This window comes from Mustelus asterias, unplaced genomic scaffold, assembly GCF_964213995.1.
Source record: "Mustelus asterias unplaced genomic scaffold, sMusAst1.hap1.1 HAP1_SCAFFOLD_276, whole genome shotgun sequence".
NCBI lineage: Eukaryota > Metazoa > Chordata > Chondrichthyes > Carcharhiniformes > Triakidae > Mustelus > Mustelus asterias.
In genome coordinates, this window is record NW_027590241.1 from 1 (window position 1) to 72089 (window position 72089).

General features: G+C 45.6%; 1 pseudogene; it reads left to right on the top strand.

Annotated features, from left to right (window-relative positions):
* The first annotated feature begins 6503 nt into the window (after positions 1 to 6503).
* LOC144486030 (SWI/SNF-related matrix-associated actin-dependent regulator of chromatin subfamily A member 5-like) lies at positions 6504 to 35957 on the top strand (annotated as a pseudogene).
* Positions 35958 to 72089: the final 36132 nt, after the last annotated feature.

A 72089-nucleotide genomic window follows, 5' to 3' on the forward strand; every position in this document is an offset into this window, starting at 1 on the left:
TTTTCATATTAATTGCTAGCCTAGCTTCATAGTCTATCCTTCCTTTCTTTATCGCTTTCTTAGTCTCTCTTTGTTGTTTCTTAAATTTTTCCCAATCACTTGTTTCTCCACTATTTTTGGCCACTCTGTACGCAGCTGTTTTTATTTTAATACTCTCCTTTATTTCCTTCGTTATCCACGGCTGGTTCTCCCTTTTCTTACAATCCTTGTTTTTTGCTGGAATATATTTTTGCTGAGAACTGAAAAGGATCTCCTTAAAAATCCTCCACTGTTCCTCAGCTATCCTACCTGCCAGCCTGCTCTCCCAGTCTACCTTAGCCAATTCATCCCTCATCCTATCATATTTCCCTCTGTTCAAACAGAGGACACTGGTTTGAGACCAAACTTTCTCCTCTTCCATCTGAATCAGAAATTCGACCATATTGTGGTCACTAGACCCAAGAGGGTCCTTCACAATAAGATCCTTAATTCTACCTACCTCGTTACACAATACCAGATCCAAAATAGCTCGTTCCCTCGTCGGTTCCGTAACATGCTGTTCAAGGAAACTATCCCGACAGCATTCTAAGAACTCTTCCTCCATTCCACCCTTACCGACTTGAGTCTGCCAGTCAATGTGCATGTTGAAGTCCTCCATGATTATTGCCGTTGCGTTTTTACACGCATCCCTTATCTGCTTGTTTACAGCCCTCCCTACCTCAACATTATTATCTGGTTCTCCTCCATCAACCGCCCTCGTCACATCTTCATAAAAATCCAACATGTTCGTCAAGCACGACTTTCCCCTCATGAATCCATGCTGCGTCTGATTGATCGAACTATTTCTATCCAGATGCCCTGCTATCTCCTCTTTAATAATGGATTCCAGCATTTTCCCTACTACAGACGTTAAGCTGACCGGCCTATAGTTACCCGCCTTTTGTCTCCTTCCTTTTTTAAACAGCGGCGTAACATCCCCTACCCCCTCCTCCCTCCCTCCCTCCCCATACCCCCTCCCCCCTCCGCCTCCCCTCCCCTCCTCTCCTCCCCCCTCTCCTCCCCCCTACCACCCCCTCTCCTACCCCCTCCACCACCTCCCCTCCCCACCCTCCCCCCTCCCCCATCCCCTCCCCACCCTCCCCCCTCCCCGTCCCCTTCCCCCCTCCCCCCTCCCCCCACCTTTCCCGCTCCCCCTTTCCCCCCTCCTCTCCCCTCCACCCCACCTCCCCCTCCCCTCCTCCTCCCCCTTCCTCTCCTCCTCCCCTCCCCTTCTCCTCCCCTTCCCCTCCCCCACCTCTCCTCCCCTCCCCATCCCCTCGCCCTCCCCTCCTCTCCTCCCCCTCTCCTCCCCCCTACCGCCCCCTCTCCTCCCCCCTCCACCACCCTCCAACCCCAACCCTCCCTCCCTCCCCTACCCCCTCCTCCCTCCCTCACTCCCCCTACGCCCTCCCGCTCCGCCTCCCCTCCCCCTCCCCTCCTTTCCTCTGCCTCTCTCCTCCCCACCTACCACCCCCTCTCCTCCCCCCAGCACAACCCTCCCCTCCCCCCTCCCCCTCCTCTCCCTCTCGCCCCTTCCCCCTCCTCTCCCCCTCGACCCCACCTCCCCCTCCCCTCTTCCTCCCCCCCTCTCCCCCTCCCCTCCCCCTCCCCCCCTCCCCCCTCCCCTACCCCATCCCCTCCCCGTCCCCTCCTCTCCTCCCCTCCCCCTCCCCCCTCCTCTCCCCTCCCCTCCCACCCCCTCCCCTCCCCATCCACTCCCCCCTCCCCTCCTCTCCTCCCCCCACCCCTACCCCCTACCACCCCCTCTCCTCCCCACTCCATCCCCCTCCACCCCCTCCCCTCCCACCACCACGCCCCTCCACCACCTCCCCTCCCCCCTCCATCCCCCTCCACCCACTCCCCTCCACCCCCTCCACTCCCCCTCCACCGCCTCCCATACCCCCTCCCCTCCTCCCCTCCCTCACCCCCTCCCCTCCCCCCCTTCGTCCCCCCTCCCCCCTCCCTCCCCTCCCCTCCTCCCCCCGGTCCCTCCCTCCCCCCCCCCCCACTGTTCCCTCGTAACGGTCCGGTGAGTGGGGCTGGCCATTCTCCCCCGGTCCTTCCCCCCCTCCGCCCCTCCCCTCTCCTTCCCCCTCCCCTCTCAACTCCAGTCCCCCCCTCCCCTCTGCTCCTCCCCCTCCCCTCCCCTCCCCCTCCCCTCTCCTCCCCCTCCCCTCCCTTCCCCCCTCCCCTCCCTTCCCCCCCTCCCCCCTCCCCTCTCCTTCCCCCTCCCCTCTCCCCTCCACTCCTCCCTCCCCTCTCCTCCTCCCCCCTCCCTTCCCCCCCTCCCCCCTCCTCCCCCTCCCCTCCCTTCCCGCCTCCCCTCCCTTCCCCCTCCCCCCCCTCCACGCCGCTCCCCCCACCACCCTCCCCTCTTCATCCCCTTTCCGGGAGTGAAAGGGTTGATGTACGCGGAGAGATTAAACAGTTTGGGCTTGTACTCACTGGAGTTTACTAGGATGACGAGAGATCTGATCGAGGTATGTAAAATACTAAAAGGGATTGATAAGGTTAACAGAGACCAAATGTTTCCCCTTGTGGGACAATCTAGAACAAGAGGTGACAGGTATATGTTGAGAGGTGGCAGATTTAAAGCTGAAATGAGGAGCGATTACTTCTCACAGAAGGTGGTGTTTTTGTAGAACTCGGTGCCCCATAGCGCCGTGAAGTTTGAATCATTAAATGGTTTCAAGAAGGAAATAGACATATTTCTGATTTAAAAAAAGAGCAGGTTAAAGAGATAAGGGGAACAGGAGGGGAGATGGGTTGGAGACCAGGGAGAGATCAGCCATGATCTGGTTGAATGGTGGATCAGGCTCGAAGGACTGAATTGCCTACTTCTCCTCATTCCTCTGTGCCTATGTAACATCTATAAATAAACAAACATGGCTCAATGTTTCGGATCCCAGTAGTTTTTGGGTCACTGCAAATTTTGGAGGTGTAACAACTCCTAAGCCTTTTATTCTGTTTGCAATTACTTGCCAGTCAGCTGGTTGCTGCCCCTTCTTTTGCATTGCAGAAGTGACTCAGTTCTAATATTTCCCAATTCCCAGTGGAGATTTGACCCAACTTGTTCTGCTGGGCCAGCTTATCAGCAGTGAAATAATCAGGGTATGTGTCTGAATACAACTCTACCATTCCATCTCTGTGCTGGTTGGCATGTGAAAGGGTGAAATGTTGAGTGGTTTTTGAGAGGGAGGGGAGGTGGTGGACTGGCCAAGTTCTCTGTGACCAAAACCAATCATCTCCGCTGCGTTTTATACCCTGGTGATGGAACAGAAAATTCATCTTGCACAATGTTGTTCAGAAGATGGCTCGCTTGCCTTGTCATTCTTATCGAGAGGTAGTGCTGCAATGGATTATTAAGGATTTTCTTGCCTCTTGATTCAGGGTCCTGATTCAAAAGTGGAAGTCACAATTTTGTGGGTATAATTACTGCACCTACTTCGGAAGACAGAAGCAAAAATATAAGACTCTAAAATGGCCTCTAATTGGAAAATGAGTTTCAATTAAAATGCGTGTTACACTTTTCTATGAAGAATAAAGAAGTCTCATGCATCTCGGATCAATTTGCAGAGGGTTCATCATTATAAGCAATGATGCAGATTAATAAAACCATTTTAAAACAGTAAACTAAGCACTCAGGTTCATTCCTAGGTGTATAGAATTGAAAACTGGAGAAGTAATGTTTTATAAATCCTGCATGTTGGGATGCAGCTGTAGGCCCAGACTTTGCCGCCTAAACTGTCATCTTAACCCCTGCCATGAGGAGCTGGTGGACTTCTGCATCGAGGATTAAGGCTATCCAAGCCAAACTGTGCTCACGGTTCCTCCCACACACTCACTTTGAATTTGCATCTCCTTTCTTAACACCCTTTGCACCCTTTTATTGTCTATTCCTACTGAACTGTTGACCACCCCATTTCTTGGTCCCCCTGTTAACTGATATTGTCAATGGGTTCCCTTTCCTTTGCTACTGTCCCATTCCCCTCAAAATCTGACACCATCACCAACTTTTAAAAAAAACTACCCCTCTCCCTCTGTCCTTGCGAATTTCCTCATCTCTAACATTCCCTTTCCCTCAAATCCCTTTCCAACTTTCCTCCAGTTTAATGTTTGACTTGTTCAAACAAATTTCTGTCATGTCTCAGTACTGAAATTCTCATCATCAGATAAATGGTGTCCTGTGTAACTGTGAGCATGGTAAACTATCCTTGATGTGTCTGCGGCCTTTGACACATTTGAGCATCCGATCCCCTTCACCGTTAGGTTGGATGAGACTGTCCTCGTCGAGTTTGATTTTTACCTGTCCATCCATAGACAGAGACTGAACCACAATATTTGTAACCTTTTGACCCTGAGGTGACATTTTGACTAAATATCAGCTCCATCACCAAAATATCCCACGTACATTTTTGTAACATTGCCCTGCTCCCACCCTGATTCAGCTGATCTGCTGCTGAAACCTTCGTTCGCATCTCAACTATTCCAGTGCTGTGGCTGGCCTCCTGTTTGCCAACCTCCATAAACTTTGTTCAAAACCCTCTGAATCCTAACTTGAATCAAGTCTGTTCAACCATCACCTCCAGTCTAGCAACGCCTTAGTTTTCATGTCATCCTTGTTCTCAAATCCATCTAATGCCTTACCCCTTCCTGCCTCTTGCAGTCCCGCAGATCGTTGTGCTCCTCCATTTCTGGCAACTTGCACGTCCCTGCTTTTGACGGGTGATCATGATGCACAGTGGTTAGCACTGCTGCCTCACAGCGCCAGGGACCCGGGTTTGATTCCCGACTTGGGTCACTCACTGTCTGTGTGGACTTTGCACATTTTCCCCCTGTCTGCGTGGTTTTCTTCCGGCTGCTCCAGTTTCCTCCCACAGTCCAAAAGACATGCTGGTTAGGGGCATTGGTCGTGCTAAATTCTCCCTCAGTGGCGACTAGGTGATTTTCAAAGTAACTTCATTGCAGTGTTAATGTAAACCTACTTGTGACGTTGATAAATTGCCTTTAGCTGCCTAAGCCCTACATTTGGAATACTCTTCCTAATCCTCTCCCCCCTTGAAAACGTACCAGTTTGACCACATCTATACTAATAAAACTTGTGGCTCAGTGTTAAATATTTTTAGACCAGTCCTGTGGAGTACTTTCGAGATTATTTCTATGTTAAAGGTGGTTAAACCACACATTGATGTACTCTGTGCAGTTCTGGCTTCCAAATTATAAAAAAGGATACAAAGATGTGAAAAAGAAGATTGACAAGGGTGATAGTACAACTGAGAGGCTATCCTGTATCAGGAAAGACTGGGCTTATTTTCTCTAGAAAAGGAAAGACTGATGGATGGACGGCCTGGTAAGTTCGCACAGGCCAATTGGACTGAATGTCTTGTTTCTTGTCACCTGTAATGACAAAATAATGTTGGACCTGACTAGCTATAGCGGCAGTTTGCTGGGGAGATGAGATGAACCATTATGAAATGCCTATTGTAGGTTCATGTTTCTCATTAGGCGCAACGTAGTTGGTAGCATTCTCACCTCTGAGTCAGGTGGTTATGGGTTCAAATACCACTCCAGTGACTTCAGACTAGAAATCCAGATTGACACAAGGACAAAGTACTATACTGACAAAGGTGCCGCCTTTCGGATGAGACACAACCCATTCTTCCCTCTTGTTCCGGTATAAAGGTTCCCAGGGCAGCATTTTGAAGTGTCCTGTGTCCTGTCTCGTATTTATCACAGTAATAAGTCTCACAACACCAGGTTGGAATGCGAGTGGAGAGAGGGTTAAGCACGGGTGCTTAACCTATGCTTAACCCCCTCTCCATTCACACTGTCTGTACCTTTAAGAATTGATTGCCTGTAAAGACTAGCATTCCAACCATTACTTTGTAAATTGAGTTTGTGTCTTTATATGCCCTTTTTGCGAACAGAACTCCCACTCACCTGATGAAGGAGCAACGCTCTAAAAGCCTGTGGCTTGTGCTACCAAATAAACCTTTTGGAATTTAACCCCTGGTGTTGAGACTTCTTACTGTACTTACCCCAGTCCAACGCCGGCATCTCCACATCGTATTTATCACTCAGTTAATACAGAGTATTGAGGTCATGAAAGGTACTATAGAAATATAATTCTTTGCTTTTTTTTATCTCTACCCTTTGAGATTAGAGATTTGGCAAAATAGGGTTTTGAATCAAAATTCATTCTCAAGACAAAAGCTGGTTTTATTGTCTTAAGCATTTTCTTAGGCAAACCTGTCATCTACTTTACCCAATTTAAAGGGAGAGAGAACATTCCCTCAGTACCAAATAGCATTGGCTCTGTGTGGAACGTGTATTGTTCTGCTTGGAAGTCCAGCTGATAAATGAAAAATCAGCGGGTGTAATATTTATAATGCAGTGTCATTTGGATGAATAAATTTTCCACTCTGCAAATTTCTGTTTGTGATAGACCTGTTTATTGACTGTTCACCTAATGTTTTCTGTGCTAGATGGACAGTGGGTGATGCAGCATTTATATTCAAAGTGCCTAAACCAGAGGTGAAAGAGGAGGATCCGCCTCTGAAGAAAAAATGGTAAAATCAGTAAAGGAAGCATTTGTTAAAATTATTTTCATTTGTACATAGTCTTTCAATTCATTGATACATGGAAAGTCTCTGCTTTACATTCATTTTAATTTGGATCAAATAGTTAACAAATTAGAACTGATTAGGTTATCATCTTGGGGGAACCAGCTGTGCGTCACTGCCACCACCCAGAGAAAGTACAGCTTTGCTCGAGGGTGCTGGTCTTGTTATAAAATTTTCAGCTTTACCGCTCCATCTTTTAGAGCAGGAGCCCATTTAATCCTCGTCCATCAGTGCTGATTCGCAATACTTTCAGCCTGAATTTCCTTCGGAGGAATTTCAGTACCCTGACGTCACAGGGTGGTTCGTCCCATTTTTGAAAGCTGGTACTGGCAATTGCAGTCTTTCATTCGCTGAATGATGCACATCATTCAATATTAGATAACTTAGAAGATGGCCAACTTGCAGAAGGATCAAACTATTGTTAGATCAGCAATGATAATGTCCTAAGAAGACTATGATAATGTGGTAACCATAACTGATAGGTGAGAGACATGCTTCTTCAGTAAGTAGTGGCCTTTTAAAGTTGATTGATATTTCCCCGTTCCTTGTGTTTTGATGCTTTCAACTAAGCAGAGGTTTTGTGTCCTATTTGTGTTGTGGCAGTGAGGTGAATGGCCATCCATGACATTGAGGGAATATTTGACTAAGTGTGGCATCAAGAAGACCGAGCAAAATTGAACTCAGTGGGAATCAGGAAAGCTGTCCACTGGCTGGAGTCATACCTCACACAAAAGAAGAAGGTTGTAAATGTTGGAGGCCAATCATCTCTGCCCCAAGACATGATTGTAGGAGTTCCTCAGGGTGGTGCCCGAGGCCCAAACTTTTTCAGCTGCTTCATCATAAGGTCGGAAGTAAGGGTGTTTACAGATGAGAATTGCACTACGTTTTGTACAGTTTGCAGCTCCTCAGATACCGAAGCAGCCTGTTCTTGCACGCAGCAAGACCTGGATAATGTTCAGGCTTGGACTGACAAGTGGCAAATCACTTGTGCACCACCCGAGTGCCAGGCAATGCTCATCTCCAACAAGAGAGACTCCAGCCATTTTCCCCCTTAATAATCAGCCGCTTTACCATTGTTGAATCTTCCGCCATCAACATTCTGGGGGTTACCATTGACCAGAAACTGAACTGAGCAGATAATTACTGAGAGCTACAAGAGTAGGTCAGAGGCTGGGAATTCTATGGAGAATGACCCATCACTTAAATCCCCAAAACCTACCCATAATCCGTAGGCAGGAGTCAGAAGTGTGAAGGAATATCCTTCATTTGCCTGGATGAGTTCAGTCCCAACAACATTCAAGAAACTCAGCACCTTCCAAGGCAAAGCAGCCACTTGATTGTCACTCCATTCGCCACCCATAAATTGGCAGCAGTGTGAACCATACGCAAAATGCACGACAGTATATTTTCAAGGCTCCTTTGACAGCACCTTCCAAATCCATGACCTCTAACACCTAGAACAACAAGGACAGCAGATGGAAGACAACACAAGGAGGGGCAAGAGTAGACCACATGGCTCTTCGAGCCTGCTCTGCCATTCAGTTTGATCATTGCTGATCTTGGGCTTCAACTCCATTTCCCCGTCCATTGTTGGTGTACGTACCACACAGACTGCAGCTGTTCAAGAAGGCTGCTCACCACCACCTCCACCTTGAGGTTAATGGATGCCGGTCTAGCGAGTGATGCCCACATCCCATGACCCTCCTTTTTATGGGGTGCGATAACTGGAGTTGTGGCCTTTTCAAATCAGCGATTAGTTGTCTTTTTGCATTGTTCAACTGTATAAATATAAACTGTATAAATATTCCCCAGTGCTTCATGGATGGAACCAATCATATTTTTAATCTATCAAAATTGAACAGGTTTTGACTTTCTAAACTTGGACACTCTTGCTTTGGATTTGCAATATCCTCTGAGCAAATGGAGCAATTTTAGCTTCAGGGTAGTGGCAGCAAACCATTGGAAATGCTATAGAATAGATATTAACTACTAAGCTATTTCAGAAATATTGTGGGAGATAAATGGCTGCTTTTACCATCAGATTTTAACCACCAAGCTTCCTCCTCTTGCCCGCACAAACATTCTACTAACTTGTGCTTTTAACACTTTTTTATCGAGAGTTGGATTAACATCAGTACAGATTCAGTCAGTAAAACAGGGTGCTGGGGGAGAGGGGTTACTGAGTGACAGTGTGAGGGAGCTGGATTATCAGTAGAGATACAGTCAGTAACACAGGGTGCTGGGGGAGAGGGGTTACTGAGTGACAGTGTGAGGGAGCTGGATTAACATCAGTACAGATTCAGTCAGTACCACAGGGTGCTGGGGGGGGGGGGCGGGGAGAGGGGTTACTGAGTGACAGTGTGAGGGAGCTGGATTAACATCAGTACCGATACAGTCAGTAACACAGGGTGCTGGGGGGAGAGGGGTTACTGAGTGACAGTGTGAGGGAGCTGGATTAACATCAGTACAGATACAGTCAGTAAAACAGGGTGCTGGGGGAGAGAGGTTACTGAGTGACAGTGTGAGGCAGCTGGATTTACATCAGGACAGATACAGTCAGTAACACAGGGCGCTGGGGGAGAGAGGTTCCTGAGTGACAGTGTGAGGGATTTGGATTAACATCAGTACAGATACAGTCAGTAACACAGGGTGCTGGGGGTGAGGGGTTACTGAGTGACAGTGTGAGGGAGCTGGATTAACATCAGTACAGATACAGTCAGTAACACAGGGCGCTGGGGGGAGAGGGGTTATTGAGTGACAGTGTGAGGGAGCTGTATTAACATCAGTAAAGATACAGTCAGTAACACCAGTTTCCACATCCTTCCTCATTACAGGATGGATGTGGAAAAGATTGAAAGGCTGCAGAGGAGATTTACATGGATGTTGCCTTGATTGAGTGGCATGCCTTATGAGGATAGGCTGAGGGAGCTCGGTCTTTTCTCCTTGGAGAGACGAAGGATGAGAGGAGACCTAATAGAGGTAGATAAGATTTTGAGACGCATAGATCGGGTGGACTCTCAGAGGCTTTTTTCCCACGGTGCAAATGGTTGCTACGAGAGGACACAGGTTTAAGGTGCTGGGGGGTAGGTACAGGGGAAATATTAGGGGGAAGTTTTTCACACAGAGGGTGGTGGGCGAGTGGAATCGGCTGCCGTCAGTGGTGATGGAGGCAAACTCAATAGGGTATTTTAAGAGACTCCTGGATGAGTACATGGGACTTAATAGAGTGGAGGGTTATAGGTAGGCCTAAAAGGTAGGGATATGTTCGGCACAGCTTGTGGGGCAAAAGAGCCTGTTTTGTGCATGTAGTTTTCTATGTTTCTATGTTTCTAAGCATGAACAGTGCTAAATTTGAGGCTGTCACGTATAGTACTATACACATTTGTGTACTATCCTGTATGTAGAAATATAGGTTGTGTTTGAAGAGCATTTTTGAATTTACTAGCACAAAGTAAAATCTCAATTACAGTTGGAATTATTTAATAGCACCACAGCAGAGAGGGTTGTCTTGATTATTCTTTCCCCACCTCACCCAAATGTTAATCAGTTGCCTAATTTACAAAGTAATACCAGGTGAAAGGCTGTTTTCCAAAGACACGTACTATGACGCTTCAATAAAAACAAATCTGCAGCCCCCACAAGGAGAACTGTAGATTGACTGTAGATTAAATGAGATGTGTTTGCACACACTTTTCACGTTATTTCTCAATGCTTTATTTTCTTATGAACATTTATTTTGCTTGTTCGACAGATTTGATTATCTGCTGCAACAGACCGAGCTTTTTGCCCACTTTATCCAACCTGCTGCAAAGAAAACTCCAACGTCTCCATTAAACCGGGCGCCCTCGATTAAAGAAAGATGAGAAACAGATGCTTCTGTCGGTTGGAAAAATAAGATATATTCCAGGCAATGTGTTTTTGGATTCATGAGAGAGATTTCAACTTGTAAAGTGTTCCTGGCGTCTGAAGGCCAAAGAGGCGTTAATGTTGGGGTCAAAGTACAATGGTGGGAGTAAAGCTTTCATTCCTCCTTGAGGTTTTCGGGCCTAGGGTTTCAGTGATTTGGATATAACTCTTTACTGCTTCATCCACTTTTGCAGACTAGGTTAGGAGCAACCACAAATTGGGACCATATGATGGAGTTGCAAAGAGGGGACAGCCCAGTGAGTGGGCAAAGCTGTGGCAAATGTAGTTCAGTGTGGAGAAGTGTGAGGCCACCCAATTTGGAACTGAGAAAGGCAAATCTAAGTGTTTTCGACAAGAGAGATTAGTTGTGGAGGAGCAAAAGAGATTTGATTTTCCATATATACAAATAACACGATATTACTGCACTGTTACAAAAGATAATGGAATGTGCTAAGAGGAAGATGGCATTTATCTCAAAATAGATTGGGATGAAAAAATGAGGAAGCTGTACAGAGCCTTGGTCAAACCTCAGCTGGAGAACTGCCTTTGGTTCTGGGCAACGATCCTCAGGAAAGTAATATTGTTCTGGCACCGGAATGCTGTCTGGTCTTAGTGTCAGGTTATGAGAACATAACATGTTCCGTAAATCTGGCTTTCATTCCGTTGAGTTTAGAGTATTATAGAGTGACCAAATTGAGGAGTTTAAAATGATTAGGGGATTTGAGAGGGTAGATACAGAGACTAATATATTTTGAAGAAAATCTGGTTCAAGGGGGCACATCTTAATATTAGAACGAGGTTAGTTCGGATTGAAAGTGAGGGCTATTTCGTTCCACTTGGTGGAAATGTCTGCCCCAAATGGCTATGGGTGTTAAATTTTCTGAATGGATTTTTTTCTTTGTTGGCTGCACTATCAAGTGATATGAAGCAACAGCAGGCATGATTTAATTGAATAAACAGATGTCTGAGGTTGCATGGCCTACACCTTTTCTCTGCCTTTTTAAAGTTGAAACAGCATCTTAGTCACCAAGTGTTCTAATATCCTGCATCCGTATAACAGGCGTGGAATTCCTGTCAACCTTGCATTAAAAACACGGATGTTATTACATGTGTCACATGTATGATTGAAGAGTCTGTTGACAACTATTGGCACAAAAGATTAGACATGTGTAACTACCGAATTAAATTAAAAAGTACTAATATGCTGTGTAATCTGCCAAGGTCTTGGGAGAGTATTTACATAACAGTAGATTTCAAAGTTTATGTTTGGAATCAACTTTAAATTAAAATAATGGCCACCTGCATTAATTGCAATTTTGAATCTTAGTTCAATAACATGCTGTACGTAGGGCATGGTGGCACAGTAGTTAGGGTGGCAGTGTGGCAGTGGTTAGCACTGCTGCCCCACAGCGCCCGGGACCCAGGTTCGATTCCCGGCTTGGGTCACTGTCTGTATAGAGTTTGCACATTCTCCCCATGTCTGCGTGGGTTTCCTCCGGGTGCTCCGGTTTCATCCCGCAGTCCAAAGATTAGTGTTAGGTGAATTGGCCATGCTAAATTGCCCCTTAGTGTCAGGGGAACTAGCGAGGGTAAATGCATGGCATCATGGGGATAGGGTCTGGGTGGGATTGAGGCCGGTGCAGACTCCATGGGCCAAATGGCCTCTTTCTGCACTTTAGGATTCTATGTACTAATCTTCACCACAAAAGTGATGCACAATCTCCAAAATAATTTGTACGGTGCTGTTTATTCTGAAGTGATTGTGGATTTGAAATTGACTGCAGCAACAGCTCTTTTAAAATGGTTTGGAAAGTAATAGTAACCCCCCGCACAAAGCAATTCACTTTTAATTCTTAGCTATCGGCATCGTCGTACGGAACAGGAAGAGGATGAAGAGCTACTGTCAGAAAACAGCAAGGCAACCAATGTCTGCACAAGGTTTGAAGAATCCCCATCATGTGTGTAAAGCCATTTTATTCATTATTTCATACATGAGTTAATGTAGCTCAGTTTTCACTAGCTTTTCTCAATTGCTGTCACATTTTCAGTCACCATTCATCGATGTGCAGTGTTCAATTTTGTCAAAATCAGACTTGTGGGACATTTGAGACTGTTGTAATTAAATCTCCAAAATCAGCACCTCCCGTTCTCCTGGTTTAATTGGCTGTATTTATTGGCATAAGGGGTCTTTTTAATGGAACAATCTACTAATGCTGACAGACACCACGGACTCACTCCAGCCTAACTTGTAATCTGACATCATATTTTCTGACTGGATATTGTCGATATTGAGTATTTTGAGGTCAGATTCAGGATGAATAAAATGCAGGGTGAAGCTGAAAGATCTCCCTCATGCAAGTATGACATGTGTTTCATATATCAGCCTTTCACCTTGCTCTTTGTTTTGGTCAGCTTTACCCTCTCAACCAGTGCTCCCAAGGAACTGAGTAGAAACTGCTGCAACTTATTTTTCATGGGGACCGAGCAGCCATTTTAACATGTTAGTGTGCGCCACATGTAAAGGAACCATCTGTTTTCATGATGAATAATTGGATTATCATACAGATTGCGTACATGTAATTTGCTGTCCTTTTGGTGTTGAGAATCATGTATAATCAGTTCCTTACCCGATGAAATGATGAGCTGAAAGATCTGTTCTCCCAAATGGCATTTCCCCAATCAAAGAACAAAGAAAAGTACAGCACAAGACAGGCCCTCGAGCCCTCCCAGCCTGTGCCAATCATGATGCCCTTACTAAAATAAAGAAAAACCCTTCTGTCCTTATTTGGGTCTGTATCCCTCTATTCCCTCCCTATCCATTTACACGTTGGGATGCCTCTTAAATGTTGTTAATGTGCCTGCTTCCTCCACCTCCCCTGGTAGCGCGTTCCAGGCACCCACCACTCTGTGAGAAACTTCCCCCACACATCTCCCTTAAATTTTATCCCTCTCACCTTGAACCTGCGCCCCCTTGTAATTAACACTTCCACCCTTGGAAAAAAGTTACTGACTATCCAACATGCCTATGCCTCTCATCATTGTGTCCACCTCTATCAGGTCTGTCCTCAGCCTCTGTCTTTCCAATGAAAACAGTCCTAGTTTGTTCAACCTCTCCTCATAGCCAACACCCTTGAGACCAGGCAACATCCTGGTTAACCTTCTTTGCAATCTCTCCAAAGCTTCCACTTCCTTCTGGTAGTGTGATGACCAGAACTGCACGCAATGCTCCAAATACTCATAACAAATTAAAAACCCCAGTAATGTCCATGCAATGATTTCTTACAAAGCAGTCAAAGCCCAGTAAACTGGTTCCTCACCATCATTCCTTCTCTCTGCCCTCCCAATCTTGCTCATACTTGCCTTAGTGAAGCTTAGGTGCTCTGTTTAACAGTTTATTTTTCTGTATATACTTTGGCCTTGTTTTATTGGTCAATTTAGCTGCTGTCGAATGGCAGTGGTCGCGGTGAAAATCACCACCTTTGTTTTGGAGCCTGGGTCTGAACGCTGACATTCTTGATGCAAACATTGAGACCCGAATACCAAATGGATTGTCCTGCTTGCTTTTTGTTGTCTCAAGCTATCTTGGTGCTTTCAGTTCAATGTTTCCTGAAACAGTAATACTTTTCCTTTTGGTCATGGCACTGATTTCATTTCCTCTTGAGCTGTATTCTGTGCAGACTCTTGCAACGGTTGAAGGCTCTAAATGTTTGGGGTCTCTTCCACAGATGTAAAAGGAGGGAAACTCCGCGACTCTCAGATCCGTGGACTGAATTGCCTAATTTATTTATCTGAGAATGGCATTAATGGTATCCTGGCAGATGAAACGGTATGAATACACATTGATTGTAGACATAACAATTGTTTGGTGTAGGCATGTGAGATGTTTAGTTTAAAGGATTTAATAAGATAAATGTCTCTGTCGTGTACTGGTTATCACGTTCGCCTCAAGTAAAAGGTTCCCGGTTCAAAACGGGGTGAAGCATTCATTATATGTATTCACGAGGCGGCTCGGTAAAGCACTTGGGGTGAATGGGATCAAAGGTTATGTGGGGGGGGATCAGGATGAGGCTAATCAGTTGGATTATCCGACATGATCGAAATGAATGGCGGAGCAGGCTCGAAGGGCCAAATGGCCTCCTCCTGCTCGTATCTTCGATGTTTCTAAATAGGGAACCAGTATCTTCTCCCGGATGTTCGAGGGTGTACCATTCAAAGATTAGCGGAAACCTGGAACGTTTGTTTTCTCCTCCTTCCTGCCAAAACCTAGCTTTTTATTTTATAAAAAACTTGAGGCATGGTTAGTCTGGACATGTCAAAACTGAGACGAAGGTTTTTGTTAGATTAGTGTGAAGGGAAATAGAACCAAGGCAGATAAATGGAGTTACGATGTAGATACGCTATAATCTATTTAAATTGCAGAACAAACTTGATGGGCCGAATGGTTTCTTCCAGTACATTTCAGAAATGCTTCAGGACAACACTGATGAAAAAACAGTCTTTGATTCTCAGAGAATTAATTGTTTTACTTTGTTTAACATGGTCTCGGGAAGACTTTGCAAACTATTGCTCTTCTTGGGTACATGAAACATTATAGGAACATTCCTGGACCTCACATGGTTCTAGTCCCCAAGTCTACACTGCACAACTGGATGCTTGAGTTCAAAAGATGGATACCGACCCCTCGAGCTATTTGTTTAATAGCTGACAAGGATCAAAGGGTAAGAACTATTTTTTGTTCCCAAAAATATTGTTGGAAAATACAGCTGATGCATGGAGTTTAATTTGAAAATACATTGCACGTTGTGGCAGTAATCCGTGCAGTGCTTGTTGGATCTCCTGCCACATGTTGGCCGACCCCAGTGGGAAAGTACAACTACCCTTGCTGCCCCAGCATCGGAACAAGAAACAACAGCCAGGATTCTTAAAGCTGGTTGCTATCTCGACATCTGTCATTTACCAAATAGGAATTCAGTAATCCGCAAGCACTTGCTGTCAAAACTTGTGTGTGAAAAAGCTGCAAGGGTGAGGTACCAAAGGACAGACAGTATCTGTTGGGCAAGTCGCGAGAGAGTCAGTTCATTCACGGGGGTGCAAGATTCAATTAACCCTAGTGTCAGGGGGGGTTAACAGGATAAATATGTGAAGTTACGGGAATAGGGCCTGGGTGGGATTGTGGTCAGTGCAGACTCGATGGGCCGAATGGCCACCTTCTACACTATAGGGATTCTATTATATTCTATTCTATTCTAACTAATACAGTCCCATAGATCCTGTCGTTCAAATTCTGCATCTATAAGCCACAAGATTCTGATGGACTGAGTCCGCTCCAGTAATCGGAGATTTCATCTTCTGGACTTCAGAGAGGGAGAGCTGGAGAAAGATCGAGGAGGCCATGAAATAGAAAGAAACGGAGAGAGGGGGTGAGAGACAGACAGAGCGAGCTCCAGACAGAGAGGGATGCTATGGTTTGGAGAATCGGGCCTGGGTGGGATTGTGGTCGGTGCAGACTCAATGGGCCGAATGGCCTCTTCCTGCACTGTAGGGATTCTATGGTTTGGAGAGTGGCCAAGAGCCAATTGCCCTTTGGCCGCTCTCCACCTTTGCCTGTCCTGCCCTTGACGCTGCTCACTGCTGGCGGGGCTGGAAAACCCCAACGTCAGTGTTTTATTCAGCTAAATTTGTCTGATTAATGCCTGTGATCAGATCTGTTTATGCTGCATCCCAAATGTCTTCTAGAAAAATAAATTTCTTGTGTTTTGAAAACTGAAATGTAACCCACTTCTTACTTTATCAGGCAGCTTTCATCAGAGATGTGCTCCTTCCTGGAGAGTGGGATGTCTGTGTGACGTCGTATGAAATGCTCATCAGGGAGAAACCTCTTTTCAAAATATTTAATTGGCGATATCTGGTTATAGATGAAGCCAACAGGATCAAAAATGGGAAATCCAAGGTAAGTGTGTTTTCCCTTCATTTTCTCTGCTCTCTTCCCCTTCCCGTCCATTACCACCAGAGTTAATGGCTACCATTGTTGTGAATGCTACATTTTCTGCCTCATCTTCAGGTGAATTGGGGAGAAACGCAGGCTTGATTTGTAGCATGGGAGCATGAACAGGGGGCGACATGGTAGCTCGGTGGTTCGCACTGGTGCCTCACAGCGCCAGCGACCCAGGTTCGGTTCCCAGCTTGGGTCATCGTCTGTGTGGCGTTTACACGTTCTCCCCTTGTTTGCGTGGGTTTCCTCCGGGTGCTCCGGTTTCCTACCACAGTCCAAAAAAATTGCTGGTTTGGTGCTTTGGCCGTGCTAAATTCTCAGTGTACCGAGAATGTGTGGCGACGAGGGGATTTTCAGAGTAACTTCATTGCAGTGTTAATGTAAGCGTACTTGTGCCACTAATAAATAAACTTTAAAACTTTGTAAACCATGTGTCACATTCTCGGTTATATATCATGGAGTGAGGTTATTTTTGAGCAAGGTGCAGTTATGTGTGGGACCAGACAGAAAATGAGGCACAGAAGTTTGCTGCACACTGTTTTCCTGGAGAGGGGAATGCAAAGACGGGGTAAGACGGAGTGGCAAAGAACAGTAAAAAAGAATTCAGTGTGGATGGAAGTGACTGTTCTCTTGTGAATGAGATAACGAAGGACAGGAAGATTGGAACAAAAGGTTGGAGGGAAATCCAGGAATAGAGATTTTGAAATGAAGGAAAATGATACATTTTGAGTAGTAATGGTTAATATAATTGTTATTTGCTGCTTTCACTGTTCCTTCGCACTTCCATCAATGCTTTAAGAGCTAAATTAAAAGGGTTATTTATTGTCACAGATGGAATGCGAATCTTGAGGAAAAGAGCGCTTTAATCTTGCAATCCACTGCAGATAAATCATTTTTTAAGTTAAAGTTTATCAGTGTCACAAGTAGGCTTACATTAACACTGTAATTAGGCTACTGTGAAAATCCCCTGGTCGCCACACTCTGGCGCCTGTTCGGGTACACTGAGGGAGAATTTAGCACAGCCAATGCACCCTAACCAGCATGTCTTTCGGACTGTGGGAGGAAACCGGAGCACCCGGAGGAAACCCACACAGACATGGGGAGAACATGTAGACTCCACACAGTTACCCAAGCCGGAAATCAAACACTGGTCCCTGTTGCTGTGAGGCAGCAGTGCTAACCGCTGTGCCATATTCAACCAAATGACTCCAGGGGTTCAGAAACTTCTGGGAAAGTTACTGCACGATCAATTATTGAGGCTCGAAAGTTAATCTCTGGGTTTTAACACTCGTGGAAGAGTGGAGTGGAAATATTTGAATTGAAAATCAAAGATCAGATCTGCTTATTCAGACCGTAGTGTGCTCTTGTTTTAAACGCTTTTTAACCAGCTGCCCCTTCCAGAACCATTGCTTTTTAACCAGCTGCCCCTTCCAGAACCATTGCTTTTTAACCAGCTGCTCCTTCCGCAACCATTGCTTTTTAACCAGCTGCTCCTTCCACAACCATTGCTTTTTAACCAGCTGTCCCTTCCACAACCATTGCTTTTTAACCAGCTGCTCCTTCCACAACCATTGCTTTTTAACCAGCTGCCCCTTCCACAACCATTGCTTTGTAACCAGCTGCTCCTTCCACAACCATTGCTTTTTAACCAGCTGCTCCGTCCACAACCATTGCTTTTTAACCAGCTGCTTCTTCCACAACCATTGCTTCGATTTGAAAGAAATGCCATTCAATTGTGGACGGCTCTGGAAGTTTCCATATTCCAGTCTTGCAAGTTATAGATTACCGTTTGTAATCTTGATGTACTATTACTACACTTGCTTTTTGCTTCCTAATGTAAAGCACTTTGCGCCACTATATCTGAATTCATTGGAGAAATGACAGACACGGATAAACACCTAAAAGATCAGCGAACTTTTAAATGCACTCTGAATCTACAGTTGTGCCAGTTGTATGATTCGAACTTGTACCCAGTTTGTACAGTCATGTCTTTAAATCTGCTAAATCTACAGCTCTCTGAAATAGTGAGAGAATTCAAAACAACAAATGGATTATTGCTCACAAATTCACCAGTTCAGAACAACCTGCACGAACTCTGAGCTCTGCTCAACTTCCTCCTCCTGGATGTCTTCAATTCGTGTGCAGTAAGTAATGAGAAAAGCAGCTTGACAGTGACTGTACCGTTTGCCTAAGGTTCAATTACAGTGTTTCAACCTATTCCTTTTTGGAAGGCATGAGAGAATGCTGCAAATTTGTGTCTTTTAAATTTTTGAAGCTAGTGTCAGGGGAAACTGTCCAACTTGCTGGAGGGTGTTGTGTGACACCATTGTTCCTTGCATTGGGAGCAGCCAGGTAGCTAAATGGCCGCAGTTTGTGTATTAATTTGTCCACCTGCCCACATTTTGTGAGCACTATATTCACCATGTGTGTGCCGATGCAGAGTCCAATTGATGATGTCTGCTCCTCGATACCTTCAAACTGCTATTGACCATTTCTGATGCTCAATGTCACATCTGCCTTCCACAGCGAAGCGTATTTAACATGCTTGATGTTTCCTTGAGCAAAACTGTCACCTTGTGTCACAATTCTAAAATTACATTAAAAGCATGCTGGGTTGATAGCTTACTTTATCCATATCTATCTCAATCCACAAATTAGCGTCAGAAGTATTTTAGTATTTCTTTTTTTTGTTAAAGTAAGAAAAGTTATGTTTATAGCTGAATGCCTAACTGACAATTCTTCCTGTGTGGGTGTCCTGTAGCTTGTTACAGAGATGGAAATAGGTGGTCCAAGGGAAAAATGATTTTTTTCCATGTTAAATTGCTCACATGCCGACCAGCTGAAACTGATTTGAAATTGTTATGAGCAGCTGTGCATCTGTTTTATGAAATCAGTTTTGAACGATCTAATTTGGATGCTACCTTTTTTAATTGCCATTCTTGTTCTTCGAGTGATAAACAATGTAATAATTGAAACCATTGGATGTGGCGTTAATGGAAGTAACACAATATGCTAAAACGTTTGGGGTTGGCATGACGAGAGCCACTTGTTGTTCTTTGCAGGACTTTGATTCTTGGTTTGACACAAACAACTGCTTCGGGGACCAGAAGCTGGTTGAGCGATTGCACATGGTAAGCTTCTTATCTTATCTGTATTATGATGCTGGGACGTCATTAAAATGCAAAGTTATTTCGGGCCCATCGCCCTTAGAAATAGTATTCCAAAAGTTGTATATTTGTGTCATGAAGTGATGTGCCTTAAGAGTGTTTGGGGCTAATTTGAAGGAACAGCAAGGTTTCTTTTCTTCATTTACTGGGTGTGGATGTCGTTGACTGGACCAGCATTTATTGGCCATCCCAAGTTGCTCTTCAGAAGGTGGTGGCGTGCTGCCTTCTTGAACCACTGCAGTCCCTGAAGTTCTAGGTACATCCACAGTGCTGTTAGGGACGGAGTTCCAGGTGTTTTGACCCAATGACGGTGAACAGGCAGCGATATGGTTCCAAAGTCAGGATGATGAGTGACTTGGAGGGAAACCTCCAGGTGGTGGTATCCCCAGGCACCTGCTGCTCTTGTCATTCTAGGTGGCAGTGGCTGAGAGTTTGGAAGGTGCATCCTAAGTAACCCTGGTGAATTCCTGCAGTGCATCTTGTAGATGGTACACATGGCTGTCACTGTTCATCAGTGGTGGAGGGAGTGCATGTTTGTGGAAGGGGCAGCAATCACGTGGGCTGCTTTGTCCTGGGTGGTGTTGAACTTCATGACTGTTGTTGGAGCTGCACTCATCCAGGGAAATGGATAGTATTCCAACACACCCCTGACTTATGCTTTGTATATGGTGGAGAAGCTTTGGGGAGTAAGGAGGCGAGTTACTCACCGCAGGATTCCTGGACTTTGACTTGCCCTGGTAGATTTAGAACTGTTAATTTATTGATTAGAAATGTGATGGCAAAAACTGAGGATCTATATTCTACTAAATGTTTATCCTGGCAGTGTTAAATTTTGAGTTACTTCGTGTGAATTACAAATTAATTTGACTTTTATGAAGTGATGAAGTTAATGTAGTTGCCACCACTTCTTGCAGACATGACTTACCTGCGATCCACTGGAATAAAGTGGTGGCTCTATTCGTGTAACGAGAATGGTTTCTGCCCAGTCCAACTGCATCCCACTTAGAATGGATTAGAAATGTTAAAGGGCACAAAGCGACATGAACATTTACCAGGTGTTCTTGCATTCAGTAAATAGTGCTTGAAGTAAACATGGCATTTAAGGTGCTGTAATAGGCAAATTTGAAATTGATGACACCAATAAATAATTATTGCCTTTCACTCGATGTAGGCAACTGCCACAGGTGTTTTTAATTAGGGTGGACATTTTCCCCAGAACTGAATAATTTGAATCACTTCAGATATTACATAATATGGTGAAGGGGGAGAGATTTCTTCAGCTTCATTTACTCTCAATTATTTTTCCTGTCGCCATATATTGAACTCCTCAGTTGACCTTGGTAACAAGGCCCATTAAGCATCCCCACGGGCTGTTCCAATTGCTGATCCCGACCTTGATAAGCGCATTTCAATTGATGCTGGATCTCTCGTAGAACTGCTTCCTGATCAGGAAGACTTGCTAAATTAAAGTGTTTTTATCACATTTTTGGAGGTGAAGGGTAAGGGAAATAGAATAATTTGTATTTGCTTAAATGTCTATCCACTATTTCAGAAGCTGAAATGTGTTGGGGGAGAGGAGGAATGGTAGGTTACAATTACTCGGATTTATCTCCGCTTCTGTTCACACGACAAGCTCCATTTCCGAACCATTCACTCCAAACCTTGGTTACTGTCTGTCTGAGTCTGAACCAAACTCTTTGCAATTGTGATATCCTAATTGAGCTTGAACTACATTTCCAATCCCATATTCTCAATATTACCAATACCAACACCATAATATCACCCGCCCTTGTTCAATCCCTTAATTAGCACTAGGTTATCCAAAACAGCCTCCCACCTTGCACCACGTGGAAGATTAAATTAATCAGAACTGCTGCTGACATGAACCAAGTTCTGTCCACTGCTCCATTTGTGCATCGCTGATGGTCGACCTTCAGCTGTTTAGCCCAAAGCACTGGAATTCTTTCCCTAAATCTCGCTGCCTCTCGAGCTCATCCTTATTTAAGAAACTGCTTTAAAAACTCCTTGGTCACCTCTCAATGGTTTTTTTGGGAGCTCGGTGTCAAATTTGTCTGATAATTGCCCCTGTGATGATCCTGTAGACATCTTATTATCATAGAATCCCTACAGTGCAGAAGGAGGCCATTTGGCCCACCAAGTCTGCACCAACCCCACATATTTACCCCGCCAATCCCACTGACACCAAAGGTTTATTTAGCATAGCCAATCAACCTAACCGCACATCTTTGGAAAGTGGGAGGAAACCGGAGCAGACACGGGGAGAATGCACAAACTCCACACAGAGAGTGACCCGAGGCCAGAATTGAACCTGAGTCCCTGGCGCTGTGAGACAGGAGTGCCAACCACTGTGCCACCATGCCACCTATGTTAAAGGTGTTGTAGAAATGTACATTGTTGAGGAATGAGGATAGTGAATTCAAGGTTACTGTATTTTCTCATGAAGGGTTGGATTCCAAGGTCTGATCTGTTCTGTTGCAGAATAAAGCTGTTGACAATCTAATCTGAAGTTGTAGGTGTTTTCATCAAGTCAACATTCAGCCCACACCTGTAGATGTGCTTCAACCCGTGGCTTGTTCAGCTGTTTTTGTTTAACCTGTGCTTCAGTCCACAGAACTGTCCAGAACTGCTTTTGTAACATTGCATTATTTTGCTTGACGTTCTTGTGCATCATCAGTGTGTAAAAAGCATGTATTCTCACCTGAATTAGGTGTTGAGACCCTTCCTCCTCCGACATATTAAAGCTGAGGTAGAAAAGAGCCTGCCGCCAAAAAAGGAAGTCAAAATGTATGTCGGCCTTAGCAAAATGCAACGGAAATGGTGAGTGCACAACTTGTGAATCTTAGTGTGTTGCATTGTGAAGTATGGCACCATCTCGCAACAATTAATTGAAATTGTGCTGCACTTCAATCAACAATTAGAGCATTTGTCGAACTAAGGGAATAGATTCACCAGTGTAAGCGAGTGTGATTTTTCCCAATGCATCAATAATAGGCTGACTCCCTACTATTGACCATTTTGCTCCCGTCTGATCTGTAAGATTTTTGTGTTTGGAATTCTAACTTCCCTCAATCATTTCAATTATTTTTGCCGGAAACAGAAGATCATCATTGGATTCAGACTGGACGATTGCCATTCAAGTGTGATTATTACAGGGCTTTCAAACCACTTTTCTCTCAGCTTTGGGCTTTCTTCTTTCAAACCCAAATGCAGCCCATTATTGATACCCACCTGATCAGGCACTAGTGAGGTGTCCCCTCCAAACTTATTAACCATGTCTATCTAGTTGGTCAAGGCCCTTCAAATTGAGACTGCACCCGATGTAACACAATGTCATTGCCTCACGGTGATGCCAGTATCGATGCCATAAATATAAAATAGTCACTAATAAATCAAACAGGAATTTAGGAGAAGATTCAAAAAAGAAAGTGGCAGAGTGGTTAGTGTGAAACTCACTACCACAAGGAGAGGCGTGACATTGATGCATTTTAGGGAAGTTTGTTAAACATAGAATGGAAAAAGAAATCGAAGGTGTGAGGAGACTCTTATCATGAACACTGATCTGGAATTGTTGATCAAAGTGGCCTGTTTCTGCGTTACAAATACTTAATCCCAGAGTACTTCCTATTGCTCGCATCCAAATGACATGAAAATGAATATTCCCATCCCTTCAAACCCTGGCCACCTGGAATGAATTGTACTTTATATCAAAGAACAAAATGTTGAGTGTGTATTCGTCGTAAGGTATGGGTTTCTATATCTGTGAGGCTTAGATGGAGCACTCTGTTCCCTTGTAGGTGAGAGGGGTTGGAATGTGGATCCTAGACTTTGTCCGAGGCACCTATAGAACAAAGCATTCATTTTAGGTTGTAATTGCTTTCTGTTGAGCAACATTAAAAAAAAGGAATTTATCTCCAAGTCGGTCTGATGAGTTTTATTCTGGCCTTGCTGACAGGTACACCAGGATATTAATGAAGGATATTGACATCCTGAACTCCTCAGGGAAAATGGACAAAATGCGTCTATCGAATAGACTGATGCAACTGCGCAAGTGCTGCAACCACCCCTATCTGTTTGACGGAGCTGAACCTGGCCCACCTTTCACCACTGACACTCACCTGGTAGTTAACAGTGGCAAATGGTGGTACTGGACAAACTGCTGCCGAAAGTGAAGGAGCAAGGTCAGCCACAGGCCTGGTCAAGGCTTTTGTTTTCCTTTCTGTCTTTCAATCTTTCTATAGGAAGGAGACATGGAGTGATTTGATAGTTTCGTGGATACTTGAGTAGCTCGGACGGGGTGGGGGATTGGGGGGGGGCGGGGGGGGGGGGGCGGTGGCCAACATAAGGCATAAGGCCCAAATTAACGATTGTCAGGCCGTAAAGGGAAATTAATTGAAAATATTACAAAATGTGTTATAAATTAATATGCAATAAACACTGGAATCAGCAATGGTTTTAGTTATAGTAGGACAGGAAAAGAAGCTTTTTAGAATATGTTCAACAAATCTGTTATTAGAGAGTAAATATAGTAATAAAGTTCACGCTTTGTGAAATAGATGACATTGTCTCCATGGATTAAGAATTAGCTTAATGTTAAAGTTCTTATTTTGGGAGGATGTAGGTTTGGATTCAGATTCGATTGGAAATTCAAAGAGCATGCCAGTCACTCGAACTCGAATCCATGACCAAATTAGTTGAGACTCTGGAGACCAGGAGGAATTGAACAAAAACGACTGTGTAGTCCGATCCATATAGAAGGAAATCCGGTGGAGTGGAAAATCAAACATCCTGGTGTATCGATTGGCTGCAAACAACTGCCTTCATGGTTATTTGTGCATTTCCGAGTGCGATGGCAGACTTTGTCATGCTCTGGAGCAGTACTGTACCTGTGCTGCAGACTGATCAAAAATAGAACAGGATTTTTAGTAAATGAAAGGGGTTTGTGATGTTTAGCCTTCGTAAGCATGCAAGGATTTCCACGACGATGTCTGCAAAAGAATTTGAAAATGATCACTGATGACACCATGGCAGCATTTGACCTGTGCAGCAAGGTACATCAGACTGCATGCTGTGATGTTTTGGGTTACAAACCAGCACAGGTTTTAATGAGTTAAAAACTGCTGAAAATACTCAACTAATCTGGTAGCATCAGCGAAGGATCAACTATGACTCTTCAGAACTCCCCTCTCCACAGATGCTGCCTGACCTGCTGAGTATTTCCAGAACTTTGCTTCCATCTATCTAGCTTTTATTTCACAAGTTTTAGTGACTGTTTAAAATAATAGTGTGTCTTGATCTGAAATAGCATCCTGTTTTAGTCATTCTGGCCTGCCACACGCCATCCACTGGGGCTGGGGGCTCCCAACAACTGGCCGATTTAGCATCAAGTATTCTTCATGAGGAGAGATGGATCACAGGTCTCTGCAATGCTTGATGGGCCCCATCCTCCTTCCAGGGGAATAGTTACAGGAGCTAAATATTCTGAAAATTGGGGGCTAACGTGTTGGGAGAAGGCGAATGGAATAATTACATTGTTTGTGATTGCAGCTATTTTTTGATTAGGGTTTAATTTTTGCTGCCCAAACTGCAGCACCGTTTAGAATCCACCTGGAATATAAACCATTTGAAATCATTCCCATCAATCAAGGCAGCTGGGTCACATGGACAGTTCACATTGTATGAATTATAAAATTGGAGTTTTTTTTTTGGTAATGTGTGTTCATTTATGCCTCCTGTACTATAACTAATTTACTAGATTACTCTACATCCTGCTTGTTCCCACTGAAATTTGGTTTCCATTGTCCACATCAGTAGATGTAGGTTTTTGAAGCATTTGTGTATCTGATCTGTGTTCTTGGCTACCGATCAACCGATCACCCTGATGAATGATCTTCTTTTCCACAGGTTCTCGCGTGTTGATCTTCAGCCAAATGACCAGGGTGCTGGATATCTTGGAAGATTCTTGTATGTGGAGAAACTACGACGATTGTAGACTGGATGGACAGACACCGCATGAGGAGAGACAAGTAAGTTTCTTGCCCTGTGCTTTCAAAACTGAGTTTGTTTGAGGAAAGTTCTCACCTCTTAAATTGATCTGAGGCTCTATTATCTAACTAAGAATTCTAGACTTAATGTTACAAAACCGACTCAATGTTTTCAAACAGAGAAATATGAATATTCAATTTGAATCTAGCATCTATTTGTATTATTAAATATGAAACTTTCCAACAATTAGTAAAAATATTGGTCCCATTCGTTTGTTCAACTCTGACTTAACTTTTCTCTCTCATCCCTCCAGGATTGTATTTCTGCTTTCAATAGTCCTGGGAGCTCAAAGTTTACCTTCATGTTAAGCACACGCGCTGGGGGTCTTGGTATAAATCTAGCCACGGCAGATGCAGTAATCCTATACGCCTCAAACTGGAACCCTCAGGTAGACCTCCAAGCTATGGTACGTTCCTGAGCGATTAGTTATTTGTGTTCTGAAAGCTACGTACTGTTGAATATATAACTATCGTAGCTGGTTTTAACATCCAAGTGCACTGACAAGCGACATTGGGTATTTTACTGCCTCTGATACCCCCTCAAATCTTCCGTGTGTTGCTCCCATGGTTTTTAAAAAACTCCACTCGACAGCTTATGTAGGGATGAGGAAACAAGGTTCAGATGGCTCGATTGAGGGTTACAAGTTAGCAAGGAATGAGCTGAAAAAGGAGCTTAGGAGAGCTCGGAGGGGACACGAGAAGTCATTGGCGGGTCGGATCAAGGAAAACCCCAAGGCTTTTTACTCTTATGTGAGGAATAAAAGAATGATCAGGGTGAGGTTAGGGCCGGTCAAGGACAGTAGTGGGAACTTGTGTATGCAGTCATTAGAGATAGGCGAGGTGATGAATGAATACTTTTCTTCAGTGTTCACCAAGGAGAGGGGCCATGTTTTTGAGGAAGAGAAGGTGTTACAGGCTAATAGGCTGGAGGAAATAAATGTTAGGAGGGAGGATGTCCTGGCAGTTTTGAATAAACTGAAGGTCGATAAGTCCCCTGGGCCTGATGAAAGGCAAGGGAGGCAAGGGATGAGATTGTAGAGCCTTTGGCTTTGATCTTTGGGTCCTCGCTGTCCACGGGGATGGTGCCAGAAGACTGGAGAATGGCGAATGTCGTTCTTCTGTTTAAGAAAGGGAATAGAAATGACACTAGTAATTATAGACCGGTTAGTCTTACTTCGGTGGTTGATAAATTGATGGAAAAGATCCTTCGAGATGGGATTTACGAACATTTAGAAAGATGCGGATTAATCCGGGATAGTCAGCACGGATCCGTGAAGGGCAAGTCGTGGCTAACAAAGTTGATAGAATTTTTTGAGGAGGTAACTAAGTGTGTTGATGAAGGTAGGGCAGTTGATGTCGTATACATGGATTTAGAAAGGCGTTTGATAAGGTTCCCCCATGGTCGGCTTATGATGAAAGTGAGGAGGTGTGGGATAGAGGGAAAGTTGGCCGATTGGATAGGTAACTGGCTGTCTGATCGAAGACAGAGGGTGGTGGTCGATGGAAAATTTTCGGATTGGAGGCAGGATGCTAGCGGAGTGCCACAGGGATCAGTGCTTGGTCCTCTGCTCTTTGTGTTTTTATTAATGACTTCGAGGAGGGGGCAGAATCCCCAGGGCCTGATGGAATCTATCCAAGGCTGCTCAGGGAGACGAGAGGTGAAATCGTTGGGCCTCTGACGCAAATCTTTGTCTCGTCACTGGACACAGGTGAGGTCCCAGAGGATTGGAGGATAGCCAATGTGGTCCCGTTATTTAAGATGGGTAGGAAGGATAACCCGGGTAATTATAGGCCGGTGAGCTTGACGTCCGTGGTGGGGAAGTTGTTGGAGAAGATTCTTAGAGATAGGATGTATGCGCATTTAGAAAGGAATAAACTCATTAACGATAGTCATCATGGTTTTGTGAGAGGGAGGTCATGCCTCACGAACCTGGTGGTGTTTTTTGAAGAAGTGACCAAAATGGTTGACGAAGGAAGGGCCGTGGATGTTGTCTATATGGACTTTAGTAAAGCGTTTGACAAAGTCCCTCATGGTAGGCTAGTGAAAAAGGTTGAATCCCATGGGATAAAGGGGGAGGTGGCTAGATGGGTGGAGAACTGGCTTGGTCATAGAAGACAGAGGGTGGTAGTGGAAGGGTCTTTTTCCGGCTGGAGGCCTGTGACTAGTGGTGTACCGCAGGGCTCTGTATCGGGACCTCTGCTGTTTGTGATTTATATGAATGATCTGGAAGAAGGAGTAACTGGGGTGATCAGTAAGTTTGCGGACGACACAAAACTGGCAGGACTTGCAGATAGTGAGGAACATTGTCAGAGGCTACAGAAGGATATAGATAGGCTGGAAATTTGGGCAAGGAAATGGCAGATGGAGTTCAATCCTGATGAATGCGAAGTGATGCATTTTGGTGGGAATGATGTAGGGAGGAGCTACACGATAAATGGAAGAACCATAAAGGGTGTAGAGACGCAGAGGGCCCTGGGTGTGCAAGTCCACAGATCTTTGAAGGTGACGTCACAGGTGGAGAAGGTGGTGAAGAAGGCATATGGCATGCTTGCCTTTATAGGACGGGGCATAGAGTATAAGAGTTGGGGTCTGATGTTGCAGATGTATAGAACGTTGGTTCGGCCGCATTTGGAATACTGCGTCCAGTTCTGTTCGCCACACTACCAGAAGGACGTGGAGGCTTTGGAGAGAGTACAGAGGAGGTTTACCAGGATGTTGCCTGGTATGGAGGGGCTTGGCTATGAGGAGAGATTGGGGAAACTGGGGTTGTTCTCCTTGGAAAGACGGAGGATGAGGGGAGACTTAATAGAGGTGTATAAAATTATGAAAGGCATAGATAGGGTGAACGGTGGGAAGCTTTTCCCCGGGTCGGTGGTGACGTTCACGAGGGGTCATAGGTTCAAGGTGAAGGGGGGGAGGTTTAACACAGATATCAGAAGGACATATTTCACACAGAGGGTCGTGGGGGCCTGGAATGTGTTGCCGGGCAAGGTGGTGGAGGCGGACACACTGGGAACGTTTAAGACTAATCTAGACAGCTATATGAACGGAGTGGGAATGGAGGGATACAAAAGAGTGGTCTAGTTTGGACCAGGAAGCGGCGCGGGCTAATTGTTCCTTGTTTCTCGATTCAAGGCTTCATTCTATGATCATCTTGCTGGTGCCAGTACAGAGCGAGACTGCGGATAGTTGGGATACTGTCTCGGGGGCAGGGAATTCATATGGTGTTCGTGGAAGTGGAAGTGACTAGGGTTGGGAAGCATTTTCCGATCGGGGCCATTGTGATCTCCTGGACTCGTTTCGATCGCCTCAGGGGGTCGGAGAGGAATTTCCCAGATTTTTTTCCCCCATATTGGCCCTGGGGTTTTTCACTCTGGGTTTTCGCCTCTCCCTGGAGATCACATGGTCTGGAATGGGGGGGTGGGGGTGAGTTAATAGGTTGTAATGAACAAAGCATCGTAGCTGTGAGGGACAGCTCGGTGGATAGGATATTGGTATGTAGATAGGCTGGAAAATTGGGCGGGGATCCTGGATTCAGGATTCAATTCTGGACCGGGGAGCGGCGCGGGCTTGGAGGGCCGAAGGGCCTGTTCCTGTGCTGTATTGTTCTTTGTTCTTTGTTCTTTGAAGCGTGGATCAGTAAATTTGCTGATGACACCAAGATTGGTGGAGTAGTGGATGAGGTGGAGGGCTGTTGCAGGCTGCAAAGAGATATAGATAGGATGCAAAGCTGGGCTGAAAAATGGCAAATGGAGTTTAACCCTGATAAATGTGAGCTGATTCATTTTGGTAGGACTAATTTAAATGCGGATTGCAGGGTCAAAGGTAGGGTTCTGAAGAGTGTGGAGGAACAGCGAGACCTTGGGGTCCATATCCACAGATCTCCAAAGGTTGCCACTCAAGTGGATAGAGCTGTGAAGAAGGCCTATAGTGTGTTAGCTTTTATTAACAGGGTGTTGGAGTTTAAGAGCCGTGTGCTTATGCTGCAACTGTACAGGACCTTGGTGAGACCACATTTGGAATATTGTGTGCAGTTCTGGTCACCTCATAGAACATAGAACATAGAACAGTACAGCACAGAACAGGCCCTTCGGCCCACAATGTTGTGTCGAGCTTTATCTGAAACCAAGATCAAGCTATCCCACTCCCTATCATCCTGGTGTGCTCCATGTGCCTATCCAATAACCGCTTAAATGTTTCTAAAGTGTCTGACTCCACTATCACTGCAGGCAGTCCATTCCACACCCCAACCACTCTCTGCGTAAAGAACCTACCTCTGATATCCGTCCTGTATCTCCCACCACGAACCCTATAGTTATGCCCCCTTGTAATAGCTCCATCCACCAGAGGAAATAGTCTTTGAACGTTCACTCTATCTATCCCCTTCATCATTTTATACACCTCTATTAAGTCTCCCGTCAGCCTCCTCCGCTCCAGAGAGAACAGCCCTAGCTCCCTCAACCTTTCCTCATATGACCTACCCTCCAAACCAGGCAGCATCCTGGTAAATCTCCTCTGCACTCTTTCCAGCGCTTCCACATCCTTCTTATAGTGAGGTGACCAGAACTGCACACAATATTCCAAATGTGGTCTCACCAAGGTCCTGTACAGTTGCAGCATAACCCCACGGCTCTTAAACTCCAACCCCCTGTTAATAAAAGCTAACACACTATAGGCCTTCTTCACAGCTCTATCCACTTGACTGGCAACCTTTAGAGATCTGTGGATATGGACCCCAAGATCTCTCTGTTCCTCCACAGTCTTCAGAACCCTACCTTTGACCCTGTAATCCACGTTTAAATTTGTCCTACCAAAATGAATCACCTCACATATTATCAGGGTTAAACTCCATTTGCCATTTTTCAGTCCAGCTTTGCATCCAATCTATGTCTCTTTGCAGCCTACAACAGCCCTCCACCTCATCCACTACTCCACCAATCTTGGTGTCATCAGCAAATTTACTGATCCACCCTTCAGCCCCCTCCTCTAAGTCATTAATAAAAATCACAAAGAGCAGAGGACCAAGCACTGATCCCTGCGGCACACCGCTAGCAACCTGCCTCCAATCCGAAAATTTTCCATCGACCACCACCCTCTGTCTTCGGTCAGACAGCCAGTTACCTATCCAATCGGCCAACTTTCCCTCGATCCCACACCTCCTCAGTTTCATCATAAGCCGACCATGGGGGACCTTATCAAACGCCTTACTAAAATCCATGTATATGACATCAACTGCCCTACCTTCATCAACACACTTAGTTACCTCCTCAAAAAATTCTATCAACTTTGTGAGGCACGACTTGCCCTTCACGAATCCGTGCTGACTATCTCGGATTAATCCGCATCTTTCTAAATGGTCGTAAATCCCATCCCTAAGGACCCTTTCCATCAATTTACCAACCACCGAAGTAAGACTAACCGGTCTATAATTACCAGTGTCATTTCTATTCCCTTTCTTAAACAGAGGAACAACATTCGCCATTCTCCAGTCCTCTGGCACCATCCCCGTGGACAGCGAGGACGCAAAGATCAACGCCAAAGGCTCTGCAATCTCATCCCTTGCCTCCCACAGAATCCTAGGATACATTTCATCAGGCCCAGGGGACTTATCGACCTTCAGTTTATTCAAAACTGCCAAGACATCCTCCCTCCGAACATCTATTTCCTCCAGCCTTTTAGCCTGTAACACCTTCTCTTCCTCAAAAACATGGCCCCTCTCCTTGGTGAACACTAAAGAAAAGTATTCATTCATCACCTCGCCTATCTCTACTGACTCCATACACAAGTTCCCACTACTGTCCTTGACCGGCCCTAACCTCACCCTGGTCATTTTTTTATTCCTCACATAAGAGTAAAAAGCCTTGGGGTTTTCCTTGATCCGACCCGCCAAGGACTTCTCATGTCCCCTCCTAGCTCTCCTAAGCCCCTTTTTCAGCTCATTCCTTGCTAACTTGTAACCCTCAATCGAGCCATCTGAACCTTGTTTCCTCATCCCTACATAAGCTCCCCTCTTCCTTTTCACAAGACATTCCACCTCTTTTGTGAACCATGGTTCCCTCACTCGGCCATTTCCTCCCTGCCTGACAGGAACATACCTATCAAGGACATCCAGTATTTGTTCCTTGAAAAAGTTCCACTTTTCATTAGTTCCTTTCTCTGACAGTTTCTGTTCCCAACTTATGCCCCCTAATTCTTGCCTAATCGCATCATAATTACCCCTCCCCCAATTGTAAACCTTGCCCTGCCGTACGGCCCTATCCCTCTCCATTGCAATAACAAATTGGAAGGATGTGGAAGCGCTGGAAAGAGTGCAGAGGAGATTTACCAGGATGCTGCCTGGTTTGGAGGGTAGGTCTTATGAGGAAAGGTTGAGGGAGCGAGGGCTTTTCTCTCTGGAGCGGAGGAGGCTGAGGGGAGACTTAATAGACGTTTATAAAATGATGAAGGGGATAGATAGAGTGAACGTTCAATGACTATTTCCTCGGGTGGATGGAGCTATTACAAGGGGGCATAACAATAGGGTTCGTGGTGGGAGATCCAGGAGGATATCAGAGGTAGGTTCTTTACGCAGAGAGTTGTTGCGGTGTGGAATGGACTGCTTGCAGTGATAGTGGAGTCAGACACTTTAGGAACATTTAAGCGGTTATTGGATAGGCACATGGAGCACAGGAGGATGATAGGGAGTGGGATAGCTTGATCTTGGTTTCAGATAAAGCTCGCAAAACATCGTGGGCCGAAGGGCCTGTTCTGTGCTGTACTGTTCTATGTTCTATGACTGAACTGGTGGAAATATTTCAGCAGAGGCCTTCAGTTCGCTTCTCTTTATTTGAATGGAGCGCGCGGTTGTTTTCAGAATTGGCGTGGTATGATTTCAGCTGACTGGGCATCTTGTTTCTCCTCACCAATTAACTTCCAAATCCAATTGAGAGTTTAGAAATGAAATCCATTTTAATTTTGAGTAATGCTGAGGTGTCACCATAAGGAACTGCCTTCCGTGATTCCGTTTTACTCAAAACAACTGATGCACGGATTTTAATAAGTGCTTCGTGATTGCCTCGTGTAACAAGGGCTTATGAATTCAAATCACACTCATTTGTGAAGTTTTAATTAAAATTTAATAGTGAGCAGCAAAAGGGAGCAGGCCTCCCCAATTGTTCAGGTGGTTCACTAATCTGCTTCAGGGTAGAGCATCTGTCAGTACTTGACTCCAATCCACAAACACAGTGATGATTCTAATTCCCCTCCAGTGTGAAGTGGCAAGTTTCTCAATTGCTTCATTGACCCACCAGCCAGTTACTGGATTGCAATCAATGCATCTGCTGCAACAATTGTTGATGTTGACTGAGTAATTAGAGAGGGTAAAAACATGCAGGAGATAGCCATCCACACATCCTATCTTTGCCAGCTTATGATCAGTTTGGAGATTTCTCGGAAGTTGATTTATTCCCTATCCCCATGTTAAGGTTTTCATAATCAGAGTTTTTGTTTCAGATTCTTGGATTTCTTATTATAGAAACAATGTTTGCTGGAAAATATATGAATGTGCTATTTTTACAGCTGAATGTCGAGGAATGTTAATTGAAATTGTTACTTGATTTTGTGGATCTGCCATGTAACTTGAATTGTGTTCTTTTTGAGGATCGCGCCCACAGAATTGGTCAAACAAATGTCGTCAGAGTATTCCGATTTATAACTGACAACGCTCTGGAGGAAAGGAGAGTGGAACATGCTGAAATGAAACTTAGACTGGACTCTATTTTAATTCAGCAAGGTGGGTGTTGAAGTTGGTTGTTTTTTGGGTGGGAACTGCATGGGGAGAACATAAGAACATAAGAAACAGGAGCAGGAGTAGGCCATCTAGCCCCTCGAGCCTGCCCCGCCATTCAATAAGATCATGGCTGATCTGAAGTGGATCAGTTCCACTTACCCGCCTGATCCCCATAACCCCTAATTCCCTTACCGATCAGGGATCCATCTATCCGTGATTTAAACATATTCAACGAGGTAGCCTCCACCACTTCAGTGGGCAGAGAACTCCAGAGATTCACCACGCTCTGATACAAGAGGTTCCTCCTCAACTCTGTCCTCAACTGACCACCCCTTTATTTTGAGGCTGTGCCATCGAGTTCGAGCTTCCTTTCTAAGTGGAAAGAATCTCTCCACCTCTACCCATTCCAGCCCTTCATTATCTTATAGGTCACTATAAGATCCACCCTCAGCCTTATAAATTCCAACGAGTACAAACCCAATCTGCTCAATCTCTTCTCATAATCAACACCCCTCATCTCTGGTATCAACCTGGTGAACCTTCTCTGCACTCCCTCCAAGGCCAATATATCCTTCCGCAAATAAGGGGACTAATAGTGCACACAGTATTCCAGCTGCGGACTCACCAATGCCCTGTACAGATGCAGCAAGACATCTCTGCTTTTATATTCAATCCCCCTTGCAATATAGGCCAACATCCCATTTGCCTTCTTGATCACCTGTTGCACCTGCAGACTGGGTGTTTGCGTCTCATTCACAAGGACCCCCAGTTCCCTTTGCACAGTAGCATGTTCTATTTTTTTTTCCATTTGGATAATAATCCAATTTACTATTATTTTCTCCAAAGTAAATAACCTTGCATTTGTACACCTTCAGTCCCGTTAGTCGACCAAGCACTGACTCCCTGGTAACATTAATTTTTTGAGTACCTCTCCTCCTACCAACCCTCTATCGTTAATATTCAGTAAACTATTTGTGTGTCTTCCACCGTGAAGACCGACAGAAAAAACTATATAAAAAAACTATGTAAGTTTTAGCCATTTCCTTATTTCCCACTATTAAATCCCCCCTCTCGTCCTCCAATGGTCCAACATTCACTCTAGCCACTCTCTTCCTTTTTATATATTTGTAAAAACTTTTACTATCATTTTTTATATTTAGAGCTAGCCTCGCTTCATAACCTATCTTTCCTTTCTTTATCGCTTTCTTAGTCGTTCTTTGTTGTTACTTACAGTATTCCCACTATATCTCCTCAGTATATTTCGGTGCTTTGAGGTATTAACTTTAAATGGCATCGTTGAAACTTTGGGGTACCATGAGAAGTGTCAATCATTCCCAGCCTTCACTCCAGAATTTCATCTTGCATTCATTTCTTCGACTGAGTTATGGCACGGATGTTAAAACTTTGTGTTAGGGATTGTGAATGCATTGGATATTACCTCAGTAACCTGTTCTTTTTCAAAGACCGCATAACATTTTAAAATTAATCTTCAATATTTTCACAGCTAACTTCTCTAATAGTCAATGATTTTAAAATGAATTATCATTACAATAGATTAGGACATACTACCTGGAAATGTGCAATCTGGCATATGTGTTCCTGACTTTTGTGAAATAGTCCTAAAAAATGCAAAATTGAACATTAAAACCCTCTGCAATCTTCCACAGAGTATGAACAGCCAGTTAAAGTATACTGTGCAACAAAGTGGGCTCAATAGTTTCCACTATCGCCCTTGTGTGTCTATTTATTAACATGTGAAAACGTCTCTTGAATTACCGGGATTTTGCCTGGTATGGAGGGCATTAGCTGTGAGGAGAGGTTGGAGAAACTTGGTTTGTTCTCACTGGAACGAAGGAGGTTGAGGGGCGACCTGATAGAAGTCTACAGGATTATGAGGGGCATGGACAGAAGGGATAGTCAGAAGCTTTTTCCCAGGGAGGAAGAATCAATTACTAGGGGGCACAGGTGAAAGGTGTGAGGGGGAACGTTTAAAGGAGATGTATGAGGCAGGTTTTTTACACAGAGGGTGCCTGGAACTCGCGGCCAGGGAAGGTAGTGGAAGCAGATATGGTCGTGAGTTTTAAGGGGCTTCTCGACAAATATGTGAATAGGATGGGAATAGAGGGATATGATCCCCGGAAGGGTAGGGGGTTTTAGTTCAGTCGGGGCAGCATGGTCAGTACAGACTTGGAAGGGCCGAAGGGTCTGTTACTGTGCTGTAATTCTCTTTGTTCTTTACAATTTCTTAACATCGAGACTGAATTCGTTCGGGAAGGTTAGTCGATCAGAATCTCAATAACCTGGGGAAAGATGAAATGCTGCAGATGATTCGTCACGGTGCTCCCCACGTATTTGCTTCTCAAGAGAGCGACATTACAGACGAAGATATTGATGCTATATTAGAGAGGGGTGAAAGATAGGTAAAACTAACATCAGGAACGGGAGTGCCCCTTGCTCTGCCATTCCAATACTGCAACTTCATGGCTCACCTGTTCAACACGCTTCTTACAATGCTGCTGCAATATTTTCATCGGCACAATAAGTGTCACTTATTCTGCATCTCATAAAGTTCTGCAAACTGAGTATCAAAAGCTAATTGCATTAAATGCATTGTACTGTGATGGTTTTGCTCAGTCTCTTTTACTTCATACCATTGTCATTGTGCCAAGAGGAGATGATTGAACAATTGGATTCAACCCTTAATTTCAGCTTGTGAATTGTTTGCGTTTTACAGCAAAATGTTTTTTTTAAGCCTTTATTGTGGCTTTTGACAAAACGATTTAAAGGAGTTAATCTGTCTTGGTGAAGTTAATTCCATTGAATCAATCTTGCTATGCTAATGTAAACTGTGTAGCTGGCAGCTAATACCCAAATACAAACGTATATTCTGAAATGGTTTTCATAGGCTTCACACATCAATATCTTTGTTGTAAATAACTAATTTTGGTGTTTATATCCATTGCATCACTGGAACTAGTTTTCCATGTAATAGGAATTACACTATCTAAAAGCTAAACTAAAGTACCATTATTTGAAATCTCCTTGGTTTTAAATACGATGCTATTGCAACTTCTGAAGGCCTGAGGAATATGAACAATTACTTAGAGTCATAGAGGATTACAGCATGGCAACAGGCCCTTCGGCCCATCTTGTCCATGCTGCCCTTTCTTTTTAAAAACCCCTAAGCTAATCCCAATTGCCCGCATTTGGCCCATATCCCTCTGAACCCATCGTACCCATGGAACTATCTAGTACTTGTGTGGAACACAAGTCGAGATAAAACTTTGTCATAGAAGCATGGAAGGTAAGACAGGAGGAGTCCGTTTGGCCTTTCGAGCCTGCTCCGCCATTCATTGTGATCATAGCTGATTGTCCAACTCCATAGCCTAATCCTGCTTTCTCCCCATATCCTCTTTATCCCACTCGTCCCAAGTGCTAGATCTAGTCACCTCTTGAATGCAATCAATGTTTTGGCATCAACTACTTCCCGCGGTAATGAATTCCACAGGGCTGACCATTCTTTGGGTGAAGAAATGTCTCCACGTTTCGTCCTAAATGGTCTACCCCGAATCCTCAGACTGTGACCCCGAGTTCTGGACACTCCCACCATCAGGAACATCCTCCCTGAATCCGCCCTGTCTAGTCCTGTTAGAATTTTATAAGTCTCGATTAGATCCCCCCCCCATTCATCTGAACTCCAGCGAAAACAATCCTAACCTCGTCAATCTCTCCGCATACGTCAGTCCATTTTACCCACTGCACTAAGCTTTGATCTCAGTGAGAAGTCCCACAACACCAGGTTAAAGTCCAACAGGTTTATTTGTTATCACGAGCTTTCGGAGCGCTGCTCCTTCCTCGGGTGAGTCACCTGATTAAGGAGCATGATAGCCATGATGTGGAGATGCCGGCGATGGACTCGGGCTGGTATGGTAAGAAGTCTCACAACGCCAGGTTAACGTTAATCAGGTGATGAAGGAGCAGAGCTCCGAAAGCTCATGATTCCAAATAAACCTGTTGGACTTTAACCTGGTGCTGTGAGACATCTTACTGGATAGTATAGTGTCACCTCTTAAAGAAATCAGTTGCCGTTTTAGTTGAATTTTGAAGTTGCCAAAGTGGCACAAGGTGTGTGGCCCCAGAAAATTCAGTTCTAAAATATAACCTGCCACCACACGGTGGCACAGTGGTTAGCACTGCTGCCTCACAGCGCCAGGGACCCAGGTGCGATTCGCGGCTTGGGTTACTGTCTGGACAGACTCTCCCTTTGTCTGTGTGAGTTTCCTCCAGGTGCTCCGGTTTCCTCCCACAGTCTGAAAGATGTGCTGGTTAGGGTGCATTGGCCATGGTAAATTCTCCCTCAGTGTTCTCGAACAGGCGCCGGAGTGTGGCGACTAGGGGATTTTCACAGTAACTTCATTGCAGTGTTAATGTGAGCCTACTTATGATACTAATAAATAAACTTTAAAACTTGACAAAAAGCGAGCGCTAACGTTTTACTCAAACTCTGATTAACTATTTTTTTAAAACTGCTGATTAATTTTATTTCTTTCGAATGGGAGATCATGGCCAACTCTGAGTAATGCATTTTCTTCCAGTCAGCTGCAACATTCTTGCCTCTAGGTTCGATGATTATCATAGAAACTCTACAGTGCAGAGGGAGGCCATTCAGCCCATCGAGTCTGCACTGACAACAATCCCACCCCAGGCTCTATCCCCACAACCCTACACATTTACCCCGCTAATCCCTCGAACCTACACCTCCCTGGACACTTTGGGCAATTTAGCGTGGCCCATCAACCTGACCCCCACATCTTTGGAGTGTGGGAGGAAACCGGAGCACGCGGAGGAAACCCATGCAGACGCGGGGAGAACGTGCAAATTCCATACAGACGGCCACCCAAGCCGGGAATCAAACCCGGATCACTGGAGCTGTGAGGCAGCAGTGCTAACCATTGTGTCGCCGTGCTGCTCCTATCGATTCAATTCCAAAGTCATACTGAAGGATAATATATAAGCAAGTTTTATTTTCTTTTAAACTTATATGTACAAGAGGAGGGATGTTAGTACTTGGAAAATAAGCTGGGCAGTTGTTGCTGTGTCCAGAACTTCCTTTTCAACAGTATAATAAGGCATATGTACAGCAAAGCTCTCTCCAATCTGCCTTAAATTAATATCATCCTTCCATTCTTATCCCATGTTCAGTGGTGTGATTTGTTTCAACTTTCAAAACATCTATTATTGTGGAGTTCCCAAATAAGAGTACAATTTGATGAATGCATTTAGAGACAGTATTCTTGGCGTCATGCCCATTGAAAATTGATTGGAAACTCAATAAGTTAATTTAGGATTCTCAACGCCCATTAACGGTGATAGATTTTCATCCCATAATCTGGGCTTCAGAAATTAAAGGTCAATGTATTAACAAATGGGACCGCACAATCTCCTTTCCTCTCTAACTTCATCCATTCCCAAACCAGAGCAGTATCTGATGAGATAATGAAACCTTTTGCTGAAATATCAAAGAGCATTTTCAACAACTTATTTCTAGGTGATGAAAAATTGAAGGTATAAGTTCAGGACCATGAATATGAGTTCCAGGCTCTCCGATAACAAATTCTATTCCAGGACCATAACTCACAGCGCAGGGAGAGGCCATTCGTCCAATTGTCGCCATGCTAGCTCTTTGCTAAAGCTAATTCCACTTCCCCTGCATTCTCCATCAAGCCTGCACCTTCCTCTGCTTCAAATATTTATCTCATTTTCCTTCAAACAATGCAGCGATCTCTCCCTCAACGGTTCTGTGCATCGAAACATTCCCAACACCTTGGGCATCACGGTGGCGCAGTGGTTCGCGCTGCTGCCTTACAGCGCAAGGGACCCTGGGTTCAATTCCGGCCTCGGGTCACTGTCTGTGTGAAGTTTGCACATTCTCCCCGTATCTGCATGAGTTTCCACTGGGAGCTTGTCCAAAGATGTGTGGGTTAGGTTGATTGGCTGTGCTCAGTTGTCCCTCAGTGTCAGGCGGATTAGGACTGTAAATACGTGGGGTTACGGGGATGGGCCCTGGAACGTATTGTTATCGGAGTGGGTTCAATGGGCCAAATGGCCTCCTTCTGCACTGTAGATTCATTGGGCGGAATTTTATCTGCACAACGTTCGTACGATCCTGCCCGAGGCCAACAGAGAATGCCGTTCTACAGCTGCGCCTGCCCCCGAATTGGGACGGGCGTGCTGGTGAAACTTCGGCCAATGTATCTGAGTAAAGATATTTTTTCTAACCACCGCCCCCTCTCTCTTTTCGCTATAATGCAAACTTTCAATTGAAGACCTCCTTATCAGTCACTCCTCAATCAGAGGAAACAGATCATGCCGCCATCAAACATCAGAATAAAAACAATGACTGAAGCAAACATTATTTCCCTAACTTCCTTCCTCCTATCACCTGAGCCATTGTCTTTGATCCAATTTGCACTGAGGCCTAGTAAGAGTCACACTGCTGCATCTCTTCCTTGTTTCAATTTTCACTTTCTGTACATCATCATCACCGTTCAGACGAATTGGAAAATTATCTACAGTATTATTTGTAATTTATCTCTATACAAAATAGAAACAACCTTCTTTGTACTCTTTGAAGTGGAAGAGCAAGTCAGTAGCAGAGCTCCCCCGACAGTATTCCCAAACAAATTAACTAATAATTGGAACTGAGGAAGGAAAATAACTCAACAAAGATTAGAATCAACTGTTTAAAAGATTAAATTATCAGATAAATAAAGCAATTTGACATTAAGAGAAATCTACTGTCAACATAATTTTCATTTTGTGGTGTATCTTTTAATAGACTTCACATTGGTGATGCGAGCAAAACAAATTGCAACATTGGATAGATTTGCTTGCCATCAACTTCAGGTAAACAAGTAGGCTGAGTGAATAATTTAAAGTTTATTAATTAGTGTCACAACTAAGCTTACATTAACACTGCAATGAAGTTACTGTGAAAATCCCCTCGGCGCCACACTCCAGCGCCTGATCGGGTACACTGAGGGAGAATTTAGCATGACCGATGCACCTAACCAGCGTGTCTTACAGACTGTGGGAAGAAACTGGAAGGAAACCCACGCAGACATTGGGAGAACGCGCAGACTCCGCACAGACAGTCACCCAAGCCGGGAATCAAGTCCAAGTCCTTGGCTCTGTGAGGCAGCAGTGCTAACCACGGTGTCACACCGTGCCAACCTAAAGTTATTGGACAGGGTGCATTAATGAAGGTGTACTGATAACACCTTTTCTTTGCCAGGGATGTGGGTAGCAGTGACAGGGCAGAATTTATGCCCCAGCATTGCGTGTCCCGAGCATTAGCTGTCAACTCCAACGCTTTGGATTCGGGACTGTGTAAGGGCATTGTTTCCTTACTCTGAATGACATTAGGTTGTTTTTTTACAGCAAAGTGACAACTTTTCATGGTCATTAACTGATGCCAGCACCACACCTGAGCGGATAATGCAGAAAATGTCATCGCCACTGACCTCGAGGAGGGCTGCCCGTAGCTCACTGTGGCGTGGATCGGCTCACTGTGGCAGTGCTCCGAAAGCTGGTGATTCCAAATAAACCTGTTGGACTTTAACCTGGTGTTGTGAGACCTCTTACTGCGCCCAGTCCAGTCCAATGTGGGCATTTCCATATCAGAGCCAAAGGTGTGGCAGAGAAATCAAAATCAGGAAAGCACAAAAGATACGGCACAGAAATATCAAAGGGTTGTCGAGGCAGAGGAGGGAACACAGATTGTGGGGGCTGCGACAATGGAGGAATTTGAAAATTTCAAATTCAGGTCTGGTTGAATGCTGGCCAGTGGTGACAGACTTGGTGTGAACTATGATGATGTGAGAAGGATTGCAGCACTTTCTTTGGAATGTTGTATCAGTATTTTGGAACTCAGGTTTGCTGCTTCTGGCCTTCCATATCTGTTGTCGTTGGGGATTTTGTTGAAAGGCCTGGGACTGCGATTAAACAGAAACCTCACAGGAATCAAGGACTCTGGAATACTATGAATGGCATTCACCACTTGCCTACAGGAGTGGCTGAACTGCTCCACTGAAATGGGTGGCACAGTGGGTGGCACTGTTGCCCGGGTTTGATTCCTGGCCTCGGGTGGCAGTCTGTGTTGAGTTTGCACGTTCTCCCATGGTCTGCCTGAGTTTCCTCCAGGTGCTGCGATTTCCTCCCACAGTCCAAAGATGTGCGGGTTAGATGGATTGGCCGTGCTAAATTGCCCCTTGGTGTCAGGGGGACTAGAAGGGTAAATACAATGGGAACAAGGCCTGGCTGGGATTGTTGTTGGTTAAAGCTCAATTGGCCGATTGGTCTCCTTCGGCACTGTGGGGATTCTATGATTGTATCGAGTTAAAGAGGACTAATGTTCAGTTTTATGTGCAAAAAATTAGATGTGTCCCAAGATCTGTCGGTTCGGGGGATTTGCAAGGTAAATGCTTAGGGCAACGGGGATAGGGCAGATTCTGGGTCTGGGTAACATGCTCGTTTGGAGAGTCAGTGCAGACTCGACGGACCAAATGACCTCCTTCTGCACTGTAGGGATTTTATGCTGTGCAAAGTTGCCAATTGATAGCAAAAGGAAGAATCTTCTGGCTATATCCTTGCCCCGCTCATGAGTGGAAATATCCCAGTTTGTCATGAATGGCAACAGATGATCTGTCACCCAGATCCACATCAAGGCAGGTGAGAGACCACCTACAGTGGGAAAGGCTGAGGTAGGGAACAAGTAAGGGAGAAAGGGAAAGAAGTGGAATGACAAAGGGTAATGGATAGAGAGAAAGATACATTTTGACAGCAAAGGTGACCAAGGAATTAATAGAGAAAGGGAAACAATAATAGAAGATAGAGATGATGAAAAAAGACAGATGTTCAGACAACCAGGGACAAGCAGAAAGAGGGAGCAAGTCAGATCCACAGGAAAATACACAAACAGAGGCAGAGAGAAAGAGCGAGAGACCGTGCAAAAGGCAAAGGGACCAAATGACATTAAACTTTTTACGAAATGTGAGACAGAGTTGGGAAGAAAGAAAATATAATTAAAATGGAGGGAGTAAATTGTAAAACAAAAGATTTTATTTGATTTATTATTGTCACATGTATTAACATGCAGTGAAAAGTATTGTTTCTTGCACGCTATACAGACAAAACATACTGTCAAACAGAAGGAAAGGAGAGAGTGCAGAATGTAGTGTTACAGTCACAGCTAGGGTGTGGCCAAATCTGTGAGAAATTACATTAGGGCGTCGTTAGAGAGTTTTAAAGAGTTAGAATGAAGTTTTAGAAGCATAGAACAAGAGTAAAAGATAACATTAGAAGCTGGGCACAGCTCGCCTCGCTCCGAAGAGAACAAGCATGGGCTTGAGAAAAGAAGGAATTAAACAACAACTGCATTTATATAACATCTTTAATGGAGCTGAAACAGGTGAAACAAAAACAAAGTCACAATTTCCCAATTCATGTGTTTTGGTGAAAATGAGGCAGTCGGCAAGGAGTTTGTGTGAGTCTGAGGGAGACCATGGCTCTGCATCACTGGAATACCAACTGTGTGCAACCTAACCAAGGGACAGAGATGAATATCACGATTGCACCAGGCATTTAGAACAGATATTAATAATAACCTCATCACTTGTGTGCAGAACAGCTTTGAACAACAGAGATAAATATTACCCACATGACAATCTATGGCTGCATTACAAAATCCTGTACAATGTGACTTTCGTTGGTATGTTTTTGAATGCAAGAGTGAATCTGTCACACCTCCTCCAAACCCCAAAATTTCCCGATCGAATGATGTAGATGATAGCATTGCCCACTTCTAATAAAGTGGACCACATTATCCATTTCAAAGTGTCCCTTTTTCCAGAGTAGATGAATATGTCTGTGATAAATGCTTTGTGCACTTTTGCCATTCACCTCTGCTTCTCAATTAGGTCATGATGTGGAGATGCCGGCGTTGGACTGGAGTAAACACAGTAAGAAGTTTAACAACACCAGGTTAAAGTCCAACAGGTTTATTTGGTAGCAAAAGCCACACAAGCTTTCGGAGCTCCAAGATCCTTCTTCAGGTGAGTGGGAATTCTGTTCACAAACAATGAGGTTGCATACCAGTCACGCAGCGAGTATTCCAGGGATGGAAAGTGACAGTCTCCCTTATACATACACAAGGTCCTTTTGTTGATCCTTTTATGGTGAATAAAACTATACATTTTCCATTCCTTCTTCTGTACACTCCCCATCGCGCGGTGAACCATGCTGCTGGCAAAAGCAATAAGATTTGTAGCACCAACAATCTCCATTAGAAAATTAACAAGCAGAGACGACAGCATGTCATAATATTTGGTGTTCTCCAGACAAGGTGTTTGCTGATCAGCTTTTATTTCAGTTGAGCACATAAATCAAGCTTGTGATGCCTTTCTATTCACTGGAGTTTCGACCTCCTGTGAATGGTAATAATTTCCGCAGCTAGGTTACTCGTTCAGTGCGTCCAAACCGCAAGTTGACCAAAACCAAGCACAAATTTCGTTCCATGTGTTTCATTTATCAGATCAGGTTAATAGAAGGCAGAAAGAGAGACTTTTGCTGTTCCCAGTTGATAAAAACATAAGCACAGGCATTATGGAAACCAGGACTGTCCCATTGTATTTGCCACATGTGGAAATTACCAACTGACTCAAGAACAGCTTCTTCCCTGCTGCCATCAGACTTATGAATGGCCCCCCTCGCATCACACTGATCTTTCTCAACACCCTAGCTATGACTGAAACACTACATACTTCTCCTTTCCTTTTCTATGTACAGCGTGCTTTGTCTGTATAGCGTGCAAGATGCAATACTTTTCACTGTACACTAATATATGTGACAAGAATAAATCAAATCAAAATCAAATCAAATAAATTCCTCCTCCTACAGTTCCTATCAACTCCAAAGTTCCAACAACAAAAGAAACTGGTCATTTGTGATTTCAGAAAAAAGAAGGGCAATTTTACAATGTGGATATTTTCCTTTAATTTCTTTGATCCTTTTAAAAAAATGAATTGTCATTTCTTTCCATGCCCTCACTAAAATACTGGATGGAACTTAATGCGTTTTCCCGTGGTAAGTTTGGAGCTGGTGGGGAAGGCATTTAATCAGGTGGGAGAGTGATTGATGCGGACCCTGCGACTTTCCTGCCTCATAAATGGCCTTCCTGCCTGCCAACAACTGAGGCCGTTAGGTGGGCATTTAATGATCACCGAAGGGCCTCATCCTGTCACTGCTGGTATTCACCCAATGGTGGATGGGGGAACTTGTCATGCGGGGACCCTGAAAAGTAAGCATTGATCACTCTCACACTGTCAGGTTGCTTGTGGGCTCCTGGATAGGAAGGGGGGAGGGCGGAGGTGGCTTATTAAAAGGCTCTGAAGTGTCTTATCAAAGAACCAGACATTAGGAAAGGGGAGCCAACTGAGAGCCACCCATCTGTCCTTGCTGCCAAATCTACTCCTCTGCCCCACAATCCAATTCCCGCCATCACTCACCTGGATGCCCAGGCCTTTGCTATGACACTGCATTGGTTGTAATCTGCTAACATTCCCGAGGTTCAGGAAAGGTCCAAGTGGACTGGAAACTGCAAAATGTAACAGCTCTCCTCCATGAAGGAGGGAGTGAACCAGCAGGAAACTGTAGGCTGTGAATCCCTGGACGGAAATCTCCCACCCAGGTCTATGTCCCATGGTGAGAGGAGAGGAACATGGTGTGTTTCCCGCTCTCGAGCTGGCGGGAAACCACACCATATCTTCCAGCTCCCAACTCATTACTTATGCGCCCAGGGGTTTAACTCCATATTCTATGGCAGGGCAAGTCTGATAGTGCAAGAACCACCATCATATCAGGGGACGATATTCTTTCTTCTGAGAAAGAAGATGAGAGTCGAGGAACACTCTGAGGCAGACAAATGGATTTCGTTGCTGACACTGAAAGCTCATCTAATTTTCGTTTATTACTCACTCTCCCTTTATTTGTTTCTTCCCGGTCTCCTACTCTTTCCATCTCACTCTCTTCCTTTCACCGACCTGTGTCCCCTCCAGTCCCCCGACCCAGTATCCCCACTATTTCCCCATCCCCTCTATTCTTTTGCTCTGCTCCGCACTGTGTCACCATTATTCACCCCTTCTGCACCACAACTATCCCCTCTATTCTATCCTGATCCCTCCATTCCCTTCTCTGTTCCCCCTCACTGTTCCCCCCATTAACCCCCATCGCCACTATTTCCCTATCTCTATACATTGTGCCTCTAATCTAATTCCCCATCCTGCTCACCCCGTATCCCCCCTTCATCCTCATTCCCGTTGTCCCATATCTCCCCGCCCTCTCATTCCCCGTGTCCCAATCACTCTCACCCCCATTTCATCCTATTCCTTTATTCGCAATATCCCCTCTGCGCTTCACCCCCATATCCCGTCTCCATATTCCACAATTCCCCTCATCCTCATATCCCCCTCACTACATATTCCACATATCCTCACCCTATATCCCCAGCATATCGCCACCCCATCCTCCCATCCCTTCACCCATATAATTCCCATACCCTCAAACCCCATATCCCCACCCCCTCATATCCCCATCTCCCTCTCTAACCATTATTTTCATTTCCCAATATCTCCCGTACATTCCCATCGCCCTCATCCCTATAATGCCCCCATTCCCCATAACCCCAATCCTCTCATACCCATACCTCCTTCATTGACATATCCCTGATTCCCACATCCCCCAAATTTCCCATGTCCCACTCACCCCCACATCACCCTCACCCCTTTTCCCGACCTCCATATCACCCTCACCCCCAGATTTCCCTTATTCCCCATATCCCCACCTCCTCATTCCTCAAATCCCCATTTCCTTCATTCCCCATATCCCCCATCCCATATCACCCTGACCCCTTGATCCCCTGACTTCCATATCACCCTCACCCCCAGAACCCCCTCATTCCCTACATCCCCCATTCCCCTCATTCCCCAAATCCCCATCCCTCTTGTCCCCTCCTCTCTCTGGTCCAGAGATAGAGAATCTGGTGAACTGGTGCGATGGCAATAATGTATCTTTCAATGTCAACAAAATGAAGGTGATAGTCATCGACTTCAGGGAACGTCGGGGAGGACATGCCCCTGTCTACATCAATGGGGATGAAGTGAAGATGGTCGAGAGCTTCAAGTTTCCAGGTGTCCAGATCACCAACAACCTGTCCTGGTCCTTCCATGCCGATGCGATGGTTAAGATGCCTCTACTTTCTCAGAAGACTATGGAAATTTGGCATAGAAGACCATAGAAAATTACAGCTCAGAAACAGGCCTTTTGGCTCTTCTTGTCTGTGCCGAACCATTTTTTGCCTCGTCCCACTGACCTGCACTTGGACCATATCCCTCCACAACCCTCTCATCCATCAACCCGTCCAAGTTTTTCTGAAATGGTAAAAGCATTTACCACTTCATCCGGCAGCTCATTCCACACACCCACCACTCTCTGCGTGAAGAAGCCGCCCCTAATATTCCCTTTAATCTTTGCTCCTTTCACCCTTAACTCATGCCCTCTGGTTTTTTTTCTCCCCTCGCCTCAGTGGAAAAAGCCTGCTTGCATTCACTCTATCTATACCCATCAAAGTCTTATCCACCTCTCTCAAATCTCCCCTCATTCGTTTACACTCCAGGGAATAAAGACCCAACCTATCCAATCTCTCTCTGTAACTCAGCTTCTCAAGTCCCGGCAACATCCTTATGAACCTTCTCTGCACCCTTCAACTTATTTACATCCTTCCTGTAACTAGGTGACCAAAACTGTACACAATACTCTAAATTCGGCCTCACCAATGCCTAATATAACATTACCATAACACTCCAACTTTTATACTCGATACTCCGATTTATAAAGGCCAATGTATCCAAGGCACTCTTGACAACCTTATCCACCTGTGCCATCTATTTTAGGGAATTGTGTACCTGTATTCCCAGATCCCTTTGTTCAACTGCACTCTTCAGAGTCCTACCATTTACCCTGTACGTTCTACTTTTGTTTGTCCTTCCAAAGTGCAATATCTCACACTTGTCTGCGTTAAATTCCATTTGCCATTTTTCAGCCCATTTTTCTAGTTGGTCCCTCTGCAAGCTTTGAAAACATTCCTCACTGTCCACTACACCTCCAATCTTTGTATCATCAGCAAATTTGCTGATCCAATTTACAACATTATCATCCAGATCATTGATATAGATGACAAACAACAATGGACACAACACCGATCCCTGCGGCACACCACTAGTCACAGGCCTCCACTCAGAGAAGCAATCCTCCATAACCACTCTCTGGCTTCTTCCATTGAGCCAGTGTCTAATCCAATTTACGACCTCCCCATGAATACCCAGCGACTGAACCTTCCTAACTAACCTCCCATGAGTGACCTTGTCAAAGGCCTTGCTGAAATCCAGGTAGACAACATCTCCCCCCTTCCCTTCATCCATTTTCCTGGTAACCTCCTCGTAAAACTCTAATAGATTGGTCAAACATGACCTACCACGCACAAAGCCATGTTGACTCTCCCTAATAAGTCCCTGTCTATGCAAATTACTTATAGATCCTATCCGTTATCACACCTTCCAAGGCCTTGCCCACCAGCGACGTCAAACTTACTGGCCTTTAATTTCCCGGATTTATTCTGGAACCTTTTTAAAACAAAGGAACAACATGAGCCAGCCTCCAATCATACGGCACCTCCCCCGTGAATACTGACATTTTAAATATGTCTGTCAGAGCCCCTACATGTTCAAAACTAGCTTCCCTCAAGGTCAGTGGGAATACCCTGTCCGGTCCTGGGGATTTATCCACTCTGATTTGCCTCAAGACAGCCAGCACCTCCTCCCCTTTAATCTGTAAAGGTTCCATGACATCCCTACCTGTTTTCCCTATTTCCGTAGACTCCATGCCCGTTCCTTCAGTAAATACGGATGACAAAAAAACATTTAGTATCTCCCCCATCTCTTTTGGTTCCATACACAGTCTACCACTCTGGTCTTCAAGAGAACCAATTTTCTTCCAAGGCCTTGCCCACCAGCGACGTCAAACTTACTGGCCTTTAATTTCCCGGATTTATTCTGGAACCTTTTTAAAACAAAGGAACAACATGAGCCAGCCTCCAATCATACGGCACCTCCCCCGTGAATACTGACATTTTAAATCTGTCTGTCAGAGCCCCTACATGTTCAAAACTAGCTTCCCTCAAGGTCAGTGGGAATACCCTGTCCGGTCCTGAGGATTTATCCACTCTGATTTGCCTCAAGACAGCAAGCACCTCCTCCCCATTAATCTGTAAAGGTTCCATGACATCCCTACCTGTTTTCCCTATTTCCGTAGACTCCATGCCCGTTCCTTCAGTAAATACGGATGACAAAAAAACATTTAGTATCTCCCCCATCTCTTTTGGTTCCATACACAGTCTACCACTCTGGTCTTCAAGAGAACCAATTTTGTCCCTCACTATCCTTTTGCTCCTAACATATAGAAGCTCTTTGGATTTTCCTTCACTCTGGCTGCCAAAGCAACCTCATGTCTTCGTTTTGCACTCCTGATTTCCCTCTTAAGTAGCTTTTTGCACTTTTTATACTCCTCGAGCATCAGATCTGTTCCTTGCTGCCTGTACATTTGATACAACTCTCTCTTCCTCTTAATCAGTGTTACAATCTCCCTCGAGAACCAAGGTTCCTTATTCCTATTTACTTTGCCTTTAATCCTGACAGGAACATACAAACTCTGCACTCTCAAAATTTCTCCTTTGAAGGCCTCCCACTTTCCATTTACATCCTTACCAGAGAACAGCCTGTGCCAATCCACACTTCCCAGATCCCTTCTCATTTCATCAACTTTGGCCTTTATTCCAGTTGAGAACTTCAGCCCGAGGACCTGATCTATCCTCATCCATGATCAGGTTGAAACTAATGGCATTATGATCACTGGATCCAGAGTGTTCCTTCATTCTCACATCCATCACCTCCCCTAACTGATTTCCCAATAGGAGATCCAATATCGCACCCTCTCTCGTTGGCTCCTCTATATACTGATGCAGAAACTTCTCCTGAACACATTTTACAAATTCTACCCCGTCTAAACCTTTAACAGTATATGAGTCCCAATCTATATGTGGAAAATTAAAATCCCCTCCTATCACAACTTTGTGTTTCTTGCAGTTGTCAGCTATCTCTCTATTGATTTGCTCCTCCAATTCTCGCTAACTATTGGATGGTCTATGACACAACACCATTAATGTGGTCTTACCTTTCCTGTTTCTCAGCTCCACCCATAGGGCCTCTGTCGACAAGCTCCTTAATCTATCCTGCCTGAGTACCGCTGTAACATTTTCCCTGACCAACAATGCCACCCCCCTCACCTTTTATCCCTCAGCCTCTATCCCGCCTGAAACATTGGAACCCTGGAACATTGAGCTGCCAGTCCTGCCCCTCCTGTAGCCATGTTTCACTAATGGCTATAATGTCATATTTCCATGTGTCTATCCACGCCTTCAGCTTATCTGCCTTCCCCACAATACTCCTGGCATTGAAATAGACACACCTCATAGAAATCATAGAAATGATTTCTATGAGGTGTGTCTATTTCAATGCCAGGAGTATTGTGGGGAAGGCAGATAAGCTGAAGGCGTGGATAGACACATGGAAATATGACATTATAGCCATTAGTGAAACATGGCTACAGGATTCAAAAGGTTATTTCCACCACACTCTACCCTTCCATTTGTGACTTTGCTTGAACTAACCTGTATTTTGACCCCTGCTCACTATCTGCTCTGGCACTCTGGTTCCCATCCGCCTGCAAATCTAGTTTAAACCCTCCCCAATAACACTGGCAAACCACCCTGCAAGTGTATTGGTGCCCTTGTAGTTCAGGTGTAACCCGTCTCTATTGTACAGGTTCCACCTGCCCCAGAAGAGGTCCCAATGACATAGAAATCTGAAACCCTACCCCCTACACCAGTTCCTCAGCCACGTGTTCATCCGCCCGAGCATCCTACTCATACCCTCACTGGCATGTGGCACCGGTAGCAATCATGTCGCTCTGTTCATGTGCCTATCGAGATAAGTCTTAAATGATCCTAGCGTGTCTGCCTCAACCAGCTTGGTAGAACATTCCAGGCCCCCACCACCCTCTGTGCAAAATACATCTCCCGCATATCTGTCTTGAACATTGCACCCCTTACCTGAACTTGTGACCCCTTGTGTTTGTCATTTCTGACCTGAGAAAATGCTTCCAACTGTTCACCCTATCTATGCCCTTCATAATTTTGAAAACTTCTATTAGGTCGCCCCTCAACCTCCGTCTTTCCAGTGAGAACAACCCTAGTTTACTCAATCTCTACTCATAACTAATACACTCCATCCCAGGCAACATCCTGGGAAACCTTTTCTGTACTCTCTCCAAACCCTCCACGTCCTTCTGGCAGTGTGGCGACCAGAACTGGACGCAGTATTCCAAATATGCCCTCGCCAACGTTCTCTATAACCGCAACATCAGACCTCAACTTTTATAGTCTATGCTCCGTCCAATAAAGGCAAGCATGCCATATGCCTTCTTCACCACCTTATCCACCTGTGCTGCCACCTTTAAGGACCTGTGGACTTATGGACTCAATGCCCAGCTCCCTGTCTCTGGAGAAAAGACTCAGTCACAGCCCTCTGGGATTCCTGATTTACAGAATTAAACAACTAAATAAACAAATAAATAAATAAATATTGGGAGGCTGATTTTAAAAAGTCTCCCCAAGGAAAGGACACAGCTTGTTCCCAGTTTAAAGAGGGGAGTTTATCTCTTTCTGTGACCGAGATGTTGTCTATTCAGACTCGGAATATAGTGTCTTGTGCTGCCAAATAGACCTGTTGGCCTTGAACCTGGTGCTGTGGCCCCGCCGACCATCACACACCGTCACAATGCCCGTCTGATTGACGGCAGCTCCGGACCAATAGGAGGAGAAGGGGGCGGGACTGGAGGACCGAGCGGGAGCGGCTGGTCCTCCAACCATTCGGAGTGAATGAGGGGCGGGGCTGAAAGTGGAGCATGCGCAGTGTGCTGATGGCGATGTGTGATCTGATGTACAGTCAGTCAGTGAGTGGAATGGCGGCTCGGGGGGAGCGATGGATCCAGTGGGTGGGCGGAGAGGATTCATAACCAGGTTTCTGTAAAGCGGAAATTCAGAGAATGGAATCCCCTATTCCCCGTTTGTACCCAACAGGAGCCCAGTATTGTTCCCCGTTTCGACCCCGAGTTCACGGCCGCCATGTTTACAGCGGGGTTGTGCGCCTGCGCTGCCGCCATCTTTGTGGGGGGGAATGTGAGATGAGCGCATGGCCAGTGCCATCTTTGTGAGGGGCAATGTGAGGTGAGCGCATGCCCAGTGCCATCTTTGTGAGGGGCAATGTGGGGAGAGCGCATGCCCAGTGCCATAGTTGTGTGGGTTTGAACAAAGGGCAGAGGTTAAAGGTGAGAGTGTTTCAGAGGGGATGTGGGTCCAGAATGTTGAGCAGACTGTGTTGGAAATCTGGAACTCGCTGCCTGAGTGGCTGCTGGCGGCAGGAACTCTCTGATTGAAGAGGCTTCTGGACAAACACATCAATACACAAGGTATAGTCGCTGATAGTCCAAGTACATCGATTAGTGTCAATTGGTATTGAGGGGGCGAGTTGTGGGGGGAAGTGGGGCAAGGGGTCGCGGGGAGGGGTTGAAAGGTGCGAGAGGCTCTGGTGAGGGGTTGGGGGGGTTGAAGGGTGCGAGAGGTTGTGGGGAGGGGGTGAGGGGTTGTTGGGGGGGTTGAAGGGTGCGAAAGGTTGTGGGGAGGGGGTGAGAGGTTGTGGGGGGGCGTTGAAGGGTGCGAGAGGTTGTGGGGAGGGGATGAGGGGTTGGGGGGTTGAAGTGTGCGAGAGGTTGTGGGGATGGCGTGAGGGGTTCCGGGGGGCAGGAGATGAGGGGTGGCGGGGGAAGGTAAGTTTGCTGATGACACATGGGTTGGTAGATTTGCGGATAGCGATGAGGACCATCAGAGGATACAACAGGATAGAGATCAGTCCAAGACTTGGGCAGAGAGATGGCAGATGGAGTTTAATCTGGACAAATGTGAAGTAATGCATTTTGGAAGGTCTAATACAGATAGGAAATATACAGTAAATGGCAGAACCCTTTGGAGTATTGATAGGCAGAGGGATCTGGGTGTACAGGTACACAGGTCACTGAAAGTGGCAATGCAGGTGGAGAAGTTAGTCAAGAAGGCATACGCCATGGTCGCCTTCATCGGCCAGGGTATTCAGTTTAAAAATTGGCAAGTAGTGTTGCAGCTTTACAGAACCTTACTTAGACCGCACTTGGAATATAGTGTTCAATTCTGGTCACCAAACTACCAAAAGGATGTCGAGGCTTTGGAGAGGGTGCAGAAAAGATTTACCAGGATGCTGTCTGGTCTGGAAATCAGCCTCCCACCATTCATTTGTTTATTTGTTTCTATGATTCAGGAATCCCGGTGGGTTGTGGCTGAGGCTTTTTTCCAAAGAGTGGGAGCTGAAAAAGAGCTCACACTGGAGACTCTGTGTCTTTTTTCACTGCACCACCCAGCCCCGCCCCCCCCCCCCCCCCCCCCGCAACGGCCTTTGCTTTTCGATGCTATCAATTTCTTGTGTTCCCTCGCACTCTTTCCTGTACCCATCACTCTCTTCACTCACACTCCCTCGCACTCTCAATTTCTCTCTCCACACCTTCATCCTCCCCCTGCTTCGCTCATGCCCTTCAGAGACGGAAATCTGCCGTCCTCACCTGGTCTGGTCTACATGCCATTCCAGAACCACAGCAACATGTCTGACTCTTAACTGTCCTCCAAAATTGCATAGCAAGCCATTTTGTTCAAGGGCAGGGTGGGCGACACAGTGGGTTAACACTGCTGCCTCACAGTGACACGGTGACACAGTGGTTAACACTGCTGCCTCACAGTGACACGGTGGCACAGTGGGTGAACACTGCTGCCTCACAGTGACACGGTGGCACAGTGGTTAACACTGCTGCCTCACAGCGACACGGTAACGCAGTGGTTAACACTGCTGCCTCACAGTGACACGGTGGCACAGTGGTTAACACTGCTGCCTCACAGTGACACGGTGGCACAGTGGGTTAACACAGCTGTCTCACAGCGACACGGTGACACAGTGGGTTAACACTGCTGCCTCACAGTGACACGGTGGCACAGTGGTTAACACTGCTGCCTCACAGTGACACGGTGGCACAGTGGGTTAACACTGCTGTCTCACAGCGACACGGTGACACAGTGGGTTAATACTGCTGCCTCACAGCGACACGGTGACGCAGTGGGTTAACAATGGTGTCTCACAGTGACACGGTGACACAGTGGGTTAACACTGCTGCCTCACAGCGACACGGTGTCACAGTGGGTTAACACTGCTGCCTCACAGCGACTCGGTGACACAGTGGGTTAACACTGCTGTCTCACAGCGACACGGTGACACAGTGGGTTAACACTGCTGTCTCACAGTGACACGGTGACACAGTGGGTTAACACTGCTGTCTCACAGTGACACGGTGACACAGTGGGTTAACACTGCTGCCTCACAGCGACACGGTGACACAGTGGGTTAACACTGCTGCCTCACAGCGACTCGGTGACACAGTGGGTTAACACTGCTGTCTCACAGCGACACGGTGACACAGTGGGTTAACAGTGCTGTCTCACAGTGACACGGTGGCACAGTGGGTTAACACTGCTGCCTCACAGCGCCAGTGAATTGCGTTCGATTCTCGGCTTTGGTCACTGTCTGTGTGGAGTTTTCACGTTCTCTCCATGTTTGCAGGGGTTTCCTCCGGGTGCAGCGTATAATGTGACCTCAGTATTGTAATTTTGGAATTCTGCAATCACCCTGTGTACACAAAGATCACCAAAATAGTGGGGATTTTAAAATTCAGCTTTCTCACAGTGGATCTTTCTCTCTCTCAGTTTCTGCAGGATTGCTGTAATGTCGAAACTGACAGCAGGCATCTCGCTTGCAAATATTTTACAATTGAGGAAATGTTTACAGATATCGACACATAGAGAGAATGAGGCAGAGAGAAAGAGAATGCGATAGACAGAGATCGAATAAGACTGAGAGAGAGATTGAGACTGGCAGAGAATCAGACTGAGAGAGAGATTGAGACTGACAGAATCAGACAGAGAGAGAGATTGAGACTGACAGAGAATCAGACTGAGAGAGAGATTGAGACTGACAGAGAATCAGACTGAGAGAGAGATTGAGACTGACAGAGAATCAGACTGAGAGAGCGTGGGAAAAAGAGACTGAGACACGATTCCAACACGACCCTCAGAATTAAAATGGAGGGTGTGTCCCTCATTGAAGCCCCCCTCCCACGAACAGCCTCAGTTTAACCCACCACATCCAGCTGTTTCCACATCCGCCTCGTTCTCTTCTCTCTCTCTCTCTCTCCACCTGTTTCTGCTGCATTTGTTGTGATGTTGGAATCTGTGAAGAAACCACATTTCCACCACTGTTTTCACAATCTCTCTCTCTGTCACCTTTCCTTCATTTCCTTCAATCACAAAGATACATAAAGGGACGCAGAGAGAGCGAGAGAGCGAGTAAAACCCTCAATAACATCCCAAAAGAAGAATTAAAGAGGCTGCTACAGTTTTTATTGAATAATTCATCCCATCCAATTTAGCACAGACACTGTTTGGGGATGAAGCAAATGGAGGAGGCTTCCTGAGGGCCCTGTGAGATTAGGGCTTGAATTGAGGCCTAGTCACAGAGGCTGCATTAAACCTTGGGGCAAAGAGCAGGAATCGTTCCACTCCAGTGAAACACAACAATCCTGAAAGCTGGAGTGACAGAGGCAGTGATATTAAACCCCTGTCCCGACCCCCTGCCCCTGGCAATTCTCCAATTCACGCCACCCCTTCTAAAAACACAATCCGGACTCTGGAATTGGGAATAAGTCATTTCCAAGGCCGGGGAATTTTAATTGCATCCCTCCCTCCTCCTTCCCAAGTGTTTTACAGTCACTGAGCCAGTTCCATTTGAAATTGACATGTTTACAATTTGGAGTTCAGGAAAGGCAGCTGGTTATTGATGCACAGCCAGATCCCATGGGCAACAATTTGACAATATCCGGAGGGGACAAAGGGGAGAAATTTAATTTTCCCAGCCTCATGCCTGGTGTAATCCTCCCACCCAGACACTGAACGCCATGTATATTCCGAGTCTGAATAGACAACATGTCAGTCACAGAAAGAGATAAACTCCCCTCTTTAAACTGGGAACAAGCTGTGTCCATTCCTTGGGGAGACTTTTTAAACTCAGCCTCCCAATATTTATTTATTTGTTTATTTAGTTGTTTAATTCTGTAAATCAGGAATCCCAGAGGGCTGTGATTGAGACTTTTCTCCAGAGACAGGGAGCTGGGCACTGAGTCCATAACTCCACAGGTCCTTAAAGGTGACGTCACAGGTGGAAAAGGTGGTGAAGAAGGCATATGGCATGCTTGCCTTTATTGGACGGGGCATAGAGTATAAAAGTTGGGGTCTGATGTTGCGGTTATATAGAACGTTGGCTTGGCCACATTTGGAACACTGCGTCCACTTCTGGTCGCCACACTACCAGAAGGACGTGGAGGGATTGGACAGAGTACAGAGGAGGTTAAACAGGATGTTGCCTGGGATGGAGGGTATTAGCTATGAGGAGAGATTGAGTAAACTAGGGTTGTTCTCACTGGAAAGGCGGAGGTTGAGGGGCGACCTAATAGAAGTTTTCAAAATTATGAAGGGCATAGATAGGGTGACCAGTTGGAAGCATTTTGCCAGGTCAGAAATGACAAACACAAGGGGTCACAAGTTCAGGTAAGGGGGGCAATGTTCAAGACAGATATGCGGGGGATGTATTTTACACAGAGGGTGGTGGGGGCCTGGAATGTTCTAACAAGCAAGGTGTTTGAGGCAGACAGGCTAGCATCATTTATGACTTATCGAGATAGCCACTTGGACAGAGCCACATGATTGCTACCTGTGCCACGTGCCAGTGAGGGTAAGAGTAGGATGCTCGGGCGGATGAACACGTGGCTGAGGAACTGGTGTAGGCGGCAGGGTTTCAGATTTCCAGGTAATTGGGACCTCTTCTGGGGCAGGTGGAACATGTACAAGAGAGACGGGTTACACCTGAACTACAAGGGCACCAATATACTTGCAGGGTGGTTTACCATTGTTATTGGGGAGGGTTTAAACTAGATTTGCAGGGGGATGGGAACCAGAGTGCCAGAGCAAACAGTGGAGCGGGGGTGAAAGTAAATGATGTTAATAGTTCATGAAATATCACAAATAGAAGGGTTGAGTGTGGTGGTAATAATCTTCTGAGGCGTGTCTATTTCAATGCCAGGAGTATTGTGGGGAAGGCAGATGAGCTGAGGGCGTGGAATGACACATGGAATTATGACATTATAGCTATCAGTGAAACTTGGTTGCAGGAGGGGCAGGACTGGCAGCTCAATGTTCCGGGCTTCCAATGTTTCAGACGTGATAGAGGCAGAGGGATGAAGGGTGGGGGGGTCGTATTGCTAGTCAGGGAAAATGTTACAGCAGTGCTCAGGCAGGACCGATTAGAGGGTTTGTCTCCCGAGGCCATATGCGTGGTATGACCACATTAATGGGGTTGTATTATAGACCACCCAATAGTCAGCGAGAATTGGAGGAGCAAATCTGCAGAGAGATAGCAGACAACAGCAGGAAACATAAAGTTGTGACCGGAGGGGATTTTAATTTTCCACAAATAGATTGGGACTCCCATACTGTGAAAGGTCTAGACGGGTTAGAGTTTGTAAAATGTGTTCAGGAAATTTTTCTAAATCAATATATAGAGGTACCAACCAGAGAGGATGTAAAATTAGATTTCCCTTTAGGAAACCAGTTAGGACAAATGACGGAAGTGTGTGTAGGGGAACACTTTGGTGCTTGTGATCACAACGCCATTAGTTTCAACTTGAGATCCTAAATGAATACTTTGCGTCGGTATTCACAAAGGAGAGGGATGTGTTGACTGGTCGTGTCTCGGAGGGGAGCGTTGAACCGTTGGAGAAAATCTCCATGACAAGGGAGGAAGTGTTCGGTTTTTTTAGGGAATATAAAGTCTGATGGAATCTATCCAAGGCTGCTCAGGGAGACGAGAGATGAAATCGCTGGGCCTCTGATGCAAATCTTTGTCTCGTCACTGGACACAGGTGAGGTCCCAGAGTATTGGAGGATAGCTAATGTGGTCCCATTATTTAGGAAGGGTAGGAAGGATAACCCGGGAAATTATAGGCCGGTGAGGTGACGTCCGTGGTTGGGAAGTTGTTGGAGAGGATTCTTAGAGATAGAATGTATGCGCATTTGGAAAGGAATAAACACATTAACGATAGTCAGCATGGTTTTTTGAGAGGGACGTCATGCCTCACTAACCTGGTGGAGTTTTTTGAAGAAGTGACTACAATGGTTGACGAGCGAAGGGCAGTGGATGTCGTCTATGTGGACGTCCGTAAAGCGTTTGACAAAGTCCCTCGTGGCAGGTTGGTGCAAAAGGTTGGATCTCATGGGATATAGGGGGAAGTGGCTAGATGGGTGGAGAACTGGCTTGGTCACAGAAGACAGAGGGTGATAGTGGAAGGGTCTTTTTCCGGCTGGAGGCCTGTGACTCCTGGTGTTCCGCAGGGCTCTGTATTGAGACCTCTGCTGTTTTTGATTTAAATAAACGATCTGGAAGAAAGTGTAACTGGGGTGATCAGTAAGTTTGCGGACGACACGAAAATGGCTGGACTTGCAGATAGTGAGGAACATAGTCAGAGGCTACAGAAGGATAGAGGCTGGAAATTTGGGCAAATAAATGGCAGATGGAGTTCAATCCCAATAAATGTGAAGTGATGCATTTTCATAGAACTAACGTGGGGGGGGGGAGCTATCCGATAAATGGCAGAACCACAAAGGGTGTCGATACGCAGTGGGACCTGGGTGTGCAAGTCCACAGATCCTTGAAGGTGACGTCACAGGTGGAGAAGGTAGTGAAGAAGGCATATGGCATGCTTGCCTTTATAGGACGGGGCATACAGTATAAAAGTTGGGGTCTGATGTTGCGGTTATATAGAACGTTGGTTCGGCCGCATTTGGAATACTGCGTCCAGTAGCAGAAGGACATGGAGGCTTTGGAGAGAGTGCAGAGGAGGTTTAACAGGATGGTGCCTGGTACGGAGGGGCTTAGTTATGAAGAGAGATTGGGTAAACTGGGGTTGTTCTCACTGGAAAGACGGAGGATGAGGGGAGAATTAATAGAGGTGTATAAAATTATGAAAGGCAGAGATCGGGTGAACGGTGGGAAGCTTTTTCCCAGGTCAGTGGTTACGTTCACGAAGGGTCGTAGGTTCAAGGTGAAGCGGGGGAGGTTTAACACGGATATCAGAAGGACGTATTTTACACAGAGGGTGATGGGGGCCTGGAGTGCGCTGCCGGGCAAGGTGGTGGAGGCGGACTGGGAACTTTTAAGACTTATCTAGATAGCCACCTGAACGGAGTGGGAATGGAGGGATACAAAAGAATGGTCCAGTTTGGACCTGGGAGCGGCACGGGCTTGGAGGGCCGAAGGGCCTGTTCCTGTGCTGTATCGTTCTTTGTTCTTTGTTTTGTTCTTGATCATGGATAAAGATAGATCTGGTCCTCGGGTTGAGGTTCTAAACCGGAAAAAGGCCACATTTGAAGGAATGAGAAAGGATCTAAAAAGTGAGAATTGAGACAGGCTCTTCTCTGGCAAGGATGTGATTGGTAAGTGGGAGGCTTTCAAAGGAGAAATTTTCAGAGTGCAGAGTTTGTCTGTTCCTGTCAGGATTAAAGGCAAAGTGAATAAGAATAAGGAACCTTGGTTCTCGAGTGATATTGGAACTCTGATAAGGAAGAAGAGAGAGATGTATGAAATGTATAGGCAACAGGGAGAAATAAGATGCTTGAGGAGTATAAAAAGTGCAAGAAACTACTTAAGAAAGAAATCAGGAGGGCGAAAAGAAGACATGAGGTTGCTTTGGCAGACAAGGTGAAGGATAATCCTCAGAACTTCTACTGGTATATTAAGAGCAAAAGGATAGTCAGGGATAAAATTGGTCCTCTTGAATATCAGAGTAGACGGCTATGTATGGAACCAAAAGGAATGGGGGAGATATTAAATTGGTGTTTTGCATCCGTATTTACTAAGGAAACTGGCATGGCGTCTATGTAAATAAGGCAAATACGTAGGGAGGTCATGGAACCTTTACAGATTAAAGGGGAGGAGGTGCTTGCTGTCTTGAGGCAAATCAGAGTAGATAAATCCCCAGGACCGGACAGGGTATTACCTCGGACCTTGAAGGAGTCTAGTGTTGAAATTGCAGAGGCCCTGGAAGATATATTTAAAATGTCAGTACCCACGGGTGAGTTGCTGGATGATTGGAGGATAGCTCATGTTGTTCCGTTGTTTAAAAAACGCTCAAAACGTAATGCGGGAAATTATAGGCCGATCAGTTTGACGTCAGCAGTCGGTAAATTATTGGAAGGAGTACTAAGAGATAGGATCTACAAATAATTGGATCGACAGGGACTTATTAGGGAGAGTCAACATGGCTTTGTGCCTGGTAGGTCATGTTTGACCAATCTATTAGAGTTTTTCGAGGAGGTTACCAGGAAAGTGGATGAACGGAAGGCGGTGGATGTTGTCCACATGGAATTCAGTAAGGCCTTTGACAAAGTCCCACATGGGAGGTTACTTAGGAAGTTTCAGTCGCTCGGGAAACATGGAGAGGTCGTAAATTGGCTTAGGCATTGGCTCAGTGGAAGAAGCCAGAGAGTGGTAGCGGAGGATTGCTTCTCTGAGTGGAGGCCTGTGACTAGTGGTGTGCCACAGGGATCAGTGCGAGGTCCATTGTTGTTTGTCACCAATATCAATGATCTGGATGATAATGCGGTCAATTGGATCAGCAAATTTGCTGACGATACAAAGATTGGAGGTGTCGTAGACAGTGAGGAAGGTTTTTAAAGCTTGCAGAGGGATTTGCCAGCAAAATGGGCTGCAAAATGGCAGATGGAGTTTAATGCACACAAGTGTGAGATATTGCACTTTGGAAGGACAGACCAAGGTAGAACATACAAGGTAAATGGTAGGACTCTGAAGAGTGCAGTAGAACAGAGGGATCTGGGAATACAGACACATATACAGACAAGTGGCGTCACCGGTAGTTAAGAGTGCTTTTGGTACATTGGCCTTTATAAATCAAAGTATTGAGTATAAGAGTTGGAATGTTATGGTGAGGTTGTATGAGACATTGGTGAGGACGAATTTAGAGTATTGTGAGCAGTTCTGGTCACCTAATTACAGGAAGGAAATTAATAAGGTTGAAACAGTGCAGAGAAGTTTTACAAGGATGCTGCCGGGACTTGAGAAGCTGAGTTACAGAGAAAGGTTGAATAGGTTAGGACTTTATTCCCTGGAGCATAGACAAATGAGGGGAGATTTGATAGAGGTGTATAAAATTATCATGGATATAGATAGAGTGAATGGAAGCAGGCTTTTCCCACGGAGGCTCGGGGAGAAAAAAAACTAGAGGACATGGGTTAAGGGGGAAAAGGGAAGATCAGGGGTTGGGGGGGGGGGCTTCTTCACACAGAGAGTGGTGGGAGTGTGGAATGAGCTGTCAGATGAAGTGGTGAATGCGGGCTCACTTTTACCATTTAAGAAAGACTTGGACAGGTACATGCATGAGAGAGGTGTGGAGGGATATGGTCCAAGTACAGGTCAGTGCGACTCGGCAGAAAAATGGTTCGGCACAGGCAAGAAGGACCAAAAGTTCTGTTTCTGTGCTGTAATGTTCTATGGTTCTCGTTCGAACAGGCTGGGAATCGATCGGGGCAGGCTTGGAGGGCCGAAGGGCCTGTTCCTGTGCTTTATTGTTCTTTGTTCTGAGCCCACACTGGACACCTCCCACCATCTCACTTCAACGCTCTGTTTTGCTGTCAATGTCTGTATTTCCCTTACCCCCACTCTAGATTTCATTGTTCTATAACTCTCCCCAACTACATACCCAGTAAGGGTAACTCAGTAAATCCTGTCCTGATTCGATCTACCAAAATTCATCATCTCGCATTCATCTAAATTAAATTTCATCTGCCATTTGTCAGCCCACTGGCCCAATTGATCAAGATCCGATTGTAATCGGAGATAACCTTCCCTATCCACTATGCCCCAATTTTGATGTCATCTGCAAACTTACTAACCATGCCTCCTAAATTCTCACCCAAATCAATGTAACACGGGACATGGAGAAATCAGACATTGGTACAGTTAATGCTGGCATTTAGCATCATGCTTCAACGCCGCTACCTTTCCCTGACCTGAAATAGATGCTCTATTCAGAAATTATTTAACACTCGGGTATTCCTGGAGGAACAGACGACGGTGCACAGTGAAACTTTATGCTGTTGATAGCAGCCTAGAATCAGAAAGATTGAAGGAACTCACAAGGTCAATCCTATTTTTGATGTGAGTGGGGTGAGAGAGAGAGAGTGTTGAGGTGAAGGGGAATTTTGAGATGAGAGGGTCAGTGTCGAGGTGAGGGGTGTTGCTGTGGACGGTGGGAGTTGAAGTGAGAGGCGGTTGCTGAGGTGAGAGGGAGTGTGTTGATGTGAGGAGGGAGCTTTCAGATGAGAGGGGAACAACATTGTGTTATATCAATACACACTGATCCGACACACACTCCCAGGATATTTACTGCAGGGATTAGGTGCGAAGTCAGTCTGTCCCCTCACGCTGCCAGCCAGAGTGCGGAGGGAATGGTGAAAGCCCTTAAACACGGAGCAAACATCATCTGCAACATCTCATCAAACACTCCAATGTCAGCTACAGAGGTCCAGTGTTACTCCCACCCCATCTTAACTGTGTGACCAGGCTGCCTCATGGCTGCTAAAGTGAAGGTTCAACTTAATCAGGCAACCTTCAAGCTCGATATCCGTAAGCTTGCGCATATCAGACATTTACAAGGATAAGCTGATTCTACACTTGCCCATCAACTATCCTCATTGTAGATGCAGCACAGGCCCAGAGACATAAACTATCTCCCTCTCCACTGTCCAAACACAAATCTCCAGTGCAGGTATAGCAGAGGGTGAGATACACAGTGTGGAAAGGTGAGAGGGGGAGAGTGTTGAGGTGAAAGTGGGAGTGTGGAGATGAGAGGGGGAGAGTGTTGAGGTGAGAGAACAAAGAACAAAGAACAATACAGCACAGCAACAGGCCCTTCGGCCCTCCAAGCCCGTGCCCCTCCCTGGTCCAAACTAGACCATTCTTTTGTATCCCTCCATTTCCACTCCGTTCATGTCGCTATCCAGATAAGTCTTCAACGTTCCCAGTGTGTCCGCCTCCACCACCTTGCCTGGCAGCGCATTCCAGGCCCCCATCACCCTCTGTGTAAAATATGTCCTTCTGATATCTGTGTTAAACCTCCCCCTCCTTCACCTTGAACCTATGACCCCTCGTGAACGTCACCACCGACCTGGGGAAAAGCATTCCACCGTTCACCCTAACGATGCCTTTCATAATTTTATACACCTCTATTAGGTCACCCCTCATCCTCCGTCTTTCCAGGGAGAACAACCCCAGTTTACCCAATCTCTCCTCATAACTAAGCCCCTCCATACCAGGCAACATCCTGGTAAACCTCCTCTGTACTCTCTCCAAAGCCTCCATGTCCTTATTGGTAGTGTGGCGACCAGAACTGGATGCAATATTCCAAATGCGGCGGAACCAACGTTCTATACATCTGCAAATTAAGACCCCAACTTTTATACTCTATCCCCGTTCCTATAAAGGCAAGCATGCCATTTGCCTTCTTCAACACCTTCGCCACCTGTGACGTCACCTTCAAGGATCTGTGGACTTGCACACCCAGGTCCCTCTGCGTATCTACACCCTTTATGGTTCTGCCATTTATCGTATAGCTCCTCCCTACGTTAGTTCTACCAAAATGCATCACTTCGCATTCATCAGGAATGAACTCCATCTGCCATTTCTTTGCCCAAATTTCCAGCCTATCTATATCCTTCTGTAGCTTCTGCCAATGCTCCTCACTATCTGCATGTCCTACCAATTTTGTGTCGTCCGGAAACTTACTGATCACCCCAGTTAGACCTTCTTCCAGATCGTTTATATAAATCACAAACAGCAGCGGTCCCAATACAGAGGCCTGCGGAACACCACTAGTCACAGGTCTCCAGCCAGAAAAAAGACCCTTCCACTACCACCCTCTGTCTTCTGTGACCAAGCCAGTTCTCCACCCATCAAGCCACCTCCCCCTATATCCCATGAGATCCAACTTTTTTCACCAGCCTACCATGAGGGACTTTGTCAAACACTTTACTAACGTCCATATAGACGACATCCGCGGCCCTTCCCTCGTCAAACATTCTAGTCACTTCTTCAGAAAACTCCACCAGGTTAGTGAGGCATGACCTCCCTCTCACAGAACCATGCTGACTATCGGTAATGAGTTTATTCCTTTCTAAATGCGCATACATCCTATCTCTAAGAATCTTCTCCAACAACTTCCCCACCACGGACGCCAAGCCTATAATTACCCGGGTTATCCTTCCTACCCTTCTTAAATAACGGGACAACATTAGGTATCCACCAATCCTCTGGGACCTCACCTGTGTCCAGTGACGAGACAAAGATTTGCATCAGAAGGGCGGCACGGTAACACAGTGGTTAGCACTGCTGCTTCACAGCGCCAGGGTCCCCGGTTCGATTCCCGGCTCGGGTCACTGTCTGTGTGGAGTTTGCACATTCTCCTCGTGTCTGCGTGGGTTTCCTCCGGGTGCTCCGGTTTCCTCCCACAGTCCAAAGATGTGCGGGTTAGGTTGATTGGCCAGGTTAAAAATTGTCCCTGAGATGCGTAGTTAGCGGGTAAATATGTGCGGGTAGGGACTGGGTGGGATTGTGGTCGGTGCAGACTCGATGGGCCGAATGGCCTCCTTCTGCACTGTCGGGTTTCTATGTCTATGTAAGCCCAGCGACTTCATATCTCGCCTCCCTGAGCAGCCTTGGATAGATTCCATCAGGCCCTGGGGATTTGTCAGTCTTTATATTCCTCCCTTGTAATGGAGATTTTCTCGAACGGGTCAACAATCCCCTCCGAGACACTCCCAGTGAACACATGCCTCTCCTTTCTGAATACCGACGCAAAGTATTCATTTAGGATCTCCTCTACTTCTTTGGGCTCCAAGCATAATTCCCCACTTTTGTCCCTGAGAGTTCCGATTTTTTCCCTGACAACCCTTTTGTGCCTAACATATGAAAAAAATGCCTTGGGATTCTCCTTAATCCTGTCTGCCAAGCACATTTCGTGACCCCTTTTTGCCCTTCTAATTACCCGTTTGAGTTCTTTCCTTCATTCTTTGTACTCCTCCAGAGCTCCATCCGTGTTTAGCTGCCTGGACCTAACATACGCCTCTCTTTTCTTTTTGACCAGTCCCTCAATTTCCCTGGTTATCCACGGTTCTCGAATCCTAACCTTCCTATCCTTTTTTACAGGCACATGCGTGCCCTGTAGCCCTAACAACTGTTCCTTAAAAGACTCCCACATGCCAGATGTGGATTTACCCTCAAACAGCCTCTCCCAATCAAGAGCTGCCAATTTCTGCCTAATCCCACAAAAGTTAGTCTTTCCCCAATCCAACATCTTACCCTTGGGACACCACTCATCCTTTTCCATCACTATCCTAATGCTAACAGAATTGTGGTCACTATTTGCCACATGTTCCCCTACCGAAACTTTGAAGACCTGACCGGGCTCATTCCCCAGTACTAGGTCCAGTATAGCCCCCTCTTTAGTCGGGCTATCTACATATTGTTCCAAAGAACCCTGCTGTACGCATTTTACAAATTCCTCCCGATTTAGAGTCCCAGCTCTCAGCGATTTCCAGTCTATCCCAGGGAAATTGAAGTATCCCACGACAACAACCCTATTTTTCCTGCACCTATCCAGTATCTCCTGACATATCCGTTCTTCCACTTCCCTTCGGCTGTTGGGGGGCCTGTAGTATACCCGCAACATAGTGATTGCGCCCTTCCTGTTTCTAAGCTCCACCCAGAGTGACTCGTTACACGACCGCTCTGAATTGTACTCCCTCTGCACCGCTGTAATATGCTCTCTAACTAATACTGCAACTCCCCCACCTCTTTTGGCCCCTCCTCTGTCTCGCCTAAAACACTTGTACCCCGGAATAGTCAGCTGCCAGTCCTGTCCCTCTTTCAACCAAGTCTCTGTCACCGCAACCAGATCCAATTTCCTCGTGAGCATTAAGGCCCTAAGTTCGTCTGTCTTACCTGCTACGCTCCTTGCATTGAAGTAAAAGCACTCCAGACCTCCAGGCCCAGTGAGGTCATCCTCCCCCAGAGTGCTCTTCTTCTTTGCAAGCCTTGTCCCAGCCCCAAGCTCGTCCTCAGCCTCTACACTTGTGGACCTAATATTTTGATCCCCACCCCCCTCCGACATTCAGTTTGATCACGGATCATCATCAACTTCAATATCCTGACCATCCCTTGCTCCCATATCCCGTGATCACTTTAGCCCCAAGAGCGATACATAATTTCTTCCTGAAATCACGAAAGGTTTTGGCCTCAGCTACTTTCTGTGGTAGCGAAGTCCAGAGATCATCAGCGTGGAGAAATTTCTCCTCACCTCTGTTCTAAAAGGTTGATGCTTATCCTCAAACCATGAACCCTAGTCCTCAACTCCCTGAGCATCGGGAACATTCTTTCTGAATCTACCCTGTCTAAACATGTTCCAATATTATACGTTTCACTCGACTGAACTCCAATGAATAAAGCCGTAACCGAATTAGTCCCTCTTCATATCACAGACTTGCCATTCCAGGAATCAGCCTGGTAAACATTCGCTGTACTCCCTCTATCGCGAGGATATCCTTCCTCAGATAAGGACACCAAAACTGCACACAATACCCGAAGTGTGGCTTCAGCAATGCCCTGTACAACTGCAGTGACACATCTCTCTTCCTGTACTCCAATCTTATCCCGATGAAGGGCAGCATTACAGTTGTCTTCTTTACTGCCTGTTGTACATGCGCGCTTACTTTCACTTACCGCTGCATACGGACACCAATGTCTCGCTGAGTATCCAACTCTCTCAATTTACACCCATTCAAATAATAATCTGCCTTCCTATTATTGCTGCTAAATTGGATAACCTCACATTTATCCACATTTTACTGCAACTGCTTTGCACGTGCCCACACATTGAACCTGTTCAAATCACACTGAAGCATGTCTGCATGTTTCTCACAGCTCACCCTCACACACCTTTTATCATCTGCAAATTTGGAGATGATACATTTAGTTCCATTTTCAGAATAATTAATAAATAATGTGAGCAGTTGGGGTCCGTGCACAGATTCCTGCAGAACCCCACGAGACACTGACTGCTAATCAGAAAAAGGCCCACTTATTGCCAACTCTTTGCTTTCTATCAGTGAACCAGCTTTCTATCCGGCTCAAAATATTGCCTGCAATCCCATGTGCTTTCACTTCACTTGGTAGTCTGTTACATGAGACCTTGTCGAACGCCTTCTGAAAGTCTCAATAAACCACATCCACTGGTTCTCCTCAGTGAACTCTGCTGATTGCATCCTCAAAAAATTCCAATTGATTCTTCACACAAGATTTCCCTTCTGTAAATCTAGGCTGACTTTGTCTGATTTTCCCACTGCCTTCCAAGTGCTGAGTTATGAAATCATTGGTAAATCCTCCACCTCCAACTTCCCCTGCGCTGACAATAGGTTCACTGGGACCAGTATATGTTATCACTGATCATAGAACCATAGAAAATTACAGCTCAGAAACAGGCCTTTTGGCCCTTCTTGTCAGTGCCGAACCATTTTTTGCCTAGTCCCACTGACGTGCACTTGGACCATATCCCTCCACACCCCTCTCATCCATGAACCCGTCCAAGTTTTTCTTAAATGTTAAAAGCATTTACCACTTTATCCGGCAGGTCATTTGCACACTCCCACCACTCCCTGCGTGAAGACGCCCCCCCCCCCCCTAATATTCCCCTTAAACTTTTCTCCTTTCACCCTTAACCCATGCCCTCTGGTTTTTTTCTCCCCTAACCTCAGCGGAAAAAGCCTGCTTGCATTCACTCTATCTATACCCATCAAAATCCTATACACCTCTATCAAATCTCCCCTCAATCTTCTACGCTCCAGGGAATAAAGTCCCAACCTATTCAATCTGTCTCTGCAACTCAGCTTCTCAAGTCCCGGCAACATCCTTGTGAACCTTCTCTGCACTCTTACAACCTTATTTACATCCTTCCTGTAACTAGGTGACCAAAACTGTACACAATACTCTAAATTCGGCCTCACCAATGTCTTATATAACCTTACCATAACATTACAACTTTTATACTCGATACTCCGATTTATAAAGGCCAATGTATCCAAGGCACTCTTGACAACCTTATCCACATGTGCCGTCTCTTTTAGGGAATTGTGTACCTGTATTCCCAGATCCCTCTGTTCAACTGCACTCTTCAGAGTCCTACCATTTACCCTGTACGTTCTACTTTGGTTTGCCCTTCCAAAGTGCAATATCTCACACTTGTCTGCGTTATATTCCATTTGCCATTTTTCAGCCCATTTTTCTAGTTGGTCCAAATCCCTCTGCAAGCTTTGAAAACCTTCCTCACTGTCCACTACACCTCCAATCTTTGTATCATCAGCAAACTTGCTGATCCAATTGACCACATTATCATCCAGATCATTGATATAGATGACAAACAACAATGGACACAACACCGATCCCTGCGGCACACCACTAGTCACAGGCCTCCACTCAGAGAAGCAATCCTCCACAACCACTCTCTGGCTTCTTCCATTGAGCCAGTGTCTAATCCAATTTACTACCTCCCCATGTATACCTAGCGACTGAACCTTCCTAACTAACCTCCCAAGAGGGACCTTGTCAAAGGCCTTGCTGAAATACAGGTAGACAACATCGACCGCCTTCCGTTCATCCACTTTCCTGGTAACCTCCTCGAAAAACTCTAATAGATTGGTCAAACATGACCTACCACGCACAAAGCCATGTTGACTCTCCCTAATAAGTCCCTGTCTATCCAAATATTTGTAGATCATATCCCTTATCACACCCTCCAATAACTTGCCCACCACCGACGTCAAACGTACTGGCCTGTAATTTACCGGATTTCTTTTGGAACCTTTTATAAACAACGGAACAACATGAGCCACCCTCCAATCATCCGGCACCTCCCCCGTGAATACTGACATTTTAAATATGTCTGCCAATGCCACTGCAAGTTCAACACTCGCTTCCCTCAAGGTCCGTGGGAATACCCTGTCCAGTCCTGGGGATTTATCCACTCTGATTTGCCTCAAGACAGCGAGCACCTCCTCCCCTTTAATCTGTAAAGGTTCCAGGAACTCACTACCTGTTTGCCCTATTTCCGTAGACTCCATGCCCGTTTCCCCAGTAAATACGGATGGAAAAAAACCATTTAGTATCTCCCCCATCTATTTTGGTTCCAGACACATTCTACCACTCTGGTCTTCAAGAGGACCAATTTAATCCCTCACTATCCTTTTGCTCCTAACATACCTATAGAAGCTCTTTGGATTTTCCTTCACTCTGTCTGCCAAAGCAACCTCATGTCTTCTTTTAGCCCTCCTGATTTCCATCTTAAGTAGCTTCTTGCACTTTTTATACTCCTCGAGCATCTGATCTGTTCCTTGCTGCCTGTACATTTCATACAACTCTCTCTTCCTCTTAATCAGTGTTACAATCTCCCTCGGGAACCAAGGTTCCGTATTCCGATTTACTTTGCCTTTAATCCTGACAGTAACATACAACTCTGCACACTCAAAAGTTCTCCTTTGAAGGCCTCCCACTTTCCATTTACATCCTTTCCAGAGAACAGCCTGTGCCAATCCACACTTCCCAGATCCCTTCTCATTTCATCAAATTTCGCCTTTTTTCCAGTTGAGAACTTCAACCCGAGGACCAGATCTATCCTTATCCAGGATCAGGTTGAAACTAATGGCATTATGATCACTGGATCCAAAGTGTTCCCTCACACTCACATCCATCACTGCCCTAACTCATTTCCCAATAGGAGATCCAATATCGCATCCTCTCTAGTTGGCACCTCTATATACTGATGTAGAAAATTCTCCTGAACACATTTTACAAACTCCACCCCGTCTAAACCTTTAACAGTATGCGAGTCCCAATCTATATGGGGAAAATTAAAATCCCCTACTCTCACAACTTTGTATTTCTTCCAGTTGTCAGCTATCTCTCCGCTGAATTGCTCCTCCAATTCTCGAAGACGATTGGGTGGTCTATAATACAAGCCCAATAATGTGGTCATACCTTTCCTGTTTCTCAGCTCCACCCATAGGGCCTCTATAGTCAAATTCCCTAATCTATCATGCCTGAGTACCGCTGTAACATTTTCCCTGACCAACAATGCCACCCCCCCCCCCCCCACTTTTTATCCCTCTGCCTCTATCCTGCCTGAAACATTGGAACCCTGGAACATTGAGCTGCCAGTCCTGCCCCTCCTCTAGCCAAGTTTCACTAATGGCTATAATGTCATATTTCCATGTGTCTATCCACGACTTCAGCTCATCTGCCTTCCCCACATTACTTCTGGCATTGAAATAGACACACCTCAAAATATTATTTCCACCACACTCTACCCTTCCATTTGTGATTTTGCTTGAACTAACCTGTATTTTTACCCCTGCTCCACTATCTGCTCTGGCACTCTGGTTCCCATCCCCCTGCATATCTACTTTAAACGCTCCCCAATAACACTAGCAAATCTCCCTGCAATTTTCTATATCAGTATATAGAGGTGCCAACTAGAGAGGATGCGATATTGGATCTCCTATTGGGAAATGAGTTAGGGCAGGTGATGGATGTGAGTGTGAGGGAACACTTTGGATACAGTGATCATAATTCCTTGTAGTTTAGGTGTAACCCGTCTCTCTTGTACAGGTCCCACCTGCCCCAGAAGAGGTCCCAATGATCCAAGAATTGGAAACCCTGCCCCCTGCACCAGTTCCTCAGCCACGTGTTCATCCGCTCAAGCATTCCTCAGCCACGTGTTCATCCGCCCATGATCAGAACCATAAAGGGTGTAGATACGCAGAGGGATCTGGGTGTGCAAGTCCACAGATCCTTGAAGGTGATGTCACAGGTGGAGAAGGTAGTGAAGAAGGCATATGGCATGCTTGCCTTTATAGGACGGGGCATAGAGTATAAAGGTTGTGGTCTGATGATGCGGTTGTATCTAACATTGGTTCGGCCGCATTTGGAATACTGCGCCCTGTTCTGGTCGCCACACTACCGGAAGGACGTGGAGGCTGTAGAGAGACTGCAGACGAGGTTTACCAGGATGGTGCTGGTATGGAAAGGCTTAGTTATGAGGAGAGATTGGGTAAACTGGGGTTGTTCTCACTGGAAAGACGGAGGATGAGGGGTGACCTAATAGAGGTGGATACAATTATGAAAGGCAGACAGGGTGAATGGTGGGAAGCTTTTTCCCAGATCGGTGGTAACGTTCACGAGGGTTCATAGGTTCAAGGTGAGGGGGGGGAGGTTTAACACGGATCTCAGAAGGACGTATTTTACACAGAGGTTGGTGGGGGCCTGGAATGCGCTGTCAGACAAGGTGGTGGAGGCGGACACACTGGGAGCGTTTAAGACTTATCTAGAAAGCCACATGAACGGAGTGGGAATGGAGGGATACAAAAGAATGGTCTCGTTTGGACCAGGGAGCGGCGCGGGCTTGGAGGGCCGAAGGGCCTGTTTCTGCGCTGTATTGTTCTTTGTTTGTTTCTGTGTCTGTAAAATGCTGACATGCAGTTCAGTCACAGAGTAACAGCAAAGAGCAGCTCACACACAGATTTGGACAACTACAAGTGTAATTGTCACTTACCAGGAACACCAATAACTCCATGGATCAGATGGGATATTTTCTTCACCATGTTTTTGAGGAAGAGGTGTTACAGGCTAAGAGGCTGGAGGAAGTAGATGTCCGGAGGGAGGGTGTACTAGCAGTTTTGAAGAAACTGAAGGTAGATAAGTCCCCTGGGCCTGATGAAATATATCCTAGGATTCTTTCGGAGGCAAGGGTTGAGATTGCAGAGCCTTTGGCATTGATCTTTGGGTCCTCACTCTCCACGGGGATGGTGCCAGAGGACTGGAGAGTGGCGAATGTTGTCCGTCTGTTTAAGAAAGGGAACAGAAATGACCCTCGTAATTATAGGCCGGTTAGTCTTACTTCGGTGGTTGGTAAATTGATGGAAAAGGTCCTTAAGAATGGGATTTACGACCATTTGGAAAGATGCGGAT